At 35.7% G+C, this 60,948-nt stretch overlaps 1 long non-coding RNA gene across 1 annotated transcript; it reads right to left on the minus strand.

The window, feature by feature from the left end:
* Positions 1 to 26,387: 26,387 nt before the first annotated feature.
* LOC125240699 lies at positions 26,388 to 43,339 on the minus strand. The gene is made up of 3 exons (XR_007178656.1): positions 43,141 to 43,339; positions 40,114 to 40,117; positions 26,388 to 26,399 (listed from the first exon to the last, which is right to left on the minus strand). It is a non-coding gene; the product is annotated as an uncharacterized LOC125240699 (long non-coding RNA).
* Positions 43,340 to 60,948: the final 17,609 nt, after the last annotated feature.

The following is a 60,948-nucleotide window of genomic DNA, read 5'->3' on the forward strand; positions in this document are numbered from 1 at the left end:
ACGCAGACTGCGTGGTTATCAAACTCGACATAAAAATTCCTTCGACTCATTAGAGCGTGACACGTTATTATTAGAAGTTAATAATAAAATCCCAACACTTTATCCGTTTTTCCATCAAGCATATTCCTCCCATTCCAAATTATTTTTTAATGAATCTCTGATACTTTCCCAGGTTGGTGCACAGCAGGGAGATCCGCTTGGGCCCCCTTATCTTCAGCTTAGCCATCCAAAATGCCATTAAAACACTTCAATCACCCTTAAACGTATGGTACCTAGATGATGGCACGCTTGGCGGCAAGCCGGAAGAAGTTCGTAAAGACCTACTCGAGCTTCTTCCTCTCCTAAATGAACTTGGTCTCGAGATCAACTCAGGCAAATGCGAGTTTTATGCCTGCAGCGCAAATTCCCGGTCGTCATTTCAATCATTCAGTGCCATACTTCCCGGACTTAAGGAGCTATCCACCAATAACTTCAATCTGCTTGGAAGCCCTATTTTTCCGGAAGCCGTTCCAGAGTAAGAGAAGAATTACTACTTATAGCTAAAGAAAGACTTAAAAACCTTTCAGCACATGTAGCCCTTACTCTGCTACGATCCTGCTTTGCTGTTCCCAAATTAACATACTTTCTCCGTACCGTAAAGGTATACCTGGCTACATCCTCAACAAATTGACTCCTTCGACCGCACATTAAAAATCTGCAGAATGTATCCGGACGGCTCTCAATCCGAGTGTACCGTACCCGAAAAGCCATCCCGCCAACGTTGTTGGGATGCGGCAGGCGTTAAACGAACGTTCGACTCCCTATTGCAGAACGCGGTCGGAGTGGACAGAGCCAGACTCAATGCAGCCTCGAGACCCGAAACCGGTGCTTAGCTGCACGCCCTCCCATCTCTAAGCCTTGGTACCCTACTCGACAACGACTCACTGCGGGTGGCCGTTGCTCTACGCCTGGGCTGCGATGTATGCCAACCTCATTCATGCATCTGCGGTTCCATGGTAGAGAGCAATGGCCATCACGCATTGAGTTGTTGCCGATGTGCCGGTAGATTCCCACGACACCACGCTTTGAACGATATCATCCGTCGGGCCCTGATATCCACAAACATCCCCCCGACCGACGCTGGAACCGTCAGGCCTTAGCCGATCGGATGGCAAAAGGCCCGACGGCTTGACGCTGGTGCCGTGGGAAAAAGGCAAATGCTTACTTTGGGACGCGACGTGTGTAAGCACTTTTGCCCCCTCGCACCTCGCACGTACCATCAGAACGGCGGGCGCAGCCGCCGAGTTAGCAGCCCTACAAAAGCGGCAAAAGTACTCGGCGCTCACCAACTACCTGTTCATCCCGGTAGCTGTAGAGACGTCCGGTTGCTGGTGCGCGGAGGCAAAAGTCTTCCTCCGTGAATTGGGGCGCCGCTTACGGGAAAGAGGCCTAGACCCGCGCTCAGGGTCATTCCTTTTGCAAAGGCTGTCCATTGCCATTCAACGCGGTAACGCGGCGAGTGTAATGGGCACATTTCCACCAGGGGTTGCGCGGGGAGGCCTCTTCCAGTAGGTTTTCTTTTTTGTAAGTATATATATATATATATTTGATGTAAGTTTTTTAGTTTTAGAGTTATTTAGGTTTTTAGATTTAATTTCATTTTATTTGTAGGCTAATTTGTACCCATTTTATACTTTAAATTGAATAAATACTTGTTTTTATCATGTATCTGTATGCCAAATAAATATTTACAACAACAAACAACTATCAAAATATACTGATAGTTAAACATTTATTGTAAAGAAAGGGTAGGAAATAAAACGTAATGTAGTCGGTTAAAAAAATCTGATAAATTATTGTAGTTTTAATATCAACGCATTTTTTCCAAGCTATACAAACTCAAATGTTAATATCGATCGTTCATAATGATAAGTTGTCATCCCAACATTACGATTCGTAGACAACCTAGACTTCGTAATGTCAGGGGTTTTTGATGTCATCCGTTCGTCATTGCAATTATTGATGAAAATCTTTTTAGAAATGATATTTTTCAGTGGTTTTTTGATTGAATTCAATACTTTGTGAGTTTCTTTAAGTATATAATAACATTTTAAGTGATGATTAAAATGTAATTCCAGAGAAAAGTGAGATAATGTTTTCCAGCAGTGTTTGTTTACATGATTGGACAAGTAAAGGTGAATTGACCTTACCTAAAGCTACCTAAAGCCCGGGATTCACTGGGGGACAAATGTCTCTCGACACGTGTATTTCGCTTGACATGTTTAGCAATATTGCACGAACCCAGTAGATATTTCACTACAAGCCAAACGCACTCGTCCTCGACTAATCTCAACACGAGGAGCTCAAATTACAATGTTGTTTGAAATGTTAAGGAAAGTCAATCAACTGCGCTAGTCATGCCAAGAAAAGTTAGCATGATTTTGCCGAATAGCCCAGCCAGTTATTTTAAATGTCAAACATTCATAAAATTATTATGTTTACTAAACCCTGCACCATCGCTGCAAGCTTAGCTTTATCTGACTGACTCTAACACTTGTCACAGTACATTTACAGAGGGAAAATTTTTGTCCCTCTGTGAATGTCTAGCTCAAAGTGACACTGTTAACCACAAGAGGATGAAAAACTTTCGTTTTGCGGTTTCGGTTTAGTAGGTACTAGGAAATAAGTAAGTTTCAACGCTTGATTCGTTCATACTATATTGTTTCTATAGTCAAAGGGTGTTAAAAAAATCACACTCATTATAATGTATATCCCTAATTTTCCCAGGTTTCCCAGGATATCAATCGTACTTATAACCTTAACCGTTGCTCATCAAGTACCTATTTCATTTTGTAATTATATAAAAAAAATATTTTGCAACTTGTTTCTTTTTTCTGTAAAATGTAGACATAAAATGCCCCTGCAACCAATTAACTGAATAAATTGATTTAGTTTGTTTAAATTTCCTTTGACACACAGTATTTCAGTTCAATACAAAAAAAATATAACTAATTTATTATTGTATAAAACTTATACGATTCGTTTTTTACGTGTAATTAACAATAATTATATAAATATGAATTTGTTATAACATCGTTTCCATACCATTTTTAAAACCAATGTCAAATCCGGACAACGTTAAAATCCGGTTGGGGACTGTTTTTCCTTGCTACTGATGGTTTATTTGCAGATGCTGTAGGCATTAGTAGTTAGTACCTACTGCCGATATTTTTTTCGAATGCTGTTGTTGTTACTTGTTATATTCATTCATCAAAAATATGAGAAAAAGATACTTTGACGGATATTGTGGAATCACGGCCATCAAAAGACGACCACAAATCAAACGCTGAGCTGTCAGAAACAATATCCGGTAGAGGCCAATTTATTGAATAAGCTCATCCAAGCCAGATACCTACATTTATTAATTTATAAGATACAGCGGGGCAAAGCTCGACTGGGGGGCAATTGTAACTGATCCATTTTTTCCATTATTACACTATGATGTCGAGTTCTACATGTATCCACTGAACACGCCTACCATATAGAACCGGTGGACACTCTATTTAATAATGTACACATTTTAAAACATGGAAAAACTGGACCAGTTTCATTTGCCCCCCAGTCGAGGTTTGCCCCACTGTACCTTAATTATTTTCGGGCACTCCAAAGACAACAAACAACAAGTCATTTTGTTGCAAATTTTATTTATATTGGAATATGTTTCGCTTTTCGGAACTTGAACAATGTAGCATAATTCAAAATTTAAATTTCGTACTTGGCAAAATTAACACTACTGTAAGCAGACAATGAAGTATAAAAGTGCTTTTAGTTTAATAGATAGGATTTACAATTTCTCATTTAATTTACCCCAAAGCAACTTAAGTTTTTGAAAGCATTTTAACTCGGGTACACCAATTTAGAAATTAAGATAGATGAAACTTAAAATATGTTTTATTTGATTTAATCGTAAGTACATTACTCACTTACAGAAGTTGTAGAGCTTAGTTCTGTCTTAATGACGAAAAATGAATATGTTTAATTTATTAGTACTTAACGTTTGTAATTTAGTCACAATTTTATGTCAGTGTATGTTCACATTAGCCGGTCTGCCTATTCGATTAAAGCAATAGACAGTGGTTTCAAACGAATTCGCAAAGAGTAGTTGCAAAATTATTATAGAAAAAATACTTAATTGCAATAAATGTTATTATCACATAAGCAATTACATGTTGAGGGGCTTTGTTTTACAGATATTCTATAAGTATCTTACGTATATTATTTTAACCGGAAATTGATATTTGCAATAAAATATTTGTTAATGGAATTATGATTTTCCTTTAAGGTTACGAGATTTCAAAGAAATGAAGATAAATCGGATTGTTTACATTATTTGGCTTTTCTATTGAAGAGACAGGTTCCTCTTTAGAGAATAAGCTAAAGCAGATTCTGGCTAACCTACGTACAACTAACTAGACGTTACGTTGAGCATAGCTCAAAGCTCAAAGTGAAGAGAGATTAAGTACATAGAGATGTTACTATAATTTGTTTACAATATAATAAACGAAAATTGTGAAAATTAGTATTTTTAATTATTGATTACTTCGGTTTCAGTAATTACAACATTATATTAAATTTTTGAATATTTAAATTCCGAGTAATCTAACGTAGACAGGGACCTAGACTTGTGGAGTTTTAGTAACAATAATTGATTTTACTGCCAACAAAACTCTTGGACAACAAATGTTGAACGTCGTCGTATGTCACCAATATTAAACTATCCCGCACCTTTTTTTGGTCTTCTCTGTTTGGCCTAAAGGTTGACTGGTAGAGAATGCCATGTAACATTAAGTCCGCCTTTTGTAACTGTATATTTTTACTGTGCAATAAAGTTTAAATAAATAAATAAATAAAGTAAAAACAATTTCTTCCCTCCCTCGAGCGCGACTAATTTGTTAACTTTCGGCCTGCTACTTTAAACGAACTTGCCGTTTTCGATTTCCGTCAGACAGAAAAAGAATATGCAACACTCGGCCAGTAAATAAACTAGCCACAGATCGTTCTTACTTTATCGTCTGCTAGGTACTTACCTCTAGTTACTGCTTATACGTAACCATTGCAATTCCTAAGTTCTTCCACCAGACATAAGGACAAAGAGATCGTGCTACGAGCGTTATTTTTGTAGGGAGGCAATAAAAAGAGAAAGAAAAACTGATAATGATGCGAGAGTAGCACAAAGAACTACTACGCAGTTTGTCGGGCCACCCTACGTGGGAATGGAGCCGGTGACCCTCCTTTGTAATAGGTAGTTTAGGGTCTGGGATAGGGGACTTTGATGTGAGGGTTGTGCTGTGTGCACTCGCGAAGTTTTGCATCTGATTTTTAACGACACTTTTAATCAAAACTTTGTTGGTTTGAAAAAAGATATCTCTCTTTCAATTTTGTATCACACATACATATCTTATATGCTTTATAAATTTTAATTGTCCTTCAAACCACACAACTGTGTTAATAATAATGTAACGCTGGTTTTTAGTATGGGCCATGGGGATTCCGTACCAAAAGGGTGACAGACGAAACATTAATACCTTCAAACACTGTCTGCCAAGTATCTTAATGTCACCAAATGCATGTTTCATTCATTTTCGTGCCATTAAAACGGTTTCAAAAGCAACCCAGGATAATATTGACAAGGGAATTTAGATTCACCCAAAAAAATATGACAGTTAAAATTCATTCGACGTTATGAATTGTTTATAGAGTAAACCTATAGAAATAGCAACGCTGAGAAATAGTCATGAAATAGTTTACGCTCCGGTCCGCTGACACTGTCACACTTACATCTTATATGGAAGAGTGATCAAGAGAGACCAAATAAATACTAGGTACTCTAGGTACGCTACGTAGCTAAGCACCCTGATAGCTTAATGTCTCCATCAATCAAGCATCTCTGAATTGCAGAATATATATAACCTACCTGGTCAACTAAGAGGAAACTGTAAACAACTATGTAACAGCTCGTTTTATTAGACATATTTTTTTATGAATTCGTATCGCCTTCATGGACTTAAGGTAAAAATATAAGTACAAAGTTTGATCGATAATTCTGAACATCTAATGATGGCGTAGCTTCTAGGGAACAGCTTTTCGTAGTAACATGAGCGTGACTCGACGTATTTGGCGCTATTAAGATATAAACTAATAATAGGTACCCACTACCCTTGGCTATCTAAATCCAAACAAAAGTAACGGCAACAAGTGATTCATTAATTAATCAATACATTATTCTGTCATCACAGGTGAATAATGATAACAGATTAGAATTTCAGTTACAATGGGTACCATGATATGCCTTTCCACGTCCGACATAAGTAGGTTGGCACCTATGATTTTCACATGAAATTACAACCGCTGTTGTATACCCACCGGTGGAACCGAGCCCTAATAAACAAACAATGATTTTAGATTTCGATTATACGATCTAATCCATCTCTGCGTGCTCATGTATCTGTATACCTCTAATTCGTATTCTGTCTCATAGATTTAATCAGTATTTTTATATCGCCATCCGCAATATATTGGGTTGGCACAAAAGTAATGAGACACTTGGTTTACGTTTTATATTTTTTATTATTATTACAATACAAAAAGCTTAGTCGATGATGTAATCACCATTAGCATCTATGACTTCTTGCCAACGATCCGGCAAAGTTTGGATGCCTTTCGCCCAGAACTCTGATGGCTGTGCCTTGAAAAAGTTGTTCAACTCCATCATGGAAATCATTGAATTGTTTACCCCGCAAATGTCGTTTCAGGGCTCTAAATAAATGAAAGTCTGATGGTGCGAGGTCTGGAGAATAAGGTGGGTGGGGTATCGTCTCCCAGCCCAAGTTCTGCAGCTGTTGGCGAACGGTAGATGCGACATGAGGTCGAACGTTATCATGTAGTAAAATTGCAGTGGCTCGTCTTCGTCGTTTTTTCTTGATATCAGAAGATAGTTCGGTGAGCTGTGTTGAATATTTGTTAGCGTTTACAGTTTCATTGTGTAATAGTTCATGAAACAGCATGCCTTGCGAGTCCCAGAAACAACAAAGCAAAACTTTTAAGCGGGCTTTTCTTTTGACTCAGCTTCGGTTGAGTTGGTGGCGTTTCTTCTCGAGGCAGCCAAAAAGCATGACGTGTATCGTTCTCATAATAAATCCATGATTCATCTCCCGTAACCAGATTAGTCAAAAACTCTTTACGTCAGGGTCGCAGCAAAAGTGATTGACAGATGGCGACACGGACTGCACGACTGGCGTCGGTAAGGATGTGCGGTACCCATCGAGCCAAAACTTTTCGATACCCAAGCTCATGCAGATGGTATTCCACAGCGTGGTGACTGCAGTTAAGTGCTTCCGCTAATTCACGAGTAGTAGCATCAGGATTCGACTGTAGTTCGCGGCGTAAATCGTCATCATTGAATGCAGGTGGTCGCCTTGAGCGTGACTGACTTTCAAGGCTCCTGTCTCCTGATTTAAAACGGTCAAACCATCTGGACACCGTGGCATGGCTTGTACTTCCAGCGCCCAATGCAGTGTTGATATTGTCAGCCGCAGCCCGTGCACTGTGGCCTAACAAGTACTCGTATAAGTAAAGTGTTCGAACTTGTCGCTCGTCCATTTTATTTACAATACAATACAATCCTTTATTGATAAAATTTCAATCTAACTAAACCAATCACGAGGGCGGCTTTATATACCCTCACATTAGAAGTACCTAGAAAGTGTAGATAATATTTATTTACAAAAAGATAGTTACAAATATTACAAATACGTATCAAAGCATCAACAAAACAGGGAAATTTATGAAGTGGAGGAAGGATTGGGTAGGGCTGCGCCATCATTTAAGCCAAAGAAGTTTTTGAACGTGTTAATCGTTCGGCGAGTGCTTCACCCAGATGTTTTACGAAGGCAGACATTTGAGGTGCGAAGATACCATCAACGGATGTTACGAGGGGAGTAAATGTTGCATGTCGTTTTTCGCATGGGAGCAGATATTTTCGTTTTTTTTCTTCTTCGGCGGATTGAAGTATTGTTGCTACCGGACGTGAGATGTAAGAGGGAGCGTCAGTGTCTACGACACGGATATCAAATAACGCCTCCCTCTGTGCATCCCAAACGCCGCGGCAGCAAAGGTCTCCTCGAAGTCCGCAGTCGCCTTCCGTGATGACGGGCTCCTTTACTACGTTTCCCCAGGCGTGCTGGCAAAGCTCACAGAATAGGTCTCTAATTTCGTTGTGACGGCGCGTAATTAATCCGCCAGTTTAGCAACAGAATTGAAAAAATTGTCATTTCCGCAGCCATCACACGATTTGGGCATGGAGACCGGTATTTTGTGGTATCGTAGTGCCAGAGCATCTCTGAATTCAAGTGGGGATAGGTCAAATTGGTCTTTTCTAGTAGGGATCACTGAGAGCCAAGTGGATTATTTTGTTTTAGTTTTCATGAAAATTGAACGTTCGACTGCTCGTTTTTTGTTAGGAGAAAATTTGTCCAAAATAGAGCCCAATATTATATCATCTTGAGAATTTTTCTTTTTCCAGCATTCCTTTCTTGCATTTCGGAGGGACATGTGATGTTGAGCGAGGTCCAAAACATTATTTTCAATTAAGGCGGATGAGAGGGTTGAACAGCCTTTTTTGGGGGTTTCGTAATTTATGTATGTATGTAATTTTGGAAAGTGCGGGAATGGCTAGACCGCCTTTGTGTACCGGTAAAGAAAATAAGTCTGCTTCTAGCAGAGATATCACACCACCTAGTAAGTTTGGTAGAAAGCTGGTGCGTAAATTGTTTGTTAGAGGTTCAAAGGATAGATTAGCATTTTCTAATACTCTTAGCAGGAAGGTCCATTTGAATTGGGCAGCTTTAGTGAGAACGGTGTAGGCAGCTTGTGGTGAGTCTTTGCAAATATTGGAGAGCTTTTCTACTATAGAAATCCAATTTTCGATTCTATTGTTTACAAAGTTTTCTTTACCTTCACCAATGTAGCTACCGAGAAAGCGTGTGCCTGTTGTTATGGTAATGTTAACACCTTTGAATATTTGTTGCGCAGATTGTTTGTCGTTGTCATTTACTATTAGGTAGGACTTTGTGTCTTGAGGGAAGTAACCGTACGCAGAGCCTAATCGGCTAAGTTTATCCCACCAATGTCTTAAAGTTTTTAAAAATTCCTTGAGCAGAGGAGTCATCGGCATACCAACACTGGGTAATTGATGGTTCGGATTTAAGTTGGTTTATTATGGGGAGTGTTGCGAGGGCGTATAACGGCATGGCAAGTGGGTCACCTTGGGTTACTCCTTCCTCGCTGTACAATTTCATATTGGAGTCACGGATAATAAGTTCTGCATGTCCATTGTATGTATTGTATAAGAAACGAGCGCAGTGGGGCCAGTGAATTCTAGCTTGCCAAAGAGCAAGTTGTCGATTTACAGAGTTAAAGGCGTTGTTGGCGTCAACAAGTAGCATACCCCATTGAGAGCCAGGTAGACATTCCTTTTCAAAGATGTTATTCATAGCATGTATGGCTCCTTCGATACCACAACTTAATCCACTACAGAGTTGCATTTGTGCGCAGGCTTCGGTAACTTCAGAGCCGGAGGCCAAGATCATGCATTTCGAAAGGATCCTGCGTAAGCATTCGCCAATGCCAATTGGTCTCACTCCAGGAGATTTGTCTAGAGCCACAAGTCGGCTTGCCATTAAAGCTTGTATTTGGTTCCATGGTACAATACTATTGTTTAGTTTCATAGTTAGTTGAGCTATGGAAGTCCTCAAATGCTGGCTTGCCTCACCGAATCGTAATAGGTAGTCTTTCCAATTTTCGGCTGCACTGCCTGTCGGGCCTCCTCCACCATGTAGTTTTCTGGCAACTGACTCCACATGTTCGCATGTAATGTCGACTTCCAGAAGCGGGGACAAATCCGAGTCCGAGGGGTCACCTGGAGTTGTAAAAAGGTTGGGGTCGGGGTTGACTGCGTGGGGATGTTTTTCAAGCAAGGCATCCATGACAGTTTTACCAGATTCGTCAATTTCGTCTTCAGGTTTGAGAATTTTGTTGTTATCCTTCGTTAGAAGCCAGTTGAGGGCTTCACGAGTTTTCCCACTATGAACAAGGCGCGTGAAAATCTTTGTGGTGTCGTCACCTTTATTGACATTTTTCCTATTATGTAAATTACGAAGTGAATAATCAGCTTTTGTGGCTTCGGTTATAAGTATATCAAATTCTTCGTCATCCCATAATCGTTGGCGTCGTTCAATTAGTCTGGTGATATCTTTTGCTTTTTTGACATTTCTGTCTCTTTGTAACATGACGGCAACAAAGATAAGAAGGCGTTCTGAAGGATAGTCTGATTTTGTAAGTAACTGAATTTCATCAGCAAGTTTATGAACAAATCTTCTACTTACTATATTTGAAGGGAGGTCATAATGTTTGCCGTGCAGGCTGCACACTTTGTTCCAGCGTTTGTGCCATATGTCTGTCATTAATCCTTTTCCATTAAGATAGGGAGCTCCAAATGCTTCCTCTAATTTAGTTTTTTGTATGGCCTGGACAGTTACAGGAGGTGGATCGTCGGAGTGGGCGTATCGGATATGCCGTAGTATTCCCTTTTTCTTAAGTTTTCGAGGGCAATGGGGGCATTGCACAGAATCATCAGGAGGAGGGTCACTTTGAGAGTTCATGTTCGAGTTGATGTCGCGTACGTGATACTTATTAGTTTTATCAAAATATTAGCACTTCACTGTTAATTTAGGCAATATTACAAGAAATAAATTATGTAAAGAGGAATAATAAATGTTGTTAAGAAAGGAAATGTTATAGAGTTTTGTAGAGTGTGTCATTACTTTTGTGCCAACCCAATATAACGTCAACAGTCACTGTATACATGTAACACACAAAATTAATATTGGTGATGTGCAAACACGTAGGTCCGTATTTTCGATATACCAATTTCCCCGAACGGACGGAATATATTTTACTTAGGTGCTCACACAATCAGTGTATGATTGGATTCAACCGCGCTTGAGAAACTGATTTATTTTCCAATTGGTACTTCTGTGTTATAAGTACACCTACGGTATTGTAAATTATCAGAGAGGTTTTCATATGAATATTATTGTTTGTAGGTATACACCATAACTTGGCACTATGATACCAACACTTCCCTTTCAAGAATCTATATTAAAAAAGTTGTTAACTAACTTATACTGTAAAGTACCTGACATACGCTGAATTTGAATGAAGCACCTTGCGAATCTTCAATGCACTCGGGAAATAGTCGTACTGGATCACATTTGATGGCCGGTGATCGGCCGTTTTGGTTGAAGTCATACACCGCAGTCAAACGTTGGTTTTATTTTTCAAGTAGTTTGTTCAACTTTGCGCTCTATTGTTGGCGGTATCCAGTAGGCCTTTCATTTTAACAAAATCTTAAATACATAGGTACTAGATAGAAAACATTGAATCGACATCCGACGAAGTCCGTAACCGCGTCACGTAAACTGATTCCGTGGGAACCTTTATCTTATTGTACTCATGGAATAAAATTGTGCAGAAGAGGAGACCCCAAGAAATGAATTTCTTGTTTAAATTCTTTAGTGGATGAAATCTTTAAAAAAAAAATTTAATAACTTTGACCTAAATTGATGTAAGTATTATATCCGGTGCATAAGCAGTAATTTAATATAATTATGTATAAATTATGCAATAGAGACATTATACGGTATTTCCGGACCGATACGACCTTCAACCCTAAAAAAAAGCGTACACTGAACGCATCTCCACAACTTCTGGTGTTTCGGGTGTCCATAGGCGGCAGTGATCACTGACCATAGGCGACCTATCTATGTATGCTCGTTTGCCTCCTATCGCTTGAAAAAATGTAAACATGGAGTGTTTACTCCATAAAATAATAGTACATTGTGCAACTAGGGGTGGAAGTTGAATATTACTAACGAGAGTAAATAAAATTTTATTTTTAACGATTTAAAGACTCGAGTTAGTAATATTCATGCTCCCCAAGTTACACACTATGTTTTTCATCACACTCGACGCAATGTAAAAAATATGTAAATAGATGTAAAAAAGTTAAATGCGCTACAAGAAATTTCATTATTCCCTTAGGAGAACAATTTTATTATAACTCACGCTCCGCCTGCGTGCAACAGCACATTTAAAGTGCGGGTGTGATGAAAAACCTATTTGTAACAAGATATTACGGAGCTTTTGGTAAACATATTTATACCCACTACGGTTAAATCGAAGTAGGATTCGATTTAATAAGTATTATTTAAACTTCTTAGCAATACGTTTTCCCGTACAACAATATGATATGTCCAAAATTAAGCTTCGAGAGCAATAACGATTAAAATTTTCAGGATTTTTTAGACAAAATTGACCCTTATTGCTATTGAATCATAATGACCCTGAAGTCAGAAATAAAAAAACTGATTTATGGTTCTTGAACTTATGTTTCCATCTACTTTACCCAGTATATTGACTGTTCAGAACGTTTATTTATGTTTACAGTAAAAGGTCTCAGAAAATACAAGCTTTTATTTGCCCTTGCGCTGTTTGTTGTTGTTGTTGTTTATTGGGTCAAATCTTGAAAGTTTTACCCATTTCCCGATTTACGGCTGAAATGAAATTTTATATTGGTCGATTTGTAAATTCGATTTACAAATGTAACATTACGGTAATATGTAGCTGATCTGATCTTTTACACAGGAGACATAGATATAGCTAAAGACGATCGAGTATAAAGAAATTACTTTCACAGTAATTCGGTCTACCATTGCAATTTCTCGACACATAATTAAAACTTATGAACGTAAATTTTGACAATTTGGCCCATATTCTAGTCACACACAAAGTAGCGCTATCTAACCGATAACCAAAGATGTAGCGCCATCTAGACGAGCATAGGTACATATTTGTCGTGCCCCGTGAAAAGGGACAAACGAACTTTATCGGCTTGATAACTTTAGTGAACGTTTATGAATAAGGAAGGGGGTACTTTATTTGTCTATGTAACTATGTTATGAAACTATGCTAATTAACCTTGTGTTAGGGATTTTTAGTATTGGCCAATGAGTATTATGTTGTTACACTCGTACCTAATTATGTGGTAATGAAAGTGCACTCGGCAACAAAAAGCTTCTACCACAATTTTTGGCAATATAATATTACTGGCTAGTATCAATACGTAATGAAAATTCGACAAACAGCAATGATTGGCGAAACGTGCACACTCACCCCCACACGGCCGAGCAGACAGACAGCTGAGGCTTAGTGACGCTGACGAGCCCCCTTGACGCCTTTAGATACGGAACCCTAATTTTCATATACTTTACGTTGCAGAATAGGAGATTTAAACTACATGTATAAACTCGCGCACGTATTTTCAAAAGGGAGGCAAAGCATATGAAGCTACTCATGTTTCAGTGCCACTGTTGGCAATTAAGCAGTTGAAAGTAAACGAAATTGTGATATTGCAGTGACTGGCTGATGTCACATCGCCCACAATTGAAATCACAACCCATAGGCGACTTTTACTACACCCAAGGGAGGAAAGAGTGTAGTGAAATTCTTAACCCGCCACCACTCGAGGACTAAAAAAAATATCGGTATTATAGTGTAGTGTACTCTATAATACCGTTATTTTTTTAGTCTTACTAATATTCATAAAATGGTATTTCAGAGAGAAAACAGAAATAATTCAAACTCGTAGGTTGTGAATATGTACAAGTTGGCAGGGCCGGATTAAGGGTAGACCGAGTGGAGCGGCCACTCTAGGCGCCGAATGGCAAGGGAGCGCCAAAATCGTCATTGCGTGGGCGCACACATAGCCCAAAATGGCGAGAGAAGCCGGAAATTAATTTTAATCAGCTGTTGAAAATCTAGATTTGTGATATTGTGATTCAGATTATCTGAAAAGTTGCTCCACAATGCCACCACATACAACTTATGTCCACGTACAACTATGGCTTGCCTTGGCCCAGAACTGAAGTTATAAAGTTCTTGGTATACCAGAGCTTGATCTTTGGCCTCTTTTGTTTCATCACGGTCATTTGTTCTTGTCCTAGTACACTCTTCAATGAAGACGCCGCGCAGGAAATCTTTTACGTCGCGTACGTTTGGCTTATGAAAGACAGAGGCTTATATATAGAACCCTCCCCCCCCCCTTAAATAGTAGGAATAAATTTCGTGCTCGCTTCGCTCGCGTTTACTATTTCTATCTGGTACAAATACATGTCGTATATTTTAGTTACTTAGTCAAATGATTGTGACGTGTCCGACGGACACCGCGAATGATGGCATTTTGGCTTCGGACCCCAAAAAGGTTAAACAAGGGGGCGCCAAAACTATATCTCGCTCTACCCTGATCGAGTGCGCAGGCCGGCGCTGCTATTTGGGAATAGATAGATACATAGATAAATATTCAATACACGTTCCTGAAAGAAATAAAAGGAATGTTTTGATCATATTTATTTTGCCAAGGTATCCAATATCACAGTAAAGTCAATTTTATGCTCTCATTTTCCTTCCAAGATTGTTTTATCGAACTTTTGTATGTAAGTATTCGCTGTTTATTGTTCTTAGATGCATATTTTTTATGTTTTTGTTTAATAGTTGCATATTTAAACATTTTTTATCTGTCATCTTGACTACGACCCCAGCCGGCCTATCATTGATGCTACGTGGCAAACGCAGTCTGGCGCTGTCCCACCGCTACAGAAGAGCGACAGAGAGAGCAACGCACGATACGCTTACGAAGCGTAAGCGATTGTGACATTTGTGACGTTGGCTACCCAGGTAGGCAACTGAAAAGCAAACTACCAAGTAGATTTGTCGCGATTATTATGCGAGGTTTTATAATTCGCATACCGTCTATTGTTTGCCTACAAAATCGATCTGTCGAACAGATTATACTTAAGGCGCAGTGGGTTCGTGTTCTCTCAATTTCATGAACGTACTTATTGGTATTTTTGATTTTTTTGTGCGTTTTAATAATAAATAACCAGCTCAAAATAGATATTTAATTTATTGTATTTTGTTGTGCTATTTATCCACCTGCCTAAGTATATTTAATTTTATAATTAGGTAGGTACTGTGATTCATTGTGTGACAAATATAGCTTTCCCCCAGAAAAAATCGCTAAATAGCAAACGAATTTTTATTTTAAGCAGCCGAATCGTGTGATCTGATCTGAACAAAATTTATTACTTTTAGAAAACTCCGTACCTATTCTTAGCCTACTCAATTAAAAATAATATTAAAAAAATTCAAGTCACATGTAATATGTACATAACTTGCATAACGTAACGCTCTTTGAATTACCTTATGCGACGATAAAATTAAATTATTAGTTGGTATGGTATTATTTAAATAGAAATATAATAACACCAGCAATAAATAGAACAACCAAAAAGTCGCAATGCCAAATCTGCACTGATTAATGACAGATTTTGAATAAACAAACAATTCGCAAATTGCTCACATAAAGTTAAACAAACTTAAACGATGAGACGAATTAAAATAAAAAGAAAATTATATAGCTTACCTTCGAAAACGGTACGCACGTCGCTCACTATTTTCTTTCATTTTGCATTAAGGATTAAAATTATTCTCGTAAAGTTTGTCCGTACACATGTCAGGATAAGCGTGGAGTTGCCGGCGGGCGTGCCGAGAGCGCGCGGTCGCGGTGGTGACTGACTGCCGAGGGTTACGCCGAGGGAAGGGTGCTAGACCGCCCCTCGCCGCTCGCCGCGCGGCCCGACTCTCCCCAATGACCAGTTTTAACCCTGGCCCCAACTTTTGTCGCACACTCGCACTTGGCACATTTGATAATCATTTCTGTATTAACACATTTTGCCAGTTCAAGTCAATCAATCTCTAAAACAAGCGGACCCTAACGCCGTTTAAACGCGATGTCTTGCTTGCGTAGACCAAGAAATAATAATGTTTTTTTTGCACCTACAATATTATAATGAAATACTTTAAATATATTGGCATCATTTAAAAGCGTCACACACGGCGAACATATTAAAAATATCAGGGAGACCGAGCTGTAATCAGAAAAAACATAAAAAGTGCGAGTCGGGCTCGCCCAGCCCATCCCAAGGTTCCGTACAAATTTAACTTATTTTATTTTAATTGTTTCTTTTGGTTTACTGACGATTCGCCAAAAAACGTTTCCCAAAGTTTCACATCCCAAACTATTATTCCCAAATTATCATTTCCCAAATAAACGTTTGGCAAAACAACTTATGGCAAATTGACATTTAGCAAAACTTTTTTTGGCAAGTATTTGTTTCCCAAAATATTTACTTGGTCAAATTTCATTTTACCAAATATTATTTAGTCAAAGGTATTGTTAGGCAAAATTTCCATTTCCCAATATATTGTAATTAAATAGCGCACTAGAAATTTGTTTGTTGACTTTATACTTTGTGTCCAAGATTTGTGTGAAATAATGTGTATGTCGTACTTTTTTCCTCCTGCTGCAAATGTCAAGGATGACATTTTCACTTACATGTCCGGATACATTTTATTAAAAAGAAACCTTATGTTTTCAAAACCCTTATGTTCTATTAATTTTTAATTACTTTAAAAAGCCATTTCCGGTTTGCTCACTGTCAACCTAACACGCTCCTCCTCGCTTCGCTCGTCGTCGCACCTAAACTGTCCCTGTCGCACACGAGTTTTCTGTTACAATACTAATAAAATTATTACATTACATTTATGCCTTGTAATATTTATTGTCAAACGTGGTTTTGCATGGTGTAATTTGTAGAAACATTTTTTGACAAAAAAATTGTTGACAAAATAATTTTTCCAGTAATTAATTTGACAAAAATAAAATTGAGCAAACTTTTCTTGTCCAACTGAAGCCTTGGGAATAAAACTGAAATTATCATTTGACAATTTTAAGTTAAATTTGGCAAAAACATCTTCGGTAAATTAAATTAATCCCGTAGAAATGAAAATGCCTAAATATTTTCGAAATTTGCGATGTGAAATTTTGACCAAACATGTTTTTGGGATATAAGTTTTGCCATTAAAAACGTTTGCGAAATAAAGTTTTGTCTAAATAAAATTTGACTAAGTAAAATTGTGCCAAATGATAATTTGACCAAACAAATTCATTACGAAACATACCTTTGCCAAACATACTTTGGGAAATGAAACTATTGCGATATGATTATTGGGAAATGAAATTTGACGAAACGTTTTTTGGCGAAACGGCAGGACACCGTTTCTTTTATTAACATTTATAGGTACATACTATTTATGTTTCGGTTTCGCTAATATCACGTCCAAAACGTCGGGTCAAAAATAAACGTGAGTTTTACAGTAAGTATTAGGTTGCATTTTAATTTTAACTAATGAGTAGGTACTTATACTTTTGTGGCACGAACGAAGTGATACTAGTGACTTCCTTCCGATATTTAGTTCATCGATCCACTGACACTATAATATGCCAGTAATTATTATAATTATGTCATTATTTATTGCCGTGGCACTGAATCCTGAGTAGTTTCATGTGCTTTGCCTACCCCGTTTTAGGGCTTGAATTTATGTGTATATGACATTAATGTTTAAAAAAAATCACATGTTTGAAAATATATGGACAATAATAATAAAATGAAACATATTTTAATACTTTACATAATTTCTTACATGATTACCTATTCAAGATTTTAGAAGATTTCTTACATGATAATTTAAGATTTAGAGAGATTATTAATTGGGGTAATTAATAACCATATGTAAGGCTGTTTATCGATAAAAGAATTGTCGATGTTTTTATTTTGTCAAGCACAGACAACTTGACGGTCGTGCGAAATGTCGAGAGAAAATCGTATTAGTTTAAATAAATTCATACTTTTTTGTTATTTCTGTATTTGTTTTATAAGACGATATTATTTGCCAAATTTCATAGTTCAATTCCAAGTCGTCGAAATACGTTACGTCGAAATCTTTACATGTATCAGAACATGCAAAATTTACCGCACGATCCTTAAACGAACATAATGTTACATAATATTCACCTACAAACGTAGGTATATATCTTAACATACCTAGTGAGCAAACAAAATACTATCGTAATTCGTAATCCATACTAATATTATAAATGGGAAAGTGTGTGTGTCTGTTTGTCTGTCCGTCTTTCATGGCAAAACGGAGCGACGAATTGATGTGATTTTTTAAGTGGAGATAGTTGAAGGGATGGAGAGTGACATAGGCTACTTTTTGTCTCTTTCTAACTAGAGCGAAGCCGCGGGCAAAAGCTAGTTTACTATAAAGTACTTATGTTAAAGTTACGATCGTAAAGACTAAACATAATTTAATAGGATACATAATATACATATACTTAATAGTTTCTTCGCCGTTTAAGTTAGGTATACCGGGTGCCCGGTAATTAATGGACAACCATTAACCATTTTAACCAATAACCACCAAGAGGGCACCTTATACTGTTCCAGAAAATCGACATTAAGGTTTAGTAAAAGTCGCCTAAACCTGTATATTTGTGAAACCCAATGTTCCAACATGGTTTTTACTCAACATGTATTTATTTATTACCAATTGAAATTAATTTCTCTAAGAAACTAGTGTCATAACACTCTAAACTCTCACTGTAATCGACTTATTCAAAACATAAATTTAGTGGTTAAGTCTATATTAAATACTTATTACAACCTTTACAACTTCCTAGTATTATGACATGTGCCGTCAGGCACTACAGTCTTGACACTTACTTTAAGGTAGTTCGCTTTCCATACTGTTATTGTGAAGGTTGAATATGCAATCGACTCATGCTTGACCAAGTTTAAGTTTGGAATCTCAGTTGTCTATGTGCAGACTTTTGAGTTTTCAAACGACACTCTTTTGACAGGACTCATGATGTAAACATGTTTGTGTAAATCAATATTAATAAATTATAAATAAATAACGTTCGGATAATCCAAAGTGCCTTCCTATTGTTCCAAGGACCTCCTGTGGGAATTACCACAGGTTATGGCCCATACGCAACGTTAAGGATCATTTATTTAAAGCTAGGAAGTGTTTGCAATTTTTCAGCATTATTTAGTCAGCTTTCGTACGGCGAGAATAACGTTAGCAACCACAGTTGTTGACAACATAACCTTAGCAACGGGAGTAACTTCATAGTTAAAGAAAAACCGTAAGTAAATTACATCATGGACAGCAAGGACAACATAAAGACTTTGAAATTAAATACGAATTATTCTAATTGGAGAAAACTAGCTAAATTATTTCTGGATGCAAAAGGAATTGGAGCTGATGATAAAGGTAAAGACGCAAAAGCTAAATACTATATTTTAAATTCAATAGATGAAAATATTTTACATTATGTGATTAATTGCTCAACCACAAAGGATATTTTTGAAAAATTAGATATTGTATTCAATTACAAAGTGGAAAAAGACAGTCACCTCAGAGTTATAGAATTTTATAACTACAAATTTACTGGAGATATACTTCAAGATATTAGCAAATTGCAAAATATGTGTTTTGAACTAGAATCTACCGCAAATAAAATAAATGATGACATGCTTAATACAAAAGATTTTGTATAAGCATTGCTTATACAAAAGATTTTCAACATTAAATTACTTCAGGACTGTATGGGAGGTAACTCCGAAGTCTGACCAAACCATACATACTTTGATCGAACGAATTCAAAAAGAACTTAAGCTTGTTGATAATAATTATTCAATAGTAGTCAATTCAGATATAAATCACCAAACAGAGGAAGCAATGAAAAGCAATGAAAGAATTTGTTTTAAGTGTAACCAACGAGGGCATATTGCGAGATTCTGTAATAATAAAAAATGCACAATATGCAATAAAAGTGGCCACACTTCCAGTGATTGTTTTTCTACAAAGCTATGTAGGAAATGTAACAGGAAGGGACACATTGAAAAATTTTGTCGCACTTTTAGTCTGGTGAGTGAACAACTGAAGCATACAACTAGTATTAGAGCCATTATTAATTCGGGTGCATCCTCTCACATGTTCTATAATAATGATGTCATTAACTCCACAGAAAATGTAAATGTAGAAATAAGATGTGCTAATGCAGAGAACCTCGTCGCACAAGCCATAGGTACAGTAAAAACAAATGGTTTTGAACTGGAAGATGTACTACATGTTCCTGCAATTTCTAGAAACCTGATATCTGTAAGTTCAATCACTGATCATGCAGCTTCTGTACTCTTCGTTGGAAACAAGGTAACTGTAAAGAAATATAATCGCATTATTCTTACGGGATATAAAACTAGAAACGGTCTTTATGAAACAGAATTTTCTGCTAACACTGTTCGCGAGGTTTTGCTTTCTGAGAACGCCGATATTTGACATCGTCGGCTAGGTCACGTATCGGATGTGCCGCGTCTAGCTAAACTGGTGAACGGTATCAAAATTGGAAATGGAAAAGCAGAGCGATTGAATAGAACCTTGTTAGAACGAACGAGAGCATTAATATTCGATGGTCGAGTTCCAAATTATCTATGGGGTGAGGCTCTTATAACTGCAAGCTTCTTAATCAATAGAAGTCCTACCGAAGGCAAGGACAAAACTCCAGCAGAGATGTGGTTTGGCATCAAACCTGATGTATCACATGTAAGACGTTTTGGTTCAACAACTTATTATAAAATAAACTATGGTGTACGAAAGCTAGATGTCAGATGCAAAAAGGGATTCCTGATTGGCTATATCAGGAATGGTTACAAAATATGGGTGGATGAAACAAAAACAATTGTAAGAGCGAGGGATGTAAGAATAAATGAAGATGAGCAAGGTATATATACAAATGAAGAAAATGATGAAAGTATTAGAGGTCTTTGGACAATCGACGAAGAAACTGAAGAGACAGAGAAGGCACAACACAAAATGAAGATCAAATAAACAGGCAGGAAGAAAATCAGGTCAGAAGAGTCAACAGTAATGAAGGTCGAGAAGGAGATACATTAAGAAGAATTGAAACAAATAGCAATGGAGAGGAGGGTCGAGAAGGAGGTTCATCAAGAAGAGTTGGAGGAAGTAGTAATATAGAGAAGAGTCGAGAAGATGATATGCTAAAAAGAAAAGTAAGAAGTAAAAATGCAGAGAATGTTCGAGAAGGTGTTATTAATTTAAGAAGATTAGGAAGCGAAACAAGTGAAGATGAAACAAAAGATGAAACAAAAGAAGATGAAACAAAAGAAGATGAAACAAAAGAAGATGAAACAAAAGAAGGTGAAACAAAAGAAGATGAAACAAATGAAAGCGAAACAAATGAAGGCGAAATAAATGATGGCGAAACAAATGAAGGTGAAATAAATGAAGGCGAAACAAATGAAGATAAAACAAAAGACAATGAAACAAATGAAATAGAAACAATTGAAGAAGAAGAAAATAATGAAGTATTTTATGATGGGAATGAAGAATTTTTTGATAATGAAGAAGTTGAAAATCGAGTTGGAAGTATTGAAAATCAAAATATTGATAGTGATGTTAATCAAAATAGAAGAGTTCAACCTGCTAGAGACCGCAGATCACCTGATAGATATAAAGATTATTTAATGAATTATGATACTGAAGCTTCAATGTTAACTTACGAGGAGGCAATAGAATCAAAAGAAAAGGATAAATGGAAAAAGGCAATAAAAGAAGAAATTAAATCACTTGAAGAAAATAAGACGTGGTCATTTGTGGATGAACAGGAAGCAAAAGGAAGAAAATTAGTTACTAGCAAGTGGATTTTTACAGTAAAGTCTGATGGCAGATATAAAGCCAGACTAGTTGCAAGAGGCTTTCAACAAAAGTACAAAATAGATTATGACGAGACGTACAGTCCGGTAGTTAATAGTACGTCTTTAAGAATCTTACTATCTATTGCAGCGGCAAAAGGGTTAAAAATAAAACAGTTTGATGTGAAGACAGCCTTTTTACATGGAGACTTGAAAGAATGTATATACATGAAGGTACCCAAAGGCTATAGCAACAAAGAAGGCAAAGTATGCAAACTAAACAAGAGTTTATACGGTCTGAAACAAGCTCCACTAATGTGGAATATTAAGTTTACAGAGTTCTTAATAAAGATGGGGTTCAAGCAGATGAAACTTGATCAATGCATTTTTGTTATGGAGGGTGAAAGAAAGATTATTCTTGCGGTATATGTCGATGATGGATTAGTTCTTGGAGAGAAAGAAGAAGATCTAGTGTACATAATAGAAAGAATTAGAAAGGCTTTTGAACTAAGACTCTTAGATGAAGTAACCAATTACATTGGTTTGGACATTAAGCAAGATGAAAATGGCATTAAAATTTTTCAGAAAACATACAGTGAGAAAATCATTAAGAAATTTAACCTAAACAATGCCAAAGAATGTAAATGTCCAACAATTCTGATAGAACAGCATCCGTCAGTAAAGGTTGATACTAAGTCTCATGAGCTTTACCGAGAGATGATAGGGTCATTGTTATATCTTTCGAATAAAACGCGACCAGACATTAGTTTTCAAGTGGGTTATTGTTCGAGGCATCAAAATTCTCCAAATTTAAATGATTTGAATAATGCTAAGACAATTTTGCGATTCCTGAAAGGCTCAACAGAAAAAGGGATTCACTTTAATAAAGATGATAAAGTACTCAGGGGTTATTGTGATTCGGATTTCGCGGGAGATCCAGACACTAGGCGCAGCACTTCTGGTTTTGTGATTTGGCTGAATGGTGGACCAGTGGCATGGAGCTCAATAAAACAATCAGTAGTCGCACTGAGCAGCACAGAAGCAGAATTCATAGCAGCAGCAGAATGTTGTAAAGAACTACTATTTATAAGGGATCTGATTTTTGAGATAACCAAGGAAAAACTAGAAGTTGAGATGAGAGTAGATAATCAATCTGCAATTTGGCTTATGAAAAAAGGAATCATGGGGAGAAGAAGCAAACACATAGACGTAAAATACTATTACCTAAAAGAGAAAATTGACGAAAATCAGATTACAGTTAAATACTGTCCGACGGGATCACAGCTGGCTGATATACTAACTAAAAGTTTACCGGCTGTAAAGTTTGAAAAATGTCAACGAAGATTAGTGTTTTAGTGATATTGTGGCTAAAATGAGTCATTGAGTGTAGTATAAGTGCGGGCTAAAGTGAACGTTAATTGTTTTTCGGCTCATGTCGGGGTTTGTTTATAATTATCGTAGTATGTAAGTTTTTTATAGGGTGTGTAAAAATAATACAGGAATGTGTATTGAAAGAAAACTTAAGGATTCTGGAAACATGAAATAAAGTTAGAATTAAGGGGGTGCTTAATAATGATTCACTTAAGGGGGTGTAAGTATATGTACTAATGGTAAGTGAATCAATATAAAAGCAACCATCAAACGAACTTGAAAAAAGAGTAAAACCACACATCCATTTAGTCATTATTTACACAGTGTTCTGAAGTTATCCTTAAGTATTTTTTCTAAATTTTATTTATTCCAAATATTATTATAATTTTTAGTATTTTAGTATTTGTTTAGAGAAGGGAAGGATACGTAAATTTTATAATCGAATATGTATTTGGCAATTAGTAATGATGTATCGAGCGGTGGAGAATAAAAAGATAAGTATGAGTCGAGAGGTGGAATAAATAAGGGAGATAGATGTAGTTAATTTATACAGGGTGGAGCCTGTAACAAAAGCAAAAAATTAAACTGTAGGCTGTACTCCTTAAACTGACCAACATTTCTTCAGCGACTTTTAAAAATTATGAAGTCGTTAATTTTCTTATTTTTCATACAAAATAAATATTAGCTTCAATGGACGCCATTATTGTTGTCATTGACGTTGTCAGTCACACTTTAGACTTAACAGAATTCGCAATACATTACCTCTTAGGAAAAACTTTCAAGGGTGATAAATAACAAAATACAAGTTATTTTTAAAAGTCGCTGAACAAATGTTGGTCTGTGTAAGGAGTACAGCCTACAGTTTAATTTTTTGCTTTTGTTACAGGCCTCACCCGGTATATTAGTAGCGATGTATCGAGTGGGAGAATAAAGATAAATATAAAGCGAGAAGTAGAATAATTAACTGTTTATTTATATATTTGTAGCGATGTATTGAGTGGGAGAATAAAGAATAATATGAGGCGAGAAGCTGAATAATTAACTACTTATTTATATATTAGTAGTGATGTGTCGACTAGTGGGAGTTTATATTATATGAGAGTACATATAGATATGTACTAATTAATATTTGATGATAACGTTTGTTGAAACCTTTTGTTTTTTGGTAATGTGATGAAAGTTTTGAAATATTGTTCTGGAAATGAGATTGTGGCCTTTTTAAATAAAAGTTGTAAAGTATTAGAATTAGATAAAAGTTGTAAAGTATGTACTAACGCTTCAAGCAGAGTCGATTGAGGGGGTGTGTTATTGTGAAGGTTGAATATGCAATCGACTCATGCTTGACCAAGTTTAAGTTTGGAATCTCAGTTGTCTATGTGCAGACTTTTGAGTTTTCAAACGACACTCTTTTGACAGGACTCATGATGTAAACATGTTTGTGTAAATCAATATTAATAAATTATAAATAAATAACGTTCGGATAATCCAAAGTGCCTTCCTATTGTTCCAAGGACCTCCTGTGGGAATTACCACACATACAAAAAACAACTTCCATTTATTTAGTCACCGCACACGCACACTACAACTAAAGAAAAATATGCGCATCTATCTACTTTACATTACCCATTGTCGCGATATTAAAGGAAATACATTGTTTCATACAGAAATCATGTATAAATCCATGTAAGTTTTTTATTTATAATATTTTTTACATCAATGTGCGTGAGACATGCCGTGTACAGACCACAGAATAGTAATAGAATTGTAGGTTCATGGTACAGACTATAACATCATAGATTGTAGATTTTTGTTTTCTATGTCTATGAATTAGCGCGATTTTAGTTGACACTGACATAATGTCAGTTGACTTTAAATACAATAACGTCAATAACGCTTGCCCGTGTGGTCAATTGTAGTTTGAAAATGATCTCAACGTCTAAAACAAATTATAGAAAACACAAATATTCTGGTTCGCGAAAGTCCAGGAAAAGAGTTCACGCTCAATTAAAGCGCTTTAATTGTGGTGATGTGTCGTAAGTTGCAGTTTCATTTTTTCATTGTACTTTTCTCGTACTCATCCTTGTTATAAATGCAAATTTTGTTGAGCTTCTATAGAATGGACACACACACACACACACACACACAAAATAAACATGTCAGCATATTGCTGGCGACTTCCAGCGCTGATCTTCCGATCAGACCATCCGGTGAAACAATCACGACATGACGACAGGTAACAAAATTTATAGAAAACGTATATTATAGAAAATTACAGAAGCTAATACGGTCTTGTCCCACGCACATTCTACATGAATTATCTTTCTACATTAGAGATTTTGCCGTTTTATAATATTATTTTCTTTCAGGTACAGGAACAACTACGGGTGATGAATATGAAAAAATGTTATTTTGTTTGTTACGTGAATCCTTCGACGCCAATGACTGTGATTGACTCGTGATTGAAGTCTACAAAAATGATCAGTTCATAGAAATATGTTCCAAAAACTTGTGCACTTTTATAAAAACTCAATTTTGCCCGAAATTATATTGAGGCGAATACCGGAGCGAAATGTATTGATCTCGAATAAACATCGGTCCCATATATTAAACAGCATGGCCCAAAAATTCGTCAAAATCTTTTCACAAAGTAGGTATGCAATTTCAAAATAAATACAAATTAAAAATTGTCGTTTCATTTTTATACAAGTGGCTAAAAAAGCACCTCCACTCCATCTACTCGTAGTCTTTATAGATCTTGAAAATGGCGTCCGATCGTGTCCCAAGGGCGCTAATATGGCAAGCATTACGGGCACAACTTGTTCCTGAAAACTACATCAGAATAGACTAGTTTCCTACTAGTCAAATCAGCTCCTTTTTAAGAACTGTCAAAACGATTTGCTAATATGGAATTGCATACTATGAAATATTGAGGAGTGACGTCACGGTCAATTAATTTACTTTATATCTTTCGCTTTATTTATTAAATAGAAATTATGTTTCAACATAACTACTGTTCATGTTTATCTTCTAATTATGTGGTGCTTTATTTCGTGTACTGCATAAAATATTTTATTTTAAGTATAGGAAACTAGCCTATTCTCAAGGGCATGTACAGTATCAAGATCAGAACTCTCTGCCCTGCTGGTGCTGGCCCGGAATTTCAAGTGAATGTCGGTGTCCATCAAGGTTCTACTCTTAGTCCGCTGTTCTTTGACATAGTAATGAACTATGTCACTGAAGACCTTCAAAAACCTACTTTCTGGTCTCTTTTATATGCTGATGACGAAATTCTCATAGCGGAAACATTACCAAATATTCAAACTGACTTAACGGCATGGTGCACAGCATTAGCGAGCAGGAGCAATGATACCCAGACACCGCGTAACAGTGCTCCTAACTTATTCTTTGATATAGGGCTGATATTAATATCATAACACAATTTTAAACATTGCTAGTTGAAATTCGGGGAGGTCTTTTGTACATACATATTGTAACAATATATTTGATGACACTCACTCAAGAAAAATAATTAAATGTATTGAAATAAGTCTCGAACCGGAGACCCCGTGCATGCGTTTCCACATACAATACATCAAGGTTATTAAAGCATAATTCATTACACACGGTGAAATTTTCTACTGCAAGAATCATAGAAACTCTGTTTTGTGTCAAATTTGCAGATGTGGCGCCATCTAACACAGCCTGAGCTTCGCGTAACCTAGGCGAACCACCTTAATGTTATTCTTAAGATGCTTGATGCTTAAAATGCTAAAACGGAAAGGAGCCTCCCTTTCAATTTAGGAATTTTAGTTAAATTAAACTAGTGTTATTAACTAGATTTATCGAAAAACAATTGTCGATTAAGAACAACTCAGTTAAAAGATATTGCGAAAAAATCTTTAAAATCGAGGTTTCGGTCTCGACTGTCTCCTCTTTCAAAACTTAATCAATCGTAACGAAATTTGAGAATCTGAATAACAATGAAATTAATATTCTGTGTCGGACCGTTTATTTTTTTTGGCTAATTGTTACCAATCTTGAGTATCACACCTTTTTTGCGCCATAATGAAAAAGGCCGTTTTTGGAAATATTTGATTGGCTCTAGCGTCTTTAAAAATAAAAATATCAAAAAAATCAAAACGGTCCGACACAGATATAAATAATAGTAATCTGTGTTTACAAAATCATTGCTCTATCTTCAAAAACCAGGGAGGAAATAGTCGAGAGCGTTTGTATGGAGAATCAACCCCTCCTGTATCGTCTTAAAGGTCTCTCACACTTAATAATTAATATATTACGTATGAAAACTAAGATTGTTTATAGGTATACCAAGTGGTTCCTGATAAATTATGAACCTAACGTGCCTAATTTAACGAGAAGCATAACCGTGTCTAATTTAACGAGAAGCATAAAAAAACTCGATGTATAAATCAATATGGTGTACATCTCATGATGCGACGCATTGAAACAATATTATAGTTAGTTACTTTGAGATACATAATACGTGTGCACGAATGTTTACTGTAACCACTAACCAGTCTAGATAGGGCTGCCATCTCGAATTTCGCCAAACCCGGACAAAGATACGAAAAACCCGGACATTTGGCGTAAATCGCATTTTTCCCCGGACGACTCAGAATTTATTTTTAAAGACATGACATTTAATTTTCTTCCATTTATTTTTTAATTTCACACAATGTGTAATTTGGGCATTTTCGCTAGAAGAAACACCAAAAAAATTTTTTAAGGTAGGTAGGAAAATTTTATGTATTTCCTACTCAGAATAACGAGCCCTTTCGATCTAGGGCAAAAAACAGGAGACAAAAAAGTGATCACAAAATTTTCTATTATTTTGCGTAAATACTTTCCACTTTGTAACCGCTGTACAAATTGTTTGAAAAATGGTAACGAAGTGGAAAAATTAAATTTGGTACGCTTTTTTTTATCTAGTAGGATCGAAAGGGCCCGTTGATTCTGAGTAGGGAAAACGTTAAATTTACCTATTTTACAAAAAAAAGTTTTTGAATCTTTTTTCGCGAAAATGCCCATTTGCAATACACAATAACGAAACCAAAAAAAAATCTTACAAAAAAAACAAATTTGTCTTTTTTTAGGTTACTAAGTTACTAGGTCAAATTAGAAAGAGCTCAAACTGCAGATAATTATCAAAATTATTTCCTATATTTTTTTTGTTGAAGAAAAAAAAGAATTTTGAAGGAAAATGTTTAAAAAATACCGTTATTCCCCCGCCCCCGTTATCTCAAGAAGAAGAAAGTTTACCAACGAAAAACTGTGAACATTTTACGAAACATTTTCTTTATGCTAAATATTACATGAAAAATTAAATCGAGTGTGTATACATCTTGGAAACTGTTTTTTTAATCGACTAAAAACTTTTCAATTTCAACTTTCAATTTTACCACCCTTGCATATACATATTGTACGTTCATATCATATGAATATGAATATGAATATTTCAAAATTATACGAGACTTTACTAAAACACTATCTTTCAAATAAAGTAAAAACTGTCGAACACAACACTAACACTATAAAAAAAATCCCTGAAAAAACCATCATACAATACAGGTCGCGCAAATTAATTAGAGAATTCACCGAGAGATGGCACTATACTATACACAATAATGCTCATTAGCACCTATACTTCTAGACAAGTCATTAGAGTTACATATATGAACTGAGTTTTTTTAACCTTTGAAAGTTTGTACGAATACGGAACCCTCGGTGGGCGAGTCCGAGTCGCATTTGGCCGGTTTTTTTTATTATGTAAACAGATATTAGTTAATCAGCCATCTTAAATTCGCTGATAAATACTTCAATTCAATGAGGTGATTCCTTACGTGAAAAGTGTCCGGGTTTACCCCGGAGACTTCTTTACTCCCCGCCCGGACGGCCCCCGGACGGCCTCCAAACTAGGACAAATCCGGGGAAACCCGGACGGATGGCAACCCTAAGTCTAGACAAGAGAATAAAAGATAAAGATATCGCTCGGACGAACTACTTGCAGAGCAGGCCAGCCCCAAGGCATTTATGTGGCTTACTTAGCGAGGTAAAGCTCTAGCAAACCAGGGTACCTAAGTAGTAAGTACCTATATAAGAACTGTGCTAGTTAAGTTAAGTACTCGTATTATAGCAGTTATAACGTTCGAGACTTGGAGAGGCAGTTAGTAAGGCGCCGTTATTGTAGGCAGCTAACAACTGGTTGAAAGCTGGGGAATTTAGTGCAGTTCAGGCTCTTCTCCACATATAGGTAGAAATGAGTTCACGTCATTTATAGAACATTTCAATGGTTTATTTTATAACTTGCTAGCTGAAACAAATGTAGGTAATATACCAACGGGGTATTTGGTTGTGAGGATGATAGCTCAGATTTATTTTTTATTTTTCAACATTGTATTGACACCAGCGGGCCGATTTTTGAGTCTCACGCGTTCGAATTCAGAAAATTGTCACTGAAAATAATAAGCAAGTCACCGTTTTCAACCGATATTTTAGTGACAAAATCCCGTATGCTAGATTCAAAAATCGCCCTCCTGACCATAATAAGTATTTTAGTACACGTACAATTCTTACACTTATTATATAACTGCACAATATTAACAAAACTAAATTCAGTAAGCGGTTGGAATAACGAAAGGGGTATTTCAACTATAAAATAAGTATTTTTGATTATTAGACAGTAAGTAACATTTACTCTCGATGCATGCCGCTTGCACCTTTATATTGGGGCGAGCGAGAGAGATAGAAATATTGTGGCATCTTCTTCAAAAGTTCGTTTTTCAATACTCAATTTCCGCCACTGATTAGCTATCGTAGCAGCTTAGTACGGGCACTAGTCAAGCCCAGGCTATCCGTGATTTGCTGGGAATCTTCATTGATTTTCCTTGCAATTCCGCTCAGATACCATTTTTACTGGGGTGTAAAACTCTATTACAACCAGTTAAGGCTTTAACGATTCAAGGTTTTAAAACTAGGCATTAAAATCCGTGACTGTTATTTAAAAAAGTTTTCATAAAATACCAGTCTTTATGTAAGGTAACTTATGCATCATACCGGTACAATATAATCACAGAATATAGTATACCTACACTCTAAAAAAAATTTGGTTGCTCCTATCAATATTTTGACAGTCGTAGTCAAGCATCTTGATTCCATACGAGCCTGATAAGATCTTAGACAAATCAAATAAGGTAATTTTGATTGCTCTTACTTTTGTAACGTAACTGAGCCGATTAAGATCTTGTTCAATAATTCCATGAAAAATAATTATGCGAACTAAATTACCTTAGTAAGTTCAACTAAGGATTGAATCAACCTATGTTACATAGTTATGCCTAACAAGTTAATAATTGATTCAAGGCGTACAATGGTTAGGAATAACAAACCACCTAAGTTATTAGTTCAATCATACATTTCCTTGTTGTTTTTAGTAATCAGCTTTATTTGAATTATATAAGATCGTAATTGTAGTGATGAACTTCACGTCAACTAAGAGAAAACTGCTCTTAGTTGGTCTTCATTTTTTAGAGTGTAGCAGTAATCGTTACCCATGCCTAATAATTACCATGTTGCTAAGTGTGCTGCGGTTCTGCCCTATTTTGGGTGTTTTTATTTCAAAGCCTAATTTTGCCAGGTGAATAAATACTTATTAGGTCATACCGAACAACCTTTATTTACTATGTGATTAATCCCGATAATGCGCAAATTTCCTTCGGCGCTGATTTAATTTGCAACTCATTGTTTATTTCCTACTGATAGTTATATCTCACACGTATCTTAATTAAGTATTAGTCAGTCAGGTCACGAAAATAAACTAAATCTGTATAGTCCCCAATTCTATGTAGGTGTGCTCTTCCAGTTAAAGTAAATCGGAAACCACTCCAATTATCCAAGTTTTGTTAGAAGTAGAAGGAGCGTACATTCCGGATTTTATCCTTTTAAAATACTGGAAGCGAAAGAAAGCGGTACAAAAACAAGAGAAATCTATTAAGTTTTCCGTTCTGCATTAGCTCTTTATCCAAGACTCGCTTGCATGAAAAGAGTTTTTCCTTATTCGGAGAATTGCATTTGTGTGGAATCAAATAATATCTTCCGGCTAGTTGTTGAACATGAACATAGAAACTGTTTCTACATACCTACGCAAGATTTTTTAATTTATGCAGTAATTAGGTACTTATTTAAGAATTTGATGTGTTTGTGTTTGTCTGATCATGTGATTAATATATTTAGTCTACGCTTGCTACTTGGATGTCGACCGCACTGGCGGACCATTCTCGCTATTTCGCATCATAATTCATAAAACATGCCAAGCATACCTACACTTACGGTTCCTAAATTGGAAATTGCTAGACCAAACCTGGCATGCATGCAACTCGTTACACAATATAAAACACTTACCTATACTGCAGACAGATTTCCATGCTTTCGATTTTGTTAGATTCTTTTCTGCCTTTATGGCAGCCTATTAGCAGAATAGCATCCGTCTGATCCGTCTAAGGCTTAGAGAGCTTAGACTCTAAGCTAACTTTGCGCCGATTTAATCAGTTCAAAGTTAAGGGTCGGTACTTACGACGTCATATTTCTTTTGAATTGACAACGTTTAAAAATGTTCAATGTCCCTAGAACGAAAACCATTTCGAGATATACGCCTGTCGATCACAAAAATATATTTTATAATATTTTTTTCCATATTTTTAGTAAGAAAATCTTAAAAACAGTTTAAAGGGGAAGTGACGTTACATAGTTGATTCAGAGCTGTCACTATGACCAAAAAAATCTTCCAGTTGGAATGTCACTTGAGTTTGACTGTGACACTTATTACCGCTCGTAGTATGGAGATATGGAGCGAAAGCTTTAACGCCGTGGCTTGCGTGGGCGACGGTCGCGCGATGGTCGCGCGACGGCGATGCAACGCATACGAAATCAAACCTTATCGATATGGAAGTATGAAACGCGACGGCGACGGTCGCGCGACCGTCGCCCACGCAAGACACGGCGTAAGTATCAGGTGCCGTAGCCGAATAGCATTTCTGCGACGCGAAACGAAAACGAAACGCCGCGAAAGGTAGTCTGGCTCTATCACGCCAATATCCAAGAGCGATAGAGATAGATATCTACGAGCGTTTCCTTTCGTGAGCGTTTCGTGAGCGTTTGTGCCATTCGGCTACGTACCCAGAAGTGCACAACTGCACATATAAAACCATAGATAGGTGACGCTGCAATCGCAGGTACGGTCAACCAATTTGAATCCTAGGCCACTCTAGAACCCTGTCTTATTTAAACCATGTTCTATTTGCCATAAGAAGTCACATTGACGTTTACTGTGCAAAGGTTCTACAGTGGCCTAGAATTCAAATTGGTTGACTGTACATAAGGGTTTGACACGTCATTTTTCGACTGTTCTTCTTCGACAGATTTATTTCCTTATACTTCTACATTCCATAGCTCGTTGTTATTCAATATTTGTTGACAGTGACACTTAACAGTCAGACATCTCGGACTGTTTAAGCTGACTGTTAAAACTTTTTTAGGAATGAATTTTGTCGTTTTCTTATGTGTACGAAACAACACAAGTGACGTCATTAAGTTAATTCTTGACGTTTGTAACTTACACTCTACTTGCTCGAAGTACTAATCAAAAGAAAATCCCTTTTTTTTGCTTTAAAATAGCAGTTTTTTTTTATAAAAAATACGTGTATCTTTTAATACTGAGTTCTTTCAAACCAAACAATAAAAAGTAGTACTCAACACTATGAAATGTGTCATTTCCATACAATAAAGTTGGTATTGTATTCTATCAAGGGTATTCATATTGTTACGTATATAGGTAAGTGCGCATCCACCGACTTCCGAATATTCGTTTCATTGGATAATTTCTATATTTCTTCGCAATGACTAGTAGCTATGCGCAAATAGTGTGTAATGAATTAATAAAATTTTATTGTGTCAGTTCTCCATACAAAGGCTCATCAAGATCATCAATTATATTTTTAAGACACTACGGGAGCGAAAATGCTAAAATGGAAAGGAGTCTCCTTTCAATTTGGGAATTTCAGTTAAATATACATACTAGTGTTATTAATTAGATTTATCGAAAAAAAATGTCCATTAAGAACAACTCAGTTAAAAGATATTGCGAAAAAAAAATCTTTAAATCGAGGTTCCGCTCTCGACTGTTTCCTCCTTCAAAACTTATTTAAACGGAACGAAATTTGAAAATCTGAATAACAAGGAATTAATCTGTGTCGGACCGTTTAGATTTTTTGTCTAATTGTTACCGATCCTGAGTATCAGACCTTTTTTTGAGCCATATTAAAAAAGGCCGTTTTTAGAAATTTTTGATTGGCTCTAGCGTCTTTTAAAATAATAGAGGTAATAGCAAAAAAAATCAAAACGGGCCGACACAGATAAAAATAATAATAATCTGTGTTGAAAAAATCATTGCTCTATCTTCAAAAACCAGGGAGGAAATAGTCGAGAGCGCTTGTATGGAGAATTGACCTGTATCGTATCGTCTTAAGACAGATTATTAATATTATTATATCTGTCTCTGTCTGTTTGTTTTTTCTGTTGCGTCTGAACACGTACTGCCAGTGCTTTACAAGTTTTAAATTTAATATCCTTCCCCTATGAAAAATGCCAGATTTTCGGTACAACATATAATTATTTTCTTATACTTACCCTTCTGATTCGTTTTCCTAAGTATTTTTCCCATAAATGTTTTTATCCATACTTAATATTATATTTAAATGGGAAAGTGTGTGTGTGTGTGTTTGTGTGTGTCTGTTGGTTTGTCCCATCTGTCACGGCAACAGGGAGCGACGTGGTTTTTTAAGTGGAGATGGCTGAAGGGATGAAGATTGACATAGGCTACTTTTGTCTCTTTATGTCCTAAAATGGGGGGTGGAAGTTCGTATCGTATGGAGAATTCCGCAATTTTCGAATTTAACGCGAGCGAAGTCGCGGACAAAAGTTGGTCTTCCTATATACCTACTTGGAATATAAGAGTCTGAGGGACCGAATTACCCCAATTAATTACAACAACTAGTATTGGAAAGATAAAGGTAGATTATTTTTCACGTAAGCATGTCTCATAAAGACGAAAAATTAAACCCCCAATAACACCAGCCTCATCTTTAGGTACATACCTAGCGAGATTTCAGATTTATGAAAATATTTACTTCATGTTTACACAGGCAAGGTTTTATTTTAATAGTGTAGGTACTTTAGTTTGATGCGCCCGTTTTTTTTTCGATATCAGATAATTCTCATTAGATGCCGAACTCCCCAGGGTCACCAGCGTTGTCCAATTATCTTATGTTTGTCCCATCCATTACTCTTCATTAGAAAATGTAATAGATGTAATAGATCTTCCGTAAGTAGGTATGCGATTAGAAAAATTGAAGTAACACTTATCGGCTAGGCCTACGGTATGTACCGTTTAACTAAGTCGGTTGATGAGATGGAATTATGGTGTATAGGTAATATGTAGTACCTACATACAGTACATACGTATAATATAGGTTCATAATTAAAATAGTATTTTATACAATCTTGACATAATACAGAGCTTTTCAGTCGAGTACCATGTTTAGGCGACGAAGCTTGCTGAGTGGCCTAATAGTACGGCACGAGAGTGAAAAGCTTAATTATATCACTATTGTATACAATACTTTTTCTACGAGTCATCATCTTCATCAATGGACGGAAATATCATATATTCATATATCATTCATGCAAGTTAAAATTAATGTTAATAGAGTCGTTCACCGTTGTATCAACATCGAATTACCTAGCAACCAATTGTTTGTAATAACCGTCTGATTGGTCGATGACGCGACAGATAAAAAAAATGTGTTTCAGATGCAGGAAAATTTGCCAGGTATCGCAAATTAGTATATAAATTGTATGAAGTTCTATTTTTGAAATTATTACAGTTAACTAAAGTCAACTATAATGAGCAGGGAGCGTACTTTTCGTGCCGATGACATCAATTTGACGTCACGCTCCATATAGGGTGATCACAAATTGTTTTATTGTAAATTATTAATCATTAGTCATCAATCATTTTAAGTTATGAATTTCTTTGCATGGTAATGAATGCAAGAAGGATGGTGTGCTTTACGTTAGAGAGAAATTCTCTTTTCTACGTATTTATTGTAATGTGTTGTTAATAAATACTATTTAATTAAATTTATTTATAAAAACAAATCAAATATTATTTATGCCACATGTAAATGGACTACTGTATTTGAAGTAATTTGTACACGATTAAAATGATTGACGACTAATCACTACATAGTATAAAACAAAGTCACTTTTTCTGTCCCTATGTCCCTATGTCCCTTTGTATGCTTAAATCTTTGAAACTACGCAACGGATTTTGATGCGGTTTTTTTTAATAGATAGAGTGATTCAAGAGGAAGGTTTATATGTATAATAACATCCATTAAATAGTGGAGAAGTACTGTTATTTTTGAGGTTTCTAATGTGATGTCGTAAATAATTACATGCGGGTAGATTATATTTATTTGTCTACCCCGAACATTTATATAAATTAATATCGGGTAGTTTTGTGTTGTTTACATGGGGTGACATTTTGCTGGGACGTCAGTCTTCCGCGACCACGGCCAGTGCAACCTGGCCGAAACGTTGGGAAAAAAGGTAAAAATAATGTTAATTAATCGCATTCGACCTGTCTGTATGTGACTTTAAATATGTGTACAAAGCGCGAGAACTTAGTGTTATCTTGATAAGGGATAGGGATAGCGATAGGGATAGCGATAATCGTAAATTCGTAAATAAACTTAAAAATAAACTTATGCTTGAAGCGTATTACACTGTTGACGAATTTTTCAACGACGTGCACTCTTGAACTGGTTCACTATACCAACCATTTTGAATTATAAAATTGAAATGTATCTTCGACAGCATGTTTGCATTAACTATGTAAGTTATAAGTGCCGACTGTAGACACTTAATAACAAAAAATAACAAAGAAGAATGTATTTATATGTAATTTTGTTGACATGTAAAACTATGTTTGATAAAGGAATAAATGAATGAATGAATGAATGAATGATAGGGATAGCGATGTCACTACATAGTATAAAACAAAGTCGCTTTCTCTGTCCCTATGTCCCTTTGTATGCTTAAATCTTTGAAACTACGCAACGGATTTTGATGCGGTTTTTTTTAATAGATAGAGTGATTCAAGAGGAAGGTTTATATGTATAATAACATCCATTAAATAGTGGAGAAGTACTGTTATTTTTGAGGTTTCTAATGTGATGTCGTAAATAATTACATGCGGGTAAATTATATTTATTTGTCTACCCCGAACATTTATATAAATTAATATCGGGTAGTTTTGTGTTGTTTACATCTCCGGTGACATTTTGCTGGGACGTCAGTCTTCCGCGACCACGGCCAGTGCAACCTGGCCGAAACGTTGGGAAAAAAGGTAAAAATAATGTTAATTAATCGCTTTCGACCTGTATGTGACTTTAAATATGTGTACAAAGCGCGAGAACTTAGTGTTATCTTGATAAGGGATAGGGATAGCGATAGGGATAGCGATAGGGATAGCGATAGCCATAGCGTTAGCGATAGCGATAGCGATAGGGATAGAGATAGGGATACGGATAGGGATACGGATACGGATACGGAAACGGATACGGATACGGATAATATGGGTATCGTTAGAGGGATACGGATAATCGGTCGGCGGTCTCTTACAATCAAAGTGCTCTAAGACGATCGTTGTTTGCTTGCTTGAAGATTACGTTTGCGATAAGTATAAGCAAAATGTAAAAAATTGTAAGGGATAATAGAAAAAAGTACTTTTTACCCACCGATCATATAGTGTCGAAATACGGGCTATGTGGGATGTTTATAAAGGTTTCCCCAGCGTATATAGAATTACCTACGCTGTGGTCGATGTGTAATATTTCTACAATCATTGCAAGCAAAAGTATTATGTGCAATCGAAATAATCGCAGATAAATATACCAGAGAAACCTAAGGATCCAAATGAAAATCTTAATGAATATTTTTATTACGCGGGCGAAGCCGCGGGTAAAAGCTAGTGATTAATAATTTACAATAAAACTATTTGGGATCACCCTATACGGAGCGTGACGTCAAATTGATGTCATCGGCACGAAAAGTACGCTCCCTGATAATGAGCTTATTATAATTGAGTCGGAACTGCCATAGAGTATCCAACACTGAAAAGTTAGCACTTATAGTTTAGTCTGTGGTGTCCTAATTGACAGATTACAGTAGACAAGTAGAAAAACGTATATTTCACAAAGTTTTTAGAAAACAATTTGGTAATTTTGTCTGCCTTCATTGTGCTTGTTATAACATGTCATCATTTTATTATACGGTTCCTGTAGGTATTAGATATATATTTCTTAAACCTGTAATATGTCCGAAGAAAAACAATTATATGACCCGCCCCGTGGTTAGCGTTGCCGTTAGCCTATGGGTGCCACCGCCATTTTAATTAAATTGTAATACAGGGAGGCAGACTTAAAAGGTCAAAAGCATGTCTCCATTGCCATCAATTTAAATACTCGGACGAAAATACACATCAATCTATAATAAGATGAAGAGGTACCGGGCTATCATTGTGTTAGCTATCCGATAGGCCTACGTACTAAAATATTCAATCACAGCGGACAAAACGGAACAGACGTGCTTCCAATGTAATTTGAATTCCGGACATATTTCTTTTGCGCAACATCCATTGTTATTCAACGAAAATGTTATATTATGAATTATGAATATGTTGTAAGTATTTATGATAGTAAATACGACTATCTTTGGCTGGCTTGTTGTTGGGATGGGATTATTAAAATATTTGTAATGAAAAGAAACAATAAGTACAAATATATGCTTGTTTAAAAATAACACTGTTTTTTCCACACCATGTACGGGTGTACATGCTCTCTCGTAATATAGTTAAGTATAGTATTGTTAGTTCTACATAATATGACATTTAGACTTTAGAGACTTTATACATCTCTAACTAATCCATACTAATATTATAAATTGGAAAGTGTGTGTGTCTGTTTGTTTGTCCGTTTTTCATAGCAAAACGGAGCGACGAATCGACGTGATTTTTTAAGTGGAGATAGTTGAAGGGATGCAGAGTGACATAGGCTACTGTTTGTCTCTTTCTAACGAGAGCGAAGCCGCGGGAAAAAGCTAGTAATTATATCATTACATTCCTACATACCTACTTTGCTTAGAATAATATTTTCAGTTGTTAACGATTCTATTACTTTTTATTTAATTTTAATTGATAGGTATTCTGTAATGTTGACGTGTAACAGTGCTCCTGTGGCTTATTTGCTAAATAAATGATTTTGTATCTTGATGCATCAAAAACGAATGAGAAAGCTGCATTTTATCCACAGAGTGCAAGCTTTAATACAAAGTTTAACTTGATGCCCACAGCTGGCTGTTTGAATTGACCTTTATAACATGACTTATCATCATAAATTTGTAAATAAATTGATAGATTTGATTTAGTTTCATATTTTACGGTTAACATTTTCTTCGTGTTGGTGTGATGGAAATGTTGTGTTTCATTCAGTGGCAAAATTTGCTTAACGTTCGTGTTTTGAAGCCAGGCTTTTACTTTTCGAACCACTCGCTACGCTCAGAGTTCAATATTGGAATCTTTCGCTTGCTCAAGTATCAATATTGACACGCGGGTTAAACGACAACTTTGCCATCTTACAAAACAAATAAATATTTTCACACGCATGTTACATTATGTACCTACATACATTTACATTGTGATTTTGGTTGTATCTGTCTGTAGTCTGTAGGTACAAAGTCTTTTTTATCAAGCAGAGCTGAAATTCAATATTCACCGCTCGGGCTAGACTACAACTTTTAAACTTGTAGTGGGTATAGCTAGCAGTCTTATCTTCATCCGATAAAAATAATTTCCAACATTTCCTCTCGAATTCTTGAAGGTACATGACACGCAAAGTTCATATTTGTAAAATAGAAAATGCTATTCTCACCTCTCGCCTCATCCTTCATATGTGAGTGTGTTTAGTAAAACGTCCCACTTTGTCGATTGCTTTAAAGCCGCTTTGACAAATTATTCATATAAAGATACAATGTAAGCAAATCTCGTCTTTATGGTAAGCGACAAAGTGGGACGTTTTACTAAACACACTCACATATTATGCATTGTCTTACTTCGATATACAATTATGAAGTTATAGGTATCTACTTAATGTCCGTCAAATAAGTGCATGACTCAAAAGTTGTTATATGTATTAGTAATAAAATTATTATTTTCATTCGCTGAATCCTTTATCCAATCCAGCTTGTTATATTAATCTGCTGATGGCGCGGATGCCGCAACTAAACCGCACCTGTGCAGTCTGGTGCATATTAGTAATAAATAAAATGATATACAATATTACCATATAAGTCTAAAATAGTCATTTATTTTGTACTAGCTTTTGCCCGCGGCTTCGCTTGCATTAGAAAGAGACAAAAAGTAGGCTATGTCACTCTCCATCCCTTCAACTATCTCCACTTAAAAAATCACAATTCCGTTTGCATTGAAAGGCGGACAAACAAACAGACACACACACTTTCCCATTTATAATATTAGTATGGATGGTACATTTATTAAACATACATATTAGTATTAGGTAGTGCACAATATGTTACTTACTATGGCGACATCGTATTGATAATCGGTAAACAAACGAAGTTGATTTAACCATTGATTACTCGTCATCGAATAAATCGTTTCGTGCAATTGCTTTTAACGAGTCCACGGCAAACTCGGTCGAGTTTCACCTTCCTTCACTGAAATGAAGTAGGTTCTTGTTAAAACCGCGCTGACATGACAGCTGAAATAACTTAAAAACAAAATCATTAAAATCAAGCACCTTACCATCGTAAAAACAAATCTAATATCTCATTATTGGTTCAAAAGTCTTTTCCAATCCAGCCACGTAGGAGCATAAACTAGGTAAGGTAACGGCTAACGAAACCCAATCATCAAAGGTAGTGGCTCCTAATCCATCCGTTTAGAGTTAAAGCCCACATACGATGCTAAATTTCTTGTCCGATCGCTCACTGGCGCAGGTGCCCAGCCTATAAATTCTAACACGAAGGTATTCCGCTCCTACGCCCATGGAATTTCCTATAGTAGGTAGGTAGTTCCTAATTTCACCATTATCGGTACTAGGGAGCATTAGCTGATGAATTAGATGAAACGGTTTTATACAAATTTATTTAAGTACCTATTCGTAGATTAGTAGTAATATTTATTTTTCTACTTGTCGACTGTAATCTGTCAATTAAGACACCACAGACTAAACTATAAGTGCTAACTTTTCAGTGTTGGATAAGAGTATCCAACTCATATGCCATAGAGATGGCAGTTCTGACTCAATTATAATAAGCTCATTATAGTTAACTTTAGTTAACTGTAATAATTTCAAAAATAGAACTTCATACAATTTCTATACTAACTTGCGATACCTGGCAATTTTTCCTGCATCTGAAACACATTTTTTTTTATCTGTCGCGTTATCGGCCAATCAGAGAAGGTTATTACAAATAATTGATTGCTAGGTAATTCGATGTTGATACAATGGTGAACGACTCTATTATCATTAATTTTAACTTGCATGAATGATGATATTTCCGTCCATTGATGATGAAGATGATGACTCTTAAAAAAAATATTGTATACAATAGTGATATAATTAAGCTTTTCACTTTCGTACCGTACTATTAGGCCACTCAGCAAGCTTCGTGGCCTAAACATGGTACTCGACTGAAAAGCTTCGTATTATATCACGATTGTATAAAATACTATTATAAATTATTAGCTTTAAATAAAGTGGTTATAATGTAATAGCATGATGGTTTGTAATTGTATGGACCTATGCACTTATGCAGCAGTTTATTTTATAATTTTAGAGAAGCGGTTTCGTTTTTTTTCAGGGACTTTCTATAAACAAGAGATTTCAGTGACAGTTTTATTGGGTTGGCACAAAAGTAATGAGACACTTGGTTTACGTTTTATATTTTTTATTATTATTACAATACAAAAAGCTTAGTCGATGATGTAATCACCATTAGCATCTATGACTTCTTACCAACGATCCGGCAAAGTTTGGATGCCTTTCGCCCAGAACTCTGATGGCTGTGCCTCGAAGAAGTTGTTCAACTCCACCTGTACATCATGGAAATCATTGAATTGTTTACCCCGCAAATGTCGTTTCAGGGCTCTAAACAAATTAAAGTCTGATGGTGCGAGGTCTAGAGAATAAGGTGGGTGGGGTATCGTCTCCCAGCCCAAGTTCTGCAGCTGTTGGCGAACGGTAGATGCGACATGAGGTCGAGCGTTATCATGTAGTAAAATTACAGTGGCTCGTCTTCGTCGTTTTTTCTTGATAGCAGAAGATAGTTCGGTGAGCTGTGTTGAATATTTGTTAGCGTTTACAGTTTCATTGTGTAATACTTAGTTCATGAAACAGCATGCCTTGCGAGTCCCAGAAACAACAAAGCAAAACTTTTAAGCGGGCTTTTCTTTTGACTCAGCTTCGGTTGAGTTGGTGGCGTTCCTTCTCGAGGCAGCCAAAAAGCACGACGTGTATCGTTCTCATAATAAATCCATGATTCATCTCCCGTAACCAGATCAGTCAAAAACTCTTTAGGTCGGGGTCGCAGCAAAAGTGATTGACAGGTGGCGACACGGACTGCACGACTGGCGCAAGGATGTGCGGTACCCATCGAGCCAAAACTTTTCGATACCCAAGCTCATGCAGATGGTATAATACCACAGCGTGGTGACTGCAGTTAAGTGCTTCCGCTAATTCACGAGTAGTAGCATCAGGATTCGACTGTAGTTCGCGGCGTAAATCGTCATCATTGAATGCAGGTGGTCGCCCTGAGCGTGACTGACTTTCAAGGCTCCTGTCTCCTGATTTAAAACCGTCGAACCATCTGGACACCGTGGCATGGCTTGTACTTCCAGCGCCCAATGCAGTGTTGATATTGTCAGCCGCAGCCCGCGCACTGTGGCCTAACAAGTACTCGTATAAGTAAAGTGTTCGAACTTGTCGCTCGTCCATTTTATTTCAATCTAACTAAACCAATCACGAGGGCGGCTTTATATACCCTCACATTAGAAGTACCTAGAATGTTCTACAACATACTAGAATATTATCGAAAACATTTAACTTAAGAAAGGAAATGTATAGAGTTTTGTACAGTGTGTCATTACTTTTGTGCCAACCCAATATTTAAGTTAATACGTATGTCAAAAGTTAAAAGCGTAGGCAATTGACATGCGTTTAAATTTTCGCGATTAATTTTCACCACTGGCTTCGTATTCCCGTTTTCCACATTTGTATCTTTAACAATAATGGAACTCTCTGTGAAACTGTCTGAACTAAAATAGTAGAAATCGGGTTTAAATGTATTATTAATTACAACTAGGGAACAAATCAAATTATTTTATTGAATATTTTTCGATTTGTTCTTTTTTTCAAGTAGTCACTAGTCACATTTTAGCCGCGTAAGCTGAAGACCCGGGTTCGATTCCCGGCTCGGCCACCAGTGGGCCCTGTCGTTTTTTCTTTCGTGTATGATATGTATTTAAATTTATGTATTATTAATTATTTATATTACAGGCGCTGTTGCTACTGGCTGTTCAAATTATTATTTGTACTTATTTAAATAAGAAAAATATTACATTTCATAACTCCAAATGGAAAAAGCTTTTTGACAGTTTTCTATAACTCCCGCTAGGCTTACGTATACACTTGCTGAGCAAGTGTGACAAAAAATGTAGGTACTTGTTGAATTTTATCAGGAAATAATACATAATTGAATTCTGTGTGTAAAAGCTACTGAAACCAATAAATAAGTCAGGTAAGTGCCGTTATCATCTTATGTATCAGTTTTATGATGCAACGCATTGAGGTATATGTACTACGTACTAGAGGCGACGTTGCTAAGAGATTTTTTACACAACGCACTGCGGTCCACTGGACCGCAACGTTGTCAGTCCTTACCGGGTCCTTGCGGTGCAGTGACGTGCCGTGATGCATTTACTTTCCACGTGAATAATGCCTTCTTGTGTGTTTAAAAATTGTACTAATCACTCGAGGAAATCAAATAAAAGCCAAGGTGTGACATTTCATCGGTAAATTAAACAAAAAACTCGTCTATAATATTTTAAGATTGAATATTCTACAAACTCGCGAGCGGGCGCGACACTGCCGCCATTTTGGTGACGCAATCATAGACTATAAAAAGTTAACCGCGCAGATGTGCCATTTACACTGTTCCTACTACATATGTAATGTGTTTCATCTCTAATAGCGTTGCGAAATATAAATATTTCTATTTGGAAAATTAATAAGTAACTACTTACTATTTCATTAATTATGTTACTAAAATATTAAAAAAAATATATTTTTTAAATATATATAGTTAATAGTTTTTGAGTAAAATTGTATTTTTAGCACGCTCACTTTTTGCAGTTTTCTTCGGCCTGGTCATGAAAAAATGGAACAATTTATATGCTTTGTCCAAAAAAATCGTGCTGAGGAAACTTGGTTACCAACTGACCACACATATATATGTTCATTGTGTATTTTAAAGAAGAAGATAAATACAGCACATTTATTTTGTATTAATTTGTATTGTTTAAGTTGTAAATAAATAAATAAGTTTGACTAGAATATCCGTATTTAACTATAATGTAAAATTCCCGTTAGGCAGAATATAATAATGTGTCACATCTGGTGGTAGCCCTACTCTACGCGTAAATAACCGCTCCCCGCACCCCGCGCATTTGTCAGCATGTGCAGTGTTTTTGCTTGGCAACGTCGCCTCTAGTACGTAGTACATATACCTCAATGATGCAACGACTGACAATGCAGGTGTCGTTCTCAAATAACAGAAAATTGTCCTTTGTGTTGTTCTCTTTGCGTGTCGTCATAAAAAATAATCGTTTATTAATAATATACAAACATTATAAATACACAACCATGATAAGTACCAACTTTATAATCAATAATGATATATGTCAATGGTCCGCAAAATTATTTCAGCTAATTAGTTATTAGATTCCGACGAAATAGTTGCTGCTCCATTGGACGCATTTATGTTATTGAAATAAGCAGAATAAATATATGAGTCGTCCCACTGAATGAAGGTTAATCAAAGAGTAGTTTAACATACGGGGAGTCCGAAAGACAAGGCGCCAAACCATTTTATTTATCATATTATTTCATAAAAATACTTCAAAATTTTATTATATTTAGTAAAAAAAGTATTTTTATTTTATCAGAATCGCCTGTATTATTTTATTATTAGACTTTTACATTTTTTGTACTATTTAGAGTGCCTAAAAGTAAGAATTAATTCGTAAAAGTCCGAATAAATCTTCAAAGTGTCTATTCTTAAAAAATGCATATAATCAAACCACTAAGAACCATTATTTAACCACTTGACAGTCCCACGATAGCATACTATCCAAAAAAAATATTCAGCAGACAGCCCCGGATACCTTAGTATCCAAAGGAGGGGATGGAGAAACAGTTGATTAAAGTGACATCTAGCGAAATATTGCGGCATTATTTACTTATTCTCTTGATACAATAACGTAGCCTAACTACATAGTTTGCTACAAAAAGTATAGATGGCAATGTACGCTCGTTACTTAGTCAATGAAAAAATATATTCGGTAGTGCCTCTGCCTTGTCAAACTCCGCGTGTTTGTGTTTGATTTTGAATTTGTTTAATTTTTTTTGGATAACTTCATGAGAACTGTATGTGTTGGTTGTGGTATCATTATAAAGGTAAAAACGAAGAAACTAAAAAGCAAAAAATAATAAACCTTTGAATTCAGATTCCTTATCGGATTGCAATAATCTAAACATACAAATTATAAACTAATCAATTACTTTTGTAGTCGGTACCAGACCAGTTCATCGCCTTGCTATTCCTGTTTGCACCACCCAACCATACGCAGGCTGGCACTGACTCCAAAAATAATTGATTTGTTTATAATTTGGATGTTTAGATTATTGCAATCCGATAAGGAATCTGAATTCAAAGGCTTATTATTTTTTGCTTTTTAGTTTCTTCGTTTTTTGTAACGCGCTTATTTTTGAAGGCGGTTTTATTTTTTGTTAAAAAGTTTATTTATTTGTTGATTTTTAGTGGTTCCTATTGATATTTTATGTATCAGTCCGAATATACGTACAGTAGTGATAGAATTATCCTTTAACTCCTAACCATTGAAGATTTGACCTTCCATCATCAGCTCAGCCACATAAAGTTATCACCATCAGTCGTAAATACTGGTGTACCTTTGAAAAATACACTAAAAACATTACATGTGCCTATAACATTTCAGGAGTTCTTTCGATTTCTCCAAGATCCCATCATCAGACCCCGACTTGGTGCCAAGGGGACCATCTCGGGGTTATACCTGATCGAATGAAAAAAAAAATTTTGAAAATCGGTCCATGATTCTCGGAGATACTTATCGAATAACATACATACAAAAAAAAAAAACATTCAGTCGAATTGAGAACCTCCTCCTTTTTTGAAGTTGGTTAAAAATAGTATATTTCTCTAATACGTAATAAAAAAAGGGGGTCATCGCTTAAAACTTCCTGTAATTTAAGTAATAGTCAAATAAAAAAAATCTTAATTTTTTTACCGATTCCATAAGTTTAACCTTGATTATAGTATATAATCGTACATATGTTACTATGACTATAATTTTATTTCAATTACTGTACGTTCATTTATGCCAAAGTATTTTTTTTTAACTATACCTTGTGTAGTTAAGAAGATACAGACGTTTTTGTAGAAAGTTGTGGATGCGCAGCGCGCTGCGCGCGTCACTTAAAAATCCGGACTGTTGACCGGAAAATGGTCGCGCGGGCTGGACTGTCAAGTGGTTAAAAAAAACCCTAAAAGAGCCCAATATTTTTTCTTTGTGCTTTTTACGTAAGACCCACAGCGTAAGACCAAAGCAAATGGATATAAAAGGATTATTGTCCAAGAGAAATTTATAGTCTATAGTAGAATGCATTTACTCACCACCTCCGCCACCTTTGAACAAAGGGATAAATCATAAAACTTTTAAAACATCAGCTTTGACAATTTGACCCGTCCCTGATAGTGATGTTGCCATTTAACCCACAATTGACCAAAGGTGTGGCGCTATCTAAACGAGCATTTTTCGTGATGTTTCTAGGATACATTTTTTCCTTAACTTTTTTTACGGACTTATTAAACCGTCTCATTGAAAATAGATTAATAAGCCATAAAAAGAAAAAGATCGAAATAAAACCGGTATTTTGTAAATAAAGAACAAACCGGTTCCGAGCCTTTGTTATTAATAAATGCCGGACCCCATCCTCAATCAACGTTACCATAGAATACTCGTACCTACACCTCTACTCAATGTCAACCTTACGTATCTACTTTCTGAGTAACCCTAATTTATAACGCTACGCTTACATCCACTAATCCTTCAGTGTTGTTTTACTATACTACAGGAAGCATACCATGTTGCTGTCAAAGGTTCTAACTATGTAGGTGCTTGCTTAGCAATGTATGTAACATACATGCCTATGCAAGTACATTCTCAAAACCGTAAAAAACCCGAAATTTGCAGTTGACGATTACTTCGTTTGATGTTTGAATTACATCCACATTTATTATACAAGTAGGTTACTCATCAAATACCATACAAATTCACACTAAAGCTTGACAATAAATGTGCGAGGGACAATACCGAGAACATTCGCAATTTAGTAATCAGAAAACCTCGTTATTTGTAGGAACCCCTATTACTTCCCTGTCCGTCACATCTGTCTAATAATGATTTGCGAGAAAACAAACAATCTCTTGCAACAAAGGACCCCGATAACATGATTTTGGTAGGAAGCACTAACGTAATAAAATGCATTTTTAAGTATTGAATTTAAACAACAGATATTGTAGTTGTATTCAAATAATATATTTGTATGTATACTGGAAATGGTTACGCTAATGGCATCTTTGTTTATATCTTGTCATTATGATGATGAACGATTTGTCGACTGTGTGTTACTATTTTCTCTACTCTTATGTTTGTAGAGTTCCGTTTCGAAAGACTAAGGAAAAACGGAAACCTTTCGGATGAAAGTATCGTTTCGTACTCGTAGTCCGTCCGACTGTCTTGAAAGGCCCACTATCTTGGGAACGCTTACTAATACCTACGCTTCGCAAAAATTAGGCAGATTATGTCTTCTTCAGAACTTTAAAAAAAATAATAAATATTTGGCATATTTGTACGGAACCTAGGCGAGCAAGTCTAACTGGTACTTAGCCCAAATCCCAATGTTTTACTCCGTTTATTTTTAATAGTTACTGTAAGTACTAGTTATTAAATTTACAGATGATCTTGAGAATTAAGAGGTTTAGTAGTAATAAATGTGAAAATAACATTGATTCTTAGAACTAAAGGTATTTTCTTGGCCAAGGCGCTTGTGACTTCGCTAATGTTAAGTGATTTCCATTTTAGCATTATATGACTTGGTGGACTTGTCAAAGACGACCCTAGGCTGTCACGAGCCTTGACGAATGCCGGGATAACGCAAGGAGGATGATGATGATGACTTTGTGGACTCTGTTCAGATACCTACTTATATACCTAACAATTTTAACTTTATTACAAAGTACATACTTGTTTTTTGGGTACATTCTCTACCAGTTATTCTCATTTCAAGATTGGAGAAAATAATTTCGTGGGAAATACTCGTAATAATCTCAAGCAGAAATGTATCCCTATGGAATAGTTTTATTACTTTGTCAGTGTTCCCTCATTACGTAGTTTGTAAGCTTCTCGAGTGCCTCATTTCACATACGAACAATGTTACTTACATTGTAGTTTATTTGTATTAGAACAACTCTTTAAATTTAAAACTTAAGTATAACATGTTAAAATAGTTACATAAAAAAATTGTATGTTATATACCGACCTATTTTATGGTGAGAGAGGGTTATAAGCGTTTGCCATAATAAAGTGAAAAACCGGTCAAGTTCGAGTTCGTTTTACTCGCGCACCGAAGGTTCCGTGCAAATTTTCAACTATCTTGTGTAACTATTACTAAAGACGAAACACTTCTGGACATGACTTAAAAAAAACATCGGTAGGTAACTGTCAAAGATCTATGATGTTGATGCCCCACCTGATTTCGTAGGTACCTACACTTTGAATGTTAGTACGTCTACAGTTACCTTAAAAAAATAGCACTTGTCTGGGAGCTGAGTCAGCTGAGAGCCTTAAACAAAAATATCATAAAACTCAATTGTCTAATACAGATATTCATATTAAATAATAATTTGTGTTGAGAGAATTAGTGCTTAATCTAGCTTCCAAAGCCAGAGAGGAAACTAAAGACAAGTGTGTTTGTATGAAGAAACGATCCCTCTTGTTGCGTCTTAAGTCGCAGTCGGCATAGGGGTTCCTTTTGTACCTATTTTGTATAGAACTCTAAAACGTATAACATGACGTGCGGTGCGTAGGTACGGTAGGTAGGTATATCAGATAGGTAGCTATTTTAGCACACCCATTTCGTGTGAACCGGCAATAAATGAATGCCGCACAAAATAGTCGATATTACAACCAGCGGTATTCGTTTACTATACAGGTACCTGGTATAATGGGACTTGATAGTAATTGTAACTATTACTCAAGAGTCGTTACTTATACCTTCTACCAGCTGTTTCCAGCGACTTACTCTGCGTGGAATTAGTCATTACGGGTGAATACGGTGAGTATTTTATATACAATCTGCGTTTTATTGATTCTCTTTTCATACGTCTATGCCTTTTTATTTCCTAAACCTTACAGGTGCTTTTTAAATCATATAAATCTGCTTTTTTAATTGGGTATTTAATTCCTTTGTTAAGTTACAACTTTTTACATTCTCGGGTTGAATTTTTGTAAACCTATTTATAAACATATCTATAACTGAACCTTAAACTATACAAGGTGCTCGCGAGGAACCCGCATAACTTGAACCACGCGTTTCTGAGGCCAAAAGAAAGAAAAAATGTAATATGAATTTTAAAATTTTTCGCGATTTTTTTTTTTTTTTTACTTTTTTGGACGTATTTTCACATAAAAAGTAATTTTTATCCATAAAGTTAGCAATTAAAATGAGTTCCTTAATTTATTTTTCTAAAAACCAAATTTTTCGGAAGTTTTTCTTGTCACATTTTGACATCTATCAATGACTACTGTGAGACTATGCTCCACAATTGCGCATCAGCGCCGTTAAGAAGACCTTTTCTACTGAGTAACAATACGGAAATGTTTTTTTTTTAATTGGCAATAACTCTGAAACTAGACGAAATCTAGAAAAGTTTATATGACATTTTAGTCTTAAAATGTGACCAAGAATATGCCGTTAAAGTTATATGGGTTCCTCGCGAGCACCTTGTATACATACCAAGGATTTATTCCTCATACAAACTTACACCCCCTTAAGGGATGATTTCTGATATATCCTCCCCCCATGACAAACTATCTCTACGCCACATTTCTACAGATAAGTACCTAACAGCTACGAGCTATGTACAAGTTCGTTTTTTATTTGTTAGTAATAAAATAATAAAACCTTACTCTACAATCGGTGTTACCCTATGTACTAGAGGTATATGCTTATCGTCACTACTTTGAAAAAATCTCGTATCTCACACTGCTCCTCAAAGTTAAAACGCAATAAGTCTATATGCATTCCATACATACTTACTACATTTTTCTTTTCATTGACAGAAGAAGATACAAGTTTTTTTCAAAGTAGTGACGTTATCTTATTCTTTATCTCACTGTAATAAGTTGCCTTATTAAAAATGCCTATTTTCTAAATCGGTCCTGGTCAAGCTGATCAAGGTCCAGGATCAGTTCCAGGGCAAAGTCCAGGGCTGCTAATCTTCTAGTACTTATTCTTATATGCTCAAAATTCTAAATTATTTATATTGTAGATAATGTAAGATAAGCATTTATTGCAAACCATGGTAAACAAAGTTGTTTACATACGTATAAGTACAAGGGTCCCTGATGGCAATTTTTCTTATACTATTAGGCCTTTTTTTTATTAATAGGGCTGCAATCTTATTTATGTTTATACTCTCCTGGTATCGTGGTAATAATACTTGAGAAATCAAATCGAAGAAAGAGCTTGAGTTGCAATCTTGCTGATGTTCTGTCTCATTGTACTTAAGTGCTCTTAAGAGACAACTCGCTTAGAAGAGCCGTTAAAAGTCCGCTGATTCAATAATGACATGTACAAAGAAGTGATATTTTATTATTCCGTTTGAGCTTCATTGCATAGCCTCAGTGGACTGACGTCTAAGGTATGATTCCATTAACATTCAGCGAAGGCAGAAAACGTCACCAAATGGCGTTGACAAATGATATTCTACTTTGTCAATTTTCCACTGTGTCGCTTAAAAAGACGTGTATTAAACGGTTTTCTTCAAAAAGTAGGCAAATACATGCAACTAATGCATGCTTTGTGAAATACCTTTAATAACCTTCTTTTCAATCTCAATAAAGTATTTTATTATGTGTTGTACTACTACATACATATATGTAAATACTATCAAATCAAAAATTTAGAATTAGATATTTACCTACTTATTAAAATAGTAAGTACAACCCGTTTGGATATTATCTAAGCGTTTATCTCAACAAATCTCAATACACCTCTAAGGCTCTGTGCTAACTAGCTTTGGCTGACTTGAATCTACACACGTGCTTGCATGAGGTGACGGACCCAATCATGGACAGTTTAAGAAAAAAATTCGCCTGTTTTTGATATTTCACTGATAAATGTAAAAATTCTGCGGCTAAGCGTGTTAAATCTTGAATGTCCTATCCTTCTTTTACATTTCAAGCGTATTGCAGAATAGATACTCCTATTGGTTTCTTCATAGTTAACAAATTAAAACTAAGTGTTTTTTCTCCAATTATGGACGGCAGTTCTCCAGTAATGGATCCCCCATTATGGACAGTGAAATAAGTTTAAAATTTTACTTCTAAAGCCAACTGATACGCAATGAGTCAATTTTATACACCATAAATACAATTAGTTTGGGTTATTTTAACATAGGATTATTTCTTGTAAATTTTGGTTTTGTAAATTGTTCCTTGTCCATCATAGGAGGTACGCAGTTTTTCGGGTCCAGTAATGGACACTCGCAAAATAACGTCATTTCTTTATATCTTTGGAGCAACAAACTAGTATGTTTTATACCTTATCTCATGCTTAATGCAGTAAGTAAAACGCATTCAAGATTACACCGTGCGTTATTTTTTTATTATTTTATACATGAACTCAACTCTCTTAGCAACATTACTAAGAATTCGTCTTGATATTTTTTTCAGTAAACTGGTGAATTTTATCTTTTCGCCAAATCCTTCAGAAATAACCGAATTAATTGAAACTTCAAAATGAAACAGCACTATAACTCTAGTTTATGGTACATAGCCGTCAATTTTTAGAAACTTATTTTAGATACTTATTTTTAAAGATTTGTGTTTTTTTGTCCATAATGGCATCACCGTCCATTATGGGGTATTTTACCTTACAGATTGTTAATTACATAAAAGCATGTACATACATAGTAGATTGTCAACAGAGGGAGATGGTGATAAGGGTGAGAGGCAATGTTCTACTGTTAATACCTTATACTAGGAAATTTAAATACAGGTGTATTGGAAAGTAACGTGACTAAATAGGTACTAAGAGACCTATTAAATAACAAATTATTCGTGGGATACGTATATGAAAGCATCTGTATCTAAGGCTATTTTTGTTATTTTAAGTTATTGCCATGTATGTCTTCTATGTTATCTCCTTACTAAATAAATCCGGTAAAATTATGGTCAAAAAATAAAAAAATTGTGCTTGAACATTAAAATGCTCTAGTAGCTTGGTCAACGAACGATCCTAGATGGAATGGCCGAAAGCAGAAAGTTTCACTACGGGATGTTGTTAATAGTCAGGAGTCATACATACTAAAAGTCCTTGGACTTTGGACGTGAGCTCGAAGAGGGGGGTGATGAAAAAGGTCCCATTTTTTGGATTTTTGCTCACATTTCAAAAACTATGCGTCATACGAAATTTTGGTTTATTACTCTTCGAAAGCTTATTAAATTCTCTATAACTTTGATCTAAAAACATTTTTTCTATTCTTAACCGTTGTCTAGGTATGAGCTCCTAAAACTGTAATTTTTAGGGTTCCGTAGTCAACTAGGAACCCTTATAGTTTCGCCATGTCTGTCCGTCCGTCCGTCCGTCCGTCCGTCCGTCCGTCCGTCCGTCCGTCCGTCCGTCCGTCCGTCCGTCCGTCCGTCCGCGGATAATCTCAGTAACCGTTAGCACTAGAAAGCTGAAATTTGGTACCAATATGTATATCAATCACGCCAACAAAGTGCAAAATAAAAAGTGGAAAAAAATGTTTCGTTAGGGCACCCCCCCTACATGTAAAGTGGGGGCTGATATTTTTTTTCATTCCAACCCCAACGTGTGATATATCGTTGGATAGGTATTAAAAAATGAATAAGGGTTTACTAATATCGTTTTTTGATAATATTAATAGTTTCGGAAATAATCGCTCCTAAAGGAAAAAAAAGTGCGTCCCCCCCCCTCTAACTTTTGAACCATATGTTTAAAAAATATGAAAAAATCACAAAAGTAGAACTTTATGAATACTTTCTAGGAAAATTGTTTTGAACTTGATAGGTTCAGTAGTTTTTGAGAAAAATACGGAAAACTACGGAACCCTACACTGAGCGTGGCCCGACACGCTCTTGGCCGGTTTTTTAAAAATCGTCATCCCCCCCTACTTTTTACTACATACATTGCTCCATATCTTGAAAAATATTTATCTTAGACAAAAGCTTTCTTCAGAAATCTTCACTCTAAAAAATGAAGACCAACTAAGAGCAGTTTTCTCTTAGTTGACGTGAAGTTCATCACTACAATTACGATCTTATATAATTCAAATAAAGCTGATTACTAAAAACAACAAGGAAATGTATGATTGAACTAATAACTTAGGTGGTTTGTTATTCCTAACCATTGTACGCCTTGAATCAATTATTAACTTGTTAGGCATAACTATGTAACATAGGTTGATTCAATCCTTAGTTGAACTTACTAAGGTAATTTAGTTCGCATAATTATTTTTCATGGAATTATTGAACAAGATCTTAATCGGCTCAGTTACGTTACAAAAGTAAGAGCAATCAAAATTACCTTATTTGATTTGTCTAAGATCTTATCAGGCTCGTATGGAATCAAGATGCTTGACTACGACTGTCAAAATATTGATAGGAGCAACCAAATTTTTTTTAGAGTGTTGTAGACCATTCAATCACCTTTCATAATATGTGTACATATGCTTATGTGTCACGTACCGTTGAATAATTATACGACTTTAAAAAACATGTCACTGAGCAATTTTTTCAGTGAACGAAAAGAAGCAACAAATATTATGTATGTGATAAACGTGTAAAATATGTATTTAATGAACTGGATTGTATTACGATGCTGTATAAAGGCATTTACATAACAGGTAACAATAATTATAATTATCTACACATTAAAAAAAATTGGCTCAGAAGACAGTTAGTAGTATATCGATACCTCCTAAGTATACTTACTGAGACTGAGACAAGTGACAATTTTCAATTTTACTAGGTACATTTACCTTCCACGGAAAATTCATGCTGAAATTCGCATTAGTTTTGGAAATAAAGTGACGTATACTGATGAAACTAACATATTCTTTAATATCGAACAGTGTAGGTATACTGAGACAAGTCACATGCACAACTGTAATACGTGCAGTCATAGTGGAGGGAGGTAAAAAAAGTCTGGAATACTGATACTGATACAACTAATAATATGCAATGAACTTGATATACATGAAGGCCTTCTTACACCCACATCTACCACTACTACAATCTGTGGTGCACCGGCAAAATATTAACTTCAGTATTTCTTCCGGAGCAGCTGCTAAGTACTTTGATTTGCACATGAATCAGTAAGTTGCTTTCGTTCCATGCCCATCCCCATTGCTCAGCATAAATATCGCATCCAAGCCAAGTCTGCAGGTATGTGAGGAAACAAGATATAGAGCAATGTATGAAGTAAAAAGTGGGAGGATGACGATTTTTTAAAAATTGACAGTTTTTAGGAGCTCATACCTAGACAACGGTTAAGAATAGAAAAAAATGTTTCTAAATCAAAGTTATAGAAAATTTTATAAGCTTTCAAAGTGTAGTAAACTAAAATTTAGTATGACGCATAGTTTTTGAAATATGAACAAAAAACCAAAAAATGGGACCTTTTTCATCCCCCCCCTCTTCGAGCTCAGGTCCAAAGTCCGAGGACTTTTAGTACGTATGTCTCCTGACTATCCCTAACAACATCCCGTAGTGAAACTTTTGAGCATTCATTGACTGATCTATAGTGCAAAAATATATCGCTTCAAACTTTTTTGAACAACATCGACGCACTTTCGGAGCATGAGAAATGAATAAAGTAATGTAAATCCGTGCCATTTGGCCTATAGCTTTTTACACGACCGGGATAATTGCTAAGACAATGTAAAAAATGACCGGTGGAGGGCGTTTAGTATCTGGGGTTAAGTACCTCGTATAACTCTAATCTAACTTAATCTCTCGTTTACCTAAATGAAACTTCACTTGGTTCGCTTAATTTGGAAACCTACATACCTATTTAATAGCTATACCTAATCGTCTGACCTACAGATATCTTTTTTATACAAACTTACTAAGTAAAGGCTGGGCTGGAATGAACTCGACTGCAGATTTGAGTCCCGACAAACGACATGGAATATCTAGTTTTATCACAAAATAAATCATGTTTATGCTATTCTTTCCAATGAATTGCCTTTTCCATAAGGGGTGAATGGTAGGGTAGGACGCGCTATCGGGGTTGATTCCCAAATTCTTATATTCACCCTGTAAATGATTGCGGGTGACTGAATAAACACTCTGTTCTAAACCTACTAGGTACTGTAGCTACAGGTAAGCAGTAAGATTTATTTTATTGCAGATCTCGATTTAAACGTGTTTTAGGCATTTAAAAGTTATTTTTTCTGCGAAACTTCGAAGTGACACCACCCACTTTGAAGTTTAATTTATTAATATTTTTAGATTAATTGTTGTAACTTGTAACTCATTTTTGTATAAAATAAGTAAATATTAGGTATATTTTAGTTACACACGTTATAGTTAATAAAGCTAACCCTGAACGTGTCGCTATTCAATATGATAATTTTAAAACTATTTGCATAGTTAGCGTTGAAACTAATAGAATGTGTCTAGCGGTTGTGAGCGGAAGCAAGCGAAGGCATCCGCATACTCGATAAACACCACAAGCCCTACACACCACTGCGTGCATAAGTAATGAGTATGTAAATACTCACAACACATGAATAGGCGAAAGCGATGTCCTGTCACACACTACCTGGATGCGTATTCGGCCTTATTCGCTTTTTTTTTGGGTAAGAATGCAAGGGAAATGAATAATATATTATCATACCAATCGGTACTTGGTACAGTTTAAAATCTGAATTCACCTCCTGGTAAGTGTCTCAGAAGAAGAATAAATAAGACCAAATTTCAAAGTCAAAGTCAAAAGTCAAAATATTCTTTATTCAAAATAGGCTTACAATAAGCACTTTTAAATTGTCAACAATGTACAATATTCATCTTATTCTAGATATCAGAGCAATTTATTGGTGCAATAAACAATATTGTTTTAAAACTACATTGAATTAATAAAATGATATCAATCTAAATTGTATAAAAAATACTAGTCTAAAAACATCTATAATAAATTCTAAATGTCAAAAAGAAATTCTATAAAAATACATTGAATTATCAATATCATCATTAATAAACCTACATAATTAATTGTTTTCAGCAATACTTGTATCCCACGGTGTTTCATCATTCATGTAGGTATAGTCTTGTGTGTAATAGTAGGCTAGGTAGAGATCAGTACCTATACGCTTTACATAATGTTTAAATCGATTAAAAGAGTTCAGTGATGGCATTAGGAAGTTTGTTATAAAATCTTACACAATTACCCATTTTGAATGATTTTTTAATTTTACGGAGCCGAGTGAAGGGCACTGCAAGCTTAAAAATGCTTATTTCTAGTGTTTATATTATGTACATCACAGTTTTTCTTAAATTTACAAATGTTTTTATGTACATACATAATATTCTCATAAATATATTGATAATGCACTGTCATTATATTAATGTCCTTAAACTTATCTCTAAGTGAGTATCTATGGTTCATTTGTATATTGTACATTATGTATATTGCTCGAATAGCCCTTTTCTGCAGAACAAATATGGTATTTATCTCTGAAGCACTGCTTTTGTACGTATAGTCAGCCAATTTAAATCCCAGGCCACTCTAGAGTCTAGAACCCTGGAAAACCCTGTCTTATTCACACAATGATTTATTTGCCATTGAATTTTCATTGACGTTTACTGTGAAAAGGTTCTGTAGTGGCCTAGGATTCAAATTGGTTAATTGTACCTACCTGCCCGCCTATGACAATTTCCCTATATTTACCTAACTTAAGGAGGAGTAAAGGATAATTAAGTTACATTGGCAGTAAAAAAGAGCGTCTAATAATTAATCGCTCCAAGAGAAACCAGGTTCATTTATTTAACAGCTATCGAACTAAATGGAAAACGTGATTATCACGGCCTTTTTACTGAGATCGAAATAGAACCCAAACGGTCTCCAGTTTTAATGAGAATATACGCAACTATTAAATCGGCTAATAACATAATTGTTTATATAAAAGTAAATTAAAATACTATATGCTGGTTGATTTGTTTTTTGTTGTAGCTGTCGATGTTTTGTTATCGTCAGATTTGGCTAAAATGTGATGAATAGATAGTCTCCTATTTTGATACAAAAATGAACGTAGATATGCCATAGCGTTGAGTTACGAATTAAAGCAAAATAACGTAGGTACAGGTACATATTTATCGGGACAAGTTGTGATTTCTGATGCATAATATTGATTGCGCTCAGAATCTTTTCAGCCAGGGAACATTTTATTCTAAAAACTTTATTCATTTATTATATAGAGGTACATATCAGACCGACGGTTATTGTAAGGAAAATGCGTAAAATAGTAAGCACGGTTTAGGTATTCTACACTTTTAAAGTTGTAAAATCCTACAACCATGTGTCTTAACTTAAATCAAAGAATAGTTGTACATCACGCTACAAGTGCGGAAAAGAGAGAACTCGAAACGACTGGCGAATGGCGATACATTAAAACACGACTGAAGGGAGTTACGCATTCCCTCTTCGCACGTGTATCATACGACGTTTTACGAATGATCTCATTACCTAACTAATACGGTAATATATGGCACTATATGTTCTTTACAGTAAAGTAAATAAATTACTTATAGAAATCGCTTCGCCTATCACCTGATCTAAGCTTCTGATGACATCCACCATGTCATGTGTGGGTAGATCTGGTTAGTACATTGCCTCCCGAGATTTGCTTTTGCGGCGAACATCTAATTATATCGGCGCCCTTAGATTACATTACTTCGTTCGTTTCCGGGTCAAGTATCCCATATATATATATGTGGATATACTTGCAGCTTCCAAGCGAATAAATCAAATTTTAAGACTACTTTAATGGCACTGTGCTACTCATTAGGCCATTCATCAGCGCACTCAAAACATACTTAATTTACTTATCTACTATACTTGCATACGTCCGTAATAGTCGTCGAACAGTTTTCAACAAACCATGTCTCACCGTCCCATACAGCCCATAAATTATAATACAAGATCTAATATTATGATCCTCCTCAATTATGTACTAGGTACATCTACAAAATAGAAATACGTAATCAACGGCATTGTTTTATTAAATAATTTCTTACCAAATTATCTCATTTGAAATGGGCGCTTGTTTTAAACAAAATTAAAAATAATTATTTTCGTAATTGGGTTACTTGAGCAATGGCTCGTAGATATTGGATCAAGATGGAAGTTAATAAGACTTGAATCTCTCTAAATGGAATGAGGCCCTAAATGATATTCTGAACGCTATTGATTGCTGAAGGGCGTCCTAATCACCCGATTTTGTTTAAAGTACCTCTAATTGTGGTACACGTTTCTGTAAGTTTAACTCTTTCCATTTCCAGTTTTCTACATTTCGTTTTTCTAAGCCGCTGAAAGAATCTATTTTATTTATATTTTTAATAGATTACCTTTCAACTAAATTGTTGAGCACATTATTGTTGTTTATTTTGCCTATTAATACAGTCTGTCATTTTTGTAGTGATAAAATCACACTTTTTATTTCAGGTAAGAGTTGTCGATACCCTACTAGTCAGTCGCACACTAATTTTACATCTTATAGTATGTATCAATAAATACCTACTATTTTTCCTAATAAACAAGTTACGAAAAAGAATTTATTTCATGTTACAAATTCCTTTCACTATTAAAAGTAAATGGATATTTGTATCAAAAAAGTGTAGTGTCTCTCCTTTGAAATTGCTAACGTCTAACTGCCCCCAATTAGAGACACGTTACGTACAGCAGTTGCTGGAGCGATTAGGCCGAAATTCACAGTCCATTCAAACTGACCAAAGGCTGAACAATCGTGCACACAAGAGAACCATAAAATATTTATTTCTTTGCGTTATATGGGACGGACACGTGTGCATATTGTGTTTTATATTGCATGAAGATGAATCAGCTTTTGTCGGCAACATAGGCCCGCGAGCACCGCCGTCGATTCAAATGCAAATTGAAAATCGACCCCCTTCCAACCTCCATCATTCCTCCTTTAAAAGTACCCCCTCCTCTGCTTTCTTAATTACCAAATACACGCCTACGACAGAATCCGGTCAGTCTTAATTCTTTTCACTTTTTGTTTCGAAAAGCTTGTGAGAAAAAGTTAAACAATTATGCCCTAAAATTATAACTAAACGGAACAAAGTTATGAGTCTTACTCGTGGTTCGTGGTAGATATTTTTCGTTTAGATACACAACCCCTATTAATATTGACGGTCAACCAAATTAAAAAGGAGGCAAGTTTGGCGGAATCATTGACGAGCATATAACAAATAATAAATAAATTAAAAATTAATTGAAAATGTACGGGGAAGGTTTTGATTTCCATAGATGAATTTCGCGCCGCACTAAATGCAAGAGATCTTACACAGATTAACTGCCCACGTTAAGGTCAGGACGGCTTGGGTTGTGGGCACACAAACAACGATAACGATATATAGGTACCTACACAAATATGTACTTACTACATAGATAAAAAACATAGAAAACATCCAAACCCATCAGAACCATTTTTTTATAAGTATGTGTAATAAAAGTGATGTCATCTTATCTTACCATCGGCTTAGCAGACAGGGTCACTATGCCACACTGATAGTGAAAGGTATTATACTACTACTAGGTATTACTATTTAAACATTTATTTAAAATATTAACACAAAAGTTTACACCAAAGCACTTATGTGGTATACATTGATTAATAAACAACATCGTAGTTATTTGCAAAAAATGAAAATTTTTACTATCCCAAAAGTAAAAAAATAGGTTAACACAAAAAGAGACAATTATAACTTGAATGATTATTGCAAAATGATATTTTATTCGTTGTTTTATGCTATTATACATAACAATAAAACTTAGTCCATTAGTATACTTATACATTTATACCTAACAGAATACTTACTGAATGGTAGTTTATTATTTTGTTAAAGAGATCAAAGATTATATCACATGAATGCACCTTGGGACTTTCCTGTAAAATGCACCAGTAATGTCGGCAAATACGTCAACATCATCCGACTCTAATATGAGTATGACGCGATTCAAGCTAGGAACATACTACGCGGACGTCCGTCGTAAAACGACCGCGACCGCGACCTATCAGTGTGCACGGAACAAAACATCCAGAGAGCCAGATTTCGATCGGACGTCCGTGCGCTCAAGGCCACGTCCGCGTCCGTCGACCGATAGTTTGCACGGTTATGTGTATTTCCATTGTCCAGATTCCCGTCCGCGGTCGATTTACGACGGACGTCCGCGTAGTGTGTTCCTAGCTTGAGAGCTGCTCGAGCTCGAGCGGTGGGAGCGTTAGCGCCGCGAACGGATACATATACGGATAATATCCGTAAAGACGTTTGTAAATATGCCTAGTAAACTTTTTTTGGACCCTTTCCAGCATGGTGACATATTTAGCCTCATGGGGGTCCCAAACTACTGAACCAAATTCAAGGCGACTACGAACGTAAGCGTTGTAAAGCATGATAGCTACTTTGATGTTATCAAACTATCAACCTACTCTAAATATGAACCCTAGTATTTTCGAGGCTTTTTTGCATATTGTTGTTATGTGATGTCTGAAATCTAGTTGTTTGTCCAAATAAAGTCCTAAGTCACGTATTTCGTCGACTATGACATGTGCAGTTGTGCACGTCAGAAAACTTTGTTTTAGGTTCTCATAAATTATGCAAAAATCTTTTGTTTTTTAATAAATGTAAAATCAAAACGAAACGTCACACGTAATATAATGGTGCTCCCACACTTAAAAACGCATTATTAGGAGTATAGCCTACAGTTTTTTTGCTTTTGTT

The sequence above is a fragment of the Leguminivora glycinivorella genome, chromosome Z (assembly GCF_023078275.1).
Source record: "Leguminivora glycinivorella isolate SPB_JAAS2020 chromosome Z, LegGlyc_1.1, whole genome shotgun sequence".
NCBI lineage: Eukaryota > Metazoa > Arthropoda > Insecta > Lepidoptera > Tortricidae > Leguminivora > Leguminivora glycinivorella.